This window comes from Rhinolophus hipposideros (genome assembly GCF_964194185.1).
Source record: "Rhinolophus hipposideros genome assembly, chromosome: 9".
NCBI lineage: Eukaryota > Metazoa > Chordata > Mammalia > Chiroptera > Rhinolophidae > Rhinolophus > Rhinolophus hipposideros.
The window spans coordinates 82,880,619-82,952,707 of NC_138055.1; the positions used below are offsets into that span (position 1 = coordinate 82,880,619).

At 34.8% G+C, this 72,089-nt stretch overlaps 1 long non-coding RNA gene across 1 annotated transcript; it reads right to left on the minus strand.

Moving 5' to 3' along the window:
- Positions 1–7,160: 7,160 nt before the first annotated feature.
- LOC308502411 lies at positions 7,161–58,234 on the minus strand. The gene is made up of 4 exons (XR_013994035.1): positions 58,097–58,234; positions 42,372–42,542; positions 11,695–11,747; positions 7,161–7,744 (listed from the first exon to the last, which is right to left on the minus strand). It is a non-coding gene; the product is annotated as an uncharacterized lncRNA (long non-coding RNA).
- Between the last annotated feature and the right edge of the window lie 13,855 nt (positions 58,235–72,089).

The window sequence follows — 72,089 nt, forward strand, 5'->3', positions numbered from 1 at the left end:
TTTGGATGGTGATATCCTCTGGTTAAGGTAGTATCCTCAAATGCATGCACTGATCAGTATTTTGCTGGCTACTTGAGGACACCCTGTATTGATCTCCAGAATTCTCTCTTTGTTAAGCTCTTCCTTCCATTACTCTGTCCTGTGAACTCTAGCTTCCTGGATTCTACTGTACCCTTGGCTCTGTCTCATTCAGCTCAGCCACATCTGCCTGGTGCTGAGCTCCCTCTCTCTCTTAGCCATTGCTTGGAGACTCTCAAGGCAGTAACGTGAGGGTGGCCATAGGGCTTACTTTGATTGTCTTGTTCATGTTTTAATATAACTGTGTCATCCAACCTATGTCATTCAGCACTTTGCATGTTTTACTTAATGATACAACTCCTAGTTCTTTTCATGTTGTTATATGTGCAACAAATTCATATTTTTTAGTCACTGCATCATATTCCATAATTTGATAATAATGTCATTATTTTGGCATTCTTCTCTTTGATGAATATTTTGGTTTCCCCAATAGTTTGCTGCAGTAAGCTAGATATGATGAATACTCATCTATATGATTTCCTATGCAATTATGTGGGCATTTCTAGGGTAATAATAATGAGTGGCATTCTACTTCTACAGAGTCAAATTACCCTTCATGGTGGCTATACAAATGGCACTCTCCCAGCAAAATATAGAAGTACCATTTATTCGCAACTTCATTTCCAATTGGCATAATAAAGAATTAAAACTTAATTAAACTATCATGTTCATTTCCTCTCTTGAAACATATCTTCACCTATTTGCCCATTTTCAATTAGGATGTTGTTTTATTATTATTTTTAAAAAGATATATCCTATATATTTCTAAATACGTGTGTGTGAAAATTGTTATACACTGTAAATGATATTTTGAGTTTTTATTAGAATATAGTTAGCATATTATATTATATTAGTTTCACATGTACACAATAGTTATTCAACATTTATATACCTAAGGAAATGATCACCATGATAAGTCCAGCAACCATCTGACACCATATGACGCTATCACAGTATTATTAACTATATTCCCTATGTAGTACATTACACGCCCATGACTTATTTGTTCCATACCCGGAAATTTGGACCACTTATTGCCTTTCACCTGTCCCCCTTTTTAATTTTTTAGTTACAGTTGACATTAATTATTATATTAATTTCAGGTGTGCATAATAACAGTTAGACATTTATATAATTTAAGCACTGATCCCTGTGGCGGCTGGATGGCTCAGTTGGTTAGAGCGTATGCTCCTAACAAGAAGGTTGCCAGTTCGATTCCCACATTGGCCAGTGAGCTGCACCCTCCACAACTAGATTGAAGGACAATGACTTGACTTGAGCTGCTGGGTCTTGGAAAACCACATTGTTCCTTAATATTCCCAATTTAAAAAAAACAACAACCCACAATGTTTGTATTTAGGGGAAGAAAAACTACATTAAAAAAAAAAAAAAAGATTTGATCCCTTTGACTAGTCTAGTACCTACCTGGCACTATACATTGTTATTACCATATTATTGACTATATTCCCTATGCTGTGACTACATCTCCATGACTACTGTGTTTCCCAAAAAATAAGACCAAATTGGAAAATAAGTCCTAGCATGATTTTTCAGGATGACATCCCCTGTGCATAAGCCCTAATGTGTCTTTTGGAGCAAAAATTAATATAAGACCCGGTCTTATTTTCGGGGAAACATGGTATTTTGTAACTACCAATTTGTACTTTTTAATCCCTTCATTTTTCTCACTGTGACCCCCAAACACCCTAGATAAATGTTGTACCCATCTGACACCATACATAGTTACTACAATATTATTGACTATAATCCTTATGCTATACCCACCATCCTCATGACTACTTTGTAACAACCAATTTGTACTTCTTAATCCATTCCCCTTTTTTGTCCACCCCATCCACTGCCTTCCCCTCTGGCAACCATCAAAGTGTTCTCTGTTTTATTTGTTTATTTTGTTCTTTAGATTCCACATATGAGCAAAATCACATTGCATCTGTCTTTCACTGTCTGGCATACTCCACTCAGCATAATAACCCTCCAGGTCCATCCATGGTGCTTTAGAAGGCAAGAACCCAATCCCTTCCCTGGCCAAGCATTATTCCGTTGTATATATGTACCACCTACGATTTATCCATTCATCCATCAAAGGACACGAGAGGCTGCCTCCACTTTTTGGCCATTGTAAACAATGCTGCAATGAACATATGAATGCACATGTTCCATCAAAGTAGTGTTTTGGGCTTCTTTGGATAAATGCCCAGAAGTGGGATTACTGGGTCCTTCTTTGTCTCTTGTTATAGGCTTTGTTTCGAAGTCTATTTTGTCTGGTATAACTATTGCTTCCCCAGCTTTTGTTTCCATTTTTATGAAATAGCTTTTTCCATCCCTTTGCTTTCAGAGTGTGTGTGTCTTTCAATCTGAACAGAGTCTCTTATAGGCAGTATATGTAATCGTTTTGTTTTCTATCCATTCAACCACCCTATATCTTTGATTGCAGCATTTAATCCACTTATGTTGAAGCAATTATAGATAGATATATAGTTATTGCCATTTTATTATTCATATTTTTTATCCCTATCTTAAAGAAGTCCCTCTATCATTCATTCCTTGTAAGACTGGTGTGGTGGTGATGAACTCATTTAGCTTTTTCTTCTCTGGGAAGTTCTTTATCTGTCCTTCAATTCTAAATGATAGCTTTGCTGGGTAGAGTGTCCTTGTTTTTTCATCACTTTGAATATTTTGTGCCAATCTCTTCTGGCCTGCAAAGTTTCTGTTGATAAATCAGCTGACAGTCTTATGGAAGCTCCCTTATAAGTTACTAGTTGCCTTTCTCTTGCTGCTTTTAGGATTCTCTCTTTGTCTTTAACCTTTGTCATTCTAATTATGTGTCTTGGTGGGGCCTGTTTGGGTTCATCTTGTTTGGAACTCTCTGTGCTTCCTGGGATTGTATGTCTATTTCCTTCACTAGGTTGGGAAAGTTTACAGTCATTATTTCTTCAAACAGGTTCTCAATTCCTTGCTTTCTCTCTTCTCCTCTGGTACCCCTATGATGTGAACCTTGTTACGCTTGATGTTTTCCCAGAGGTCTCTTAAACTTGCCTTATTTTTTTGGATTCTTTCTGTGGTTACCATTGGATGTTTTCTGCTACCTTGTCTTCCAAATTGTTGATTCGATCCTCTGCTTCATCTGGTCACCTGGTGATTCCTTCTAGTGCATCCTTCATTTCAATTATTGTAGTCTTCACTTCTGACTGGTTCTTTTTTATGGTTTCTATGTCCTTTTTAAATACTGTCCTTTTTTATGCTGGCTATCTCTTTTTTGAGGTTCTCACTAAGTTTCTTGAGCATCCTTATAACCATTGTTTTGAACTCTGTATCTGGTAGGTTGCTTGCCTCCATTTTGTTTACTTCTTTTTCTGGGGTTTTCTCCAGTTCTCTCATTTGGAATGTATTTCTTTGTTTCCTCATTTTGGCTGTCTCTCTGTGTTTTGTTTCTATGTATTAGACAGGGCTGCTGTGTCTCCCAGACTTGCTGGTTGGCCTTGAGTAGTAGGTGCTCTGTGGGGCCCAGTGACACAGTCTCCCTGGTTACCTCAACCAGGTGCCTTTTGAGACTGCCCTTTGCATGTGCTGCTTGTGGGGCTGATTGGATGATGCTCTGCTGTGGTTTGAAGCCAACTTCCAAGTATGTTGGCCTCTTTGGAGGGACTTGGGTGCAGGCTCAGGTTAGCTACGGCCTGTGGCTGGCTGGAGAGTACCTGGTAGAAGTTACAAAGCAATCCATGATTGTTCACTACCTGTGCTATACCTGGAGGAGTGTGGGAGAGGCCACACTGTGAGGTGAGGACATGTGTCACCATTACCATGTCTGGGGTAGCTCTACAAAAGCCAAGCACTCTGAGGCCTGCTGCCCACTTCTATAAGTTTCAGCTGCTGATAAAGCCTTCTGAGGTAAGCAAGTTGGGTGAGGTAGTGTCTCAGTGAGTCAGCTGGATGGAGCAGTGAAGCTCATCAGGCCAATCAGATTCAGATTTTGCCTGCGGGGGAGGAGTGGGGAGGGCTCAACACAGGAAAGATGGCGCCCGCCTTCCAGCTCATGGGAGGGCAGCCGCACACAGGGAAAATGGGGACTGTTTCTCCAGTCCTCACTGCGAAGTTACACAACTCAGTCTTTCTTGGATGCCTCCAGAGTCACCGTCCTTCCACCAGAGCCCTGGGTGAGTGCCTGCGTGGGTCCTTTAAGAGGATGCCTAGGTTTCCCCGCAGCCTTCCGTCCCACCTGGATGGTTGGAATCCCCACTGTTTTTCACAGCCAGATGTTGTAGTGGCTTCTCTTGGTACCAGTACTCTGGGCTCGGAAGCCTGGTGTGGGGGTTGGGTCACTCGCTCCTTCATGGGGAACCTCTGTGGCTGAGATATCTCCTCCAATTTTCAACCTCCACACGTGAGTGTGGGATAAGCCCGTTTCATGTCTCTGCCATTCCTACCAGTCTTGTTGTGGTTACTTTTTATATCCTTAGTTATAAAACTTCTGTTCATCTAGAGTTCAGATGGTTTTCCAGGTTGATTGTTTTATAATTTAGTTGTGATTTTGATGCGTTCATGTGATGAGGCAAGCACAGTGTTTATCTACTCCGCCATCTTGAATCTCTACTGCAAATGTTTTCATGCATTGTTTCACTTTTTTGATTTAGGAAGGTTCTTCTTACTTGAAATTCATAAACATATATGTGGGGACAGAGCCCCAGAAAGCAGTTTCCAGGCTCTCGGCCTCACATAGAAAGGTGCTGGCTCAGGTAGTAAATGACCATCAACTGTGATCAAATGGCCATCAACTGTGGCTAGTTGGCCGTCAGCTGTAACCAGTGAGACATTGGCCACTAATATAACTGCCGTGGCTACGCTAGCAGAGAAAATGGGGGGCTAGCAAGAAGATAGTGGCTGAGCTAGCAAGAGTGGATTGCGGAAAGGCGGATGCCGCCGGTGAGAATATAGAGATATGATTTCCCTACTTACGGCTCCGTAGGTGTTCCTTTTTGGCCTCACCATGTCCTGCGTTCTTATGTGGGGAGCGGGAGCAGAGATCCTGCAGGCCTCCCCGCATGACAAATGGCGCAGCGAGCAGGGTCTCCCGCATGACAATATATTAAAATATTTTCTTCTAGTATTTATGGTTAAGATTTATACATTTAAGTTTTAGGTACACCTATAATTTAGTTTTGTGACAGGTTGAGCTAGGATTCTGAACTATTTTTCTCTCTCCAAATGTATAGGCAACTGTTTCAATGAAATTAACTGAATAAGGTATCCTTTATTCACTGATGGGAAATGCCCCTTTGATTTATGCAATATCCTCATAGCCATAGTTTTTGAAGGTTTTCATTTATGTTCTCTTAATTTGTCCTAGCTATGGCACTTTGTGGTAAGCTCAGTAGATAGTATTGGTGTCCCTTTTTTCTATGTGAGGAAACTGAGACTCATAATTGTTTGCTTAAGGTTAATAGGCTTTCACTAAACTAAGCAAGTGTTCAAATTCCAGTTTTTGAACTCCAATCCCATGTTCTGTTCCCCACTCTAAGGTCACGCCCAGCTTCTTTCTGTGACATCTTGGCTCAGTGTGATTTTTTAAACAGCTTTTGAGCTCTAGACAGAGCTCTACTTCTCCTGAAAGTAATTAATCCCAGACAACTTTTGGTATAACTCAGGTACCTGATAATGTGTCAAAAACCCCACCTTTCTCTTTAGATTCCACCCTCCCCCTTTTTTTACAGCATGGAGGCACAGACACAAATCAGTGTTCCACGTTTCCAGGGGTACACATACACATTAAATAATAACTCAGGGGTTTCCTATTTTAGGCACATGGTGAACATTCCTTTTCTGTGAGGGTTTATCAAACTGAAGGTTACAACTGAAAGAAGTTGCAAGAAAGAATGAAATCAATTAACTGCCTCTAAAGACTGCAGCCCCAGAAGCTTTTTATCTTTAATAAACGTGCACCTGTAAATGATGTGCATCACCATCAATTTTCACCGATTGTGGCTGATGAGTAAGTGAAATGGGGGTTCATTAAACATAAAAGCAAAGCAATTAGAAGGACTGCAACACAAAGATCAACACCCATTATCAGACAAAGGAAACGGTGTGCTAAAAGAAGTATTTGCTTTTCAACTAGTTTCAATCTACTGCTCCCTATGAAATGATAATCTCTGGTTTTGGGTTTGTTTTTTTTTTTTTTTCCAGCACATGTCTATGTCATTTCTGTTTACACATGAATGAGTTTCAATCTTGCAATGTTTATTTTCTGCCTCTACTATAGAAAGAAAAAGATTTTCCTTGCTTGCCTCTGGGAAAGCAATATTGTCTGCGTTTGTATTCTGAACTAGACTAAAGGAAGAAGCATTGAAACAGGGAATTACTCTATGGGTCTGATTGCATTGCAGCTTTGGGAGCTGCAAAGCAGGTTTCAAGCTAATAAACAGCAAGAAAGCAAGAGAGATTATATACTTCTCCTCTGTGGGAGCAAGGTAACATCCAGGATGTTAAATGAATGGATGAATAGTTTTCAGCAATGCTTTGTGGCTTTCTATCTCAACCAGAATTCTAATTATATTGAGTCGAATGTCCAACCCTTGGATATAGATATGAAAATATTTATTATTGTGTATTTTTGAACCTAGATTTTTAAAGTCTATCAATTTAATATCCAGTACTATATAGATAAATATGAAGAGAGGAAATGGATTACAATGATATTACAGCAATGAATCTTACTATTGCAAATATAGTTTTCTCCTACAAATTAGTAGCATAAGGCGCAAGCTAATTATAGCAACCATAAAGACAGACATCTTGATATTGACAAAAAATAAAAATTCTGGCAATAAATGGAGACACACCTAACCTGAGGTTTCCTTGGTTTGCAGCACCCAACCCTATGGTTCAATAGTGATGTAATGATGTAGGATCTACTGGCAGTTTCTGGGTGTGGGCTGGGATTGTGTCTTGTGAAGCCGAAGAATGGACACAGGGAGAGGCGAAGAGTTATAAAGGAAGACAGTTTATTAAAAGCAGGAGAAAAGGTTATAGCTCCTGAACAGGAGCGGGTACCCGAAACTGGGAAGCCCACTAGCTATGGCAAAAGGCTTTTACATTTATGCCTTCCTTTGCCTGCTTGGGGAAGGGGGCTGGGAGCCTTTTAATGGAATTCATCTATTAGGTTTTGTCCTGTTTGTCCATCCTGAAGGGATTAACGAAATAACCCATTCTTATCTATCAGATCTGCTCCTTTGTCTGGCCAGAAAGGACTTGAAATAATTTATTAACCCCAGGCATATTATCATATCTCTATCCTAGAGTGAAAGAGACATTCCAGAACCTGGAGTTTCAGGATATGGCTGCTTTTTTGTTTATTCCACCAGGGACCTCCCTGTCTACCTAGCGACATACTAACCTCTCCCAATCCCCCCTTTGGAGATGTACCCCTAACTGCTTTAGGGAATAGGGGTGACAACCGCTCTGGCTACTTCAGGCTAAGGAGGGATGTAGAAGGAGATACACAGCTAGGGCTTGTCCAGAGGTCTATGTGAGGGTCCCCAGTAGATGAGCAGATCCAGATGAGGGTTTTATTGCTTTGGAGGTCATTGTAGACAGCTAGCAAGTGGTCCACAAGCAGAGATGCCTTGTAGGCAACAGCAAGAGATGATTCCTATAATAATGAATAAGAGAACTATGAGAAAGGCTTCATTACGCCCTGTTAAGCTAGGAAACCAGGAAGTAAGGGAGGATAAATCTAACCCAAAGAATCCTGTCTGTTGTGTAATATTGGAGACTATGTTATGGATTTGTTGTACCTTATCTTCTATTAAATGAGAATTATCAGAAAGATTGAAGCAGCATAATCCTTTAAAATGTTCACATCCTTGATTGTGTTTGAAGAGTAGGTAGTTTTTGGCAGCTTGGTTCTCAAGAACTACTTCTCTGACTTGTACTAACTCTTGGTTCATGGCGTGTATAGCCCGTGAAGTGGCATTCAGGGCCTTTGCCATTGAACAAGCAATGTGGCTAATCTCCACATTTAAGGCTATGGTCATAGCAGGTACTACAAAGAGACATAAAGACACATATTCAGCTGGACTAAATAAATGTATATCACTGTCGCAGCTGGGATCTAGAGTGAGTTCTCTGTGATGTCTAACCTGATGAGGCTTTTGGGGTAAGAAGAGGTCCCCCGGTGCTATAAGCTAGAACATAGGAGTAAGCCATCTTCCCACAGAGAAGAAACCATCCAGCAGATAATTTAACATGTGCATAAATTATAGAAGTGGTAGAGCTGCAGTTAAGGCCATCATTGGTCGAAAGATCAACACAGTGGTTGGGGCAGCCGGAAAAATATCACATTGATCAGCTGGAGTTATAGTTATAATCTGTATAGAGAACATGCTCGTGTCTTTTTGGATGGTAATGGGACCCCAGTTGTAGATATCAGAGTAAGATATGGGCTTATCAATGTTTTGAAGGGTGGTATAGTTCTTTATAACCCCCTCAAGGGGGTTCAGACTCCAACTAGATAGGAGGTAAAGCTTTGTTGAACATAATTTCCTCCTTTAAGGCAAAAGTCTGACACATTCATTACATGTTTGGCTAAGTAAATCCGTATGTTTTCATTTCTTTGGAATGGTATGAGGTCTGCTGAAGCCCCACGTTGAAGCATTATTATAAAGAGTAAAACTTGATAAAACACTATGTAGTAATTGTTAATGGTGTGTTAGATGTCAGAAAGTTTCAAAAGACTAATTAAAATATAGCATGCAAAAATAACACAAAATATTCCTAGGCTCAGTCCTGCTCAAGGGAAGTAATGGCAGGAACGAGGTGCTGAATCTAGGATAACACACGCAACAGATGCAGCAAAAAAGACAATGAAAGCAGCAGTAAGGAGAATGCAGCCCCCTAATATGGTCATTTTGAAACTGGACTGTATCATCTGAGTACTTATATGTACAGTGTAGAAGAAGTTTTACGTCCTCTAGTGGTTGACTGGAATATGTAGGACCTTTGTCTTTTTCTTCTGTTTGTGTGGGTGCACTCGTACAGGGCTTGACTCAATCGAGAGTGGTGAATCCAGGAGTCAAATTCTGGGACTTTTACTGCTGTGGGAGTAGAAAGAATCACGATGTAGGGTCCTTTCCACACTGGATCTAGTGTAGGAGATAGAGAAGGAAGATATTTGATAAGAACTTCATCTCCTTGGGTTAAATAGGGGTTTTTGATCCGCTTGAGGTTGAGCTTCTGATAACTGTTGGATAGCTTGCTGGAACTGTGCTAAAGAAGTTATAGTTTGGGTTAGTTCTATAGTCTCATGATCAATTAAGAGGTCATTGGTTAAGAAAGGCCTACCATACATTTCAAAAGGTCTTAGGACACACTTAGTTGGAGTATTTCGAATACAGAGGAGAGCTCTGGGGGTAAAGCTGTCCAATTTTGGCTAGTTTCTTGTGATAATTTTCTAAGATATCTTTTGATAATGTCATTCATCTTTTCTACCTTGCCTGAGGATTGTGGCCTCCAAGCACAATGGAGGTGATAGTCTATACCCAGGGCTTTGGATATAACCTTAGTAACTGAAGATTTGAAAGAAGACCTGTTGTCACTTTGAAGTAACTTGGGGAAGCCAAATCTAGGTATAATTTCTATAATTAGGGCTTTAATTACTTCTATTGCCTTTTCTGTTCTTCAAGGAAAGGTTTCAACCCAGGGGTGAAGGTGTCCACACATACTAGGAGATACTTACATCCTTTGGCCTTAGGCATATGGGTGAAGTCTAACTGCCAATCTTCTCCTGGGCATTTGCCTGTCTTTGCACCCCTACGGGTGTCTGATGATGTGTTGGAGGTTTATTTTTATGGTAGACTTCATAGGATGTGAGAATATGTTGTATACTCTTTTGAAGTTCTTTTCCTATGAATAATTTTTGAGTCATTTGTAAAGTTTTGTCCCTTCCAAAGTGGAAAGTTTGGTGGAGAGTTTTTAGAACTTTCCATTGATTGGCAGCTGGGAGGTGTAAATGACCATCCTCCCCTTGTAACCAACTCTTGGGTTGGTTAGTGTAGCCCCTTGTCTTAGCCCATTCTTGTTCCTTTTTGGGGCTTATGGACCCATCCCACATTAGAGAAGTTAGTGTAGGGTTAAGACTTAGTTTGGCAGCATTTTTAGCTGTTTGGTCTGCTAATAGGTTACCTTCAGAAATCTCATCACTTCCCTTTTGGTGTCCCTTGCAGAGTATAACTGCTATTTCTTTAGGAAAAAGTACTGCCTGTATCAGTCTGTTGATCTGATGATATTTGACAGGAGACCTGTTGGCAGTTAGGAAGCTTCTTTCTTTCCAAATGCTTCCATGAGCATGTAATACCAAAAAAACATATTTTGAATCAGTATATATATTGGCTCTTTCTCCTTTGCTTAGTTCTAGTGCTCGAGTAAGAGCTATAAGCTTAGCCAGTTGTGCACTGACTCCAGAAGGAAGGCTTGCATGCTCTAAGATATTATGCAAAGTAACAATAGCAATAGTTTTAAGTTTGTCAGAGTCTAGACAGATTATTTGCTTAAATGTCTTTATGGATAGACTTTGAATAATAGTATGGAATGTACACTTACAGAAGGAAACAATTGTTAGTCTGTTTTCCATTAATAAGTAATCAGTTTTACCTTAAAATGTATTTTAACTGCAGAAGAAATAAAAATAAATTTATTTGTGATACTCTCAGAATTGAATGCTGTGAGTATTATGGTAAAATTCCTTTCAGTCAGTATTATATTTTTATCTATTTAGTTTCTTGGTATATATTATTTATGCCGGAAAAACTATTTTCAGTGATAAGTCTTGCTTATTTTACATTTCTTTATGCTATAAATACTTGCATGTCAATATAAACAACAGAGTATTTCTTTTGAAAACATATAAAACATTTTAATGCCATTATAGTTTCTATCAAGAAGCTGTACTATAATTTATTCTTTATTTTGGACATTTGGTTTTCTAAAGTAAGTTTTTAAAATTAAAATGATGTAACAATAAACTACTTATGAGAACTGGACAGACATTTTGAGAAGTAAAATTACTAGGCGAGGCCATTGGCGTTGTTAAGGTTTCTGATTAACAGGGACATTCGGTTTCCCCTGTGTTTAACAGAATCACTGGTGGCCAGCCTGGTGTGACAGGGTGAAACTGAGGACAGGTTCCCAGGTTATCTCTGAGGTTTCCTCCCACACATACTGAGGCACCTCCACTGCTGGAAATACAGAGTGATAGGAGAGGTGATTCTTTGACCTTTCAAAATAACTGAAAAAAATGGTAGCAGTGACCAGAGTATTGAAAGGCAAAACTTTTAATTTTGAAGAATCATGCTTTTACGGAAAAGAAAAGAGCTCAACACAAACAAAAACTCAGACACTGGAGCAACACGTGTGGTTTCCACCTGTAGTGTACAAGTTGCTTAGGCATATATGCAGGCAGGACCTAGGATTCATGCCATCTCACACAGACCCCTAAATTCTATACCCTTTTGAATTTGTTTCTTTCACATTCTACAGGTTTTAATCCAATTTTCATGTTTGTTTTAACCCAATTTTATCTTTAAGAAAGAATGAGAGGCTCACAGGAACATTTTCTTCAGGACATTCACCTTCTCAGAGAGCTTCTAAGAGTAGCACTGTCAAAGGAGAAAACACGTGTTATGAAATGACAAGTGATCAGTACATACGATAGTATTGGACAACATTTTTGACATAAGCAACTGGTATCAAGGCAATATGTGTATGTAGCCCAAATTGAAGAAAGGGGGATTAATTTGATAATAAATAACATGAACATTTCCCCTTGCATTGCTAGAGACAAGGGCAAAATTTCCATCTGTGCTTTATAATTCTGCTACAGTGTGAGTGCTCAACCAGTAGAAAATTATGATTGTCAGGATAGAAAAATATCTTTATTACAATGATGTGGTGTAAGTATAAATTTGGTGGGTTTAAAAAATGTTCATATTCACAAAACTCGTGTTTCTAAATAAAACTCCATTTTTTTTTTCAAAATAAAAGTTTTGCTTCTTTACAATTTTCTCTTTTTCAAACCACATGAAGCAGTGTAAACAGTATATGAACTTCATTTCAGGTATCCACATATTAAAAAACTAGGCTTCAATACTACTGTGTATTGGGTAATTGGACATGTCATATTGAAGATTAGTGGTTATTAAACTTTTTAGTATGATTACTGACTTTAAATTTTTTATACAAAAAATGCATTTTCTTTGAAAATAAGAACCTAAAGTTCAAAGATTAACATATTGAGACAGCCCTTATTATTATTTGGACTCTGATAAGAAAACTAGGGCAGCAGAACATATGTTGAAATGTATGGAAATTTGAAAATTGGGAAAGTTATCAAGGATGCCACAGAAATACAAAGGATCATGCAAGAATACTATGAAGGACTATCTGCCACCAAATTCAATAACCTAGAAGAAATGGACAAGTTCTTAGAAACATATAGCCTTCCAAGGCTGAACCATGAAGAACTGGAAAATCTAAACAGACCGATCACCAGTAACGAAATTGAATCAGTCATCCAAAACCTTCCCAAAAGCAAAAGTCCGGGACCAGATGGCTTCACTAGTGAATTCTACCAAACCTTCAAACAGGATCTAATACCAATCCTGCTCAAACTCTTCCAAAAAATTGAAGAAGAGACAGTACTCCCTAACTCATTTTATGAGGCCAACATTACCCTGATACCAAAACCTGGTGAGGACAACACAAAAAGAAACTACAGACCAATATCTCTAATGAATACAGATGCAAAAATCCTAAACAAAATTCTAGCAAATCGAATGCAACAATTCATTAAAAAGATTATTTATCACGACCAAGTGGGGTTCATCCTAGGGACACAAGGATGGTTCAACATACGCATATCCATCAATGTGATACATCACATAAACAAAGGACAAAAATCATATGATTATATCAATAGCTGCAGAAAAAGCATTTGACAAAATATAACATCCATTTATGATTAAAACACTTAATAAAATAGGTATAGAAGGAAAATAACATAATAAAGGCCATCTATGATAAACCCTCAGCTAATCTCACAATTAACGGTGAAAAACTGAAGCCCTTTGCTCCACGTTCAGGAACACAACAGGGCTGTCCCCTATCACCTCTACTTTTCAATATAGTGTTGGAAGTCCTCACCAGAGCAATCAGTCAAGAGAAAGAAATAAAAGACATCAAAATTGGGAATGAGGAAGTTAAATTGTCACTCTTCGCAGATGACATGATGCTATATATAGAAAACCCTAAAGACTCCACCAAATAGCCATTAGAAACAATCAACGAATACAGTAATGTGGCCGGCTACAAAATCAACGTACAAAAGTGCATTGCATTCCTATATACTAACAATGAAATCTCAGAAAAAGAAATAATAGAAAAGGAGTTCCTTTTGCAATTGCAGCAAAAAGAATAAAATACCTAGGAATAAACTTAACCAAGGATGTGAAAGACCTATATGCTGAAAACTGTAAGACATTTTTAAAAGAAATTGAAGACACAAAGAAATGGAAAGACATTCCTTGCTCATGGATTGGAAGAATCAACATAGTTAAAATGGCCATATTACCCAAAGAAATATACAGATTTAATGCAATCCCCATCAAAATTCCAATGGCATTTTTTAAAGAAATAGAACAAAAAATCATCAGATGTGTTTGGAACCACAAAACACCCCGAATAGACAACACAATCTTAAGAAAAAAGAACAATGCTGAAGGTATCACACTCCCTGACTTTATCCTGTACTACAGGGCAACAATAATCAAAACAGCATGGTATTGGCAGAAAAACAGACACACAGACCAATGGAGTAGAATTGAGAACTCAGAAATGAAACCACATAAATCTGGACAGATAATTTTTTACAAAGAAGCAAAAAAAACATACAATGGAGAAAAGACAGCCTCTTCAATAAATGGTGCTGGGAGAATTGGAAAGCCACGGGGCAAAAAAATGAAACTGGACTGCTATCTGTCACCATGTACCCAAATTATTTCAAAATGGATCAAAGTCTTAAGCATAAGACCTGAAACAATAAACTGCATAGAAGAAAACATAGGTACTAAACTTATGGACTTCAGGTTCAAAGAGCATTTTATGAATTTGACTCCAAAGGCAAGGGAAGTAAAAGCTAAAATAAATGAATGGGACTATATCAAACTTAAAAACTTCTGCACAGCAAAAGAAACCATCGACAAAATAAAGAGGCAACCAACTGAATGGGAGAAGATTTTTGCAACCAGTGCCTCCGATAAGGGGCTAATATCCAAAATATACAAGGAACTCCTGCAACTCAACAACAAAAAAACAAACAACCCAATTGAAAAATGGGCAGAGGACCTGAAGAGACATTTCTCCAAAGAGGACATACAAATGGCAAATAGACATATGAAAAAATGCTCAACATCACTAATTGTCAGAGAAATGCAAATAAAAACCACAATGAGATATCACGTCACCCCAGTTAGAATGGTTATCATCAACAAGACAAATAGTAACAAGTGTTGGAGAGGCTGTGGAGAAAAAGGAACCCTCGTACACTGTTGTTGGGAATGCAGACTGGTGCAGCCATTATGGAAGGCAGTGTGGAAGTTCTTCAAAAAATTACAAATAGAATTACCGTATGACCCAGCAATCCCTCTCCTGGGTATCTACCCCAAAAATCTGAAAACATTTATCCATAAAGACACGTGTCCTCCAATGTTCTTTGCAGCTTTATTTACGGTGGCCAAGACATGGAAACAACCAAAATGTCCTTCGGTGGATGAATGGATAAAGAAGTTGTGGTATATGTACACAATGGAATACTATTTGGTGGTAAGAAAAGATGAAATAGGACCATTTGTGAAACATGGATGGATCTTGAGAATATAATGCTAAGCGAAATAAGTCAGACAGAAAAAGTAGAGAACCATATGATTTCACTGATATGTGGTATACAAACTAAAAACAACAAAAGAACAAGAGAAACAGCAACTCATAGACAGACAACAGTTTAGTGGTTACCAGAGGGTGAAGGGGGAGGGGGATAGTAGATGAGGGTAAGTGGGTCAAATATATGGTGATGGAAGGAGAACTGACTCTGGTTGGTGAACACACAATGGGATTTATAGATGATGTAATACAGAATTGTACACCTGAAATCTATGTAACTTTGCTGACAATTCAATTGTCACCCCAATAAACTTCAACTAAAAAAATAAAAAATAAAAAATAAATAAATAAATAAATAAGTGTAATGATCATGAAAGACAGGAAAGCTGAAGAACTGTTTCAGACTGAAGGAAGGGAGACATGAAACTAAATGCAAACATGCAATACTGGATCCTGGATCAGAAAAGGGACATTCTTTGGACATAACGCTGGGGAATCTGGGTGAAAAGTACACAGGAATTTTTTGTACTGTTGTTGCAGCATTTTTTACGTCTGAAATTATTTCAAAATTAAAAGTTTAAAAAAGAAACTTAAAAAAAAAAAAGAAATTGGAAAATTTAGCTCTTCCCTTAGAAAACGTTCCAGGGAGCTGCATCTGTCTTTATCATAAATTGACTCTTAGCAAAAACCTTTTGAGGTTTCTTTCCTATGAAAGGCTTGATGATGAGCAGATTTGATAGTCAATATGTCATAAACTGAACATTTTTGTCCTCTTATCGACCAAACCTATTTCTTTGCCATTGTTTAGTATCTCAGCTTTGGCTCTGTACAGATCGTTGTCTGCCTGCAATGTGGCAGGCATTCCAGGGGTCTCATTTCCCTTCCTTCCCCCAGCCAAGACACAGCCTTAGTGTTTTTCTGTCACATCCACCCACTTCTCTGTATTCCCCAAATCACTCTGCCTGACTGGGGCATCCAAATTCCTGCAAGTCATCTGCCTCCAATATTGACTGTCCTCTCTCCTATTTGTAAAACGTAATCAGAGCTGTTCTCTAACATGCAATCCCTATCATAATCTCCGACCTAAAACTATTTACCAGTTAACTATTGCTCTTAAAACAATACCCAACTTCATAGCATGGCTTATAAGATGCTTGAGAGTCACATTCTATCCTGAATTCAGTCTCATCCCTGGTGTTTCACGCAGCCAGTACCTCCCCAACCCCCCTCCTTCACACACGTGATCCCATCCAACTCTTCCAGCTTTTCTGAACTTCTTTCAGCTTCTGGAATTACACAAACTTATACCTCTGGGTACTTGCACATACTTTTTTCCTGCCAGATAAACTCTTATCCTGCCAAGAAAATTCTTATTCCTCATTTTTGACTACCTTACTTTTTTCATTCATCCTTTAGGCTAGAGGAATTCAAACACATTTTTGGTTATTACCCGTCTTTAAAAATATAATTTACTTCAAAACCCAGATCTCTCTCTCTCTCTCTGTCTCTCTCTGTCTCTCTGTCTCTCTGTCTCTCTCTCTGTGTCTCCCTCCCTCCCTCCCTCTTTTTCTCCCTCCTCCCTCCCTCCCCCCCTCTCTCATATACACACACACACACACACATAATTGAAGAAATGTTTCATGAAACAATTCTCATACATTTTATGTACAATGCAGTCTCATAGTTTCTATTCTCTTCTACTTGATTTTCTAAATTAATTTTACAACCTCCAGTTTGAAAACACACTTAGAGATTATTTTCTCTAGGAAGTCGTCCTTAACCCTTTTAAACTAGCTTGATACTCCTACTCTATGACTCTACTGGGCCTTATCCTTCCCTTGCTATAGGCCTAGGCATATTTGGGGTTATTATTTGTTATTTTCTGTTTTCCTTAAATACTGGGCATAGAGAGAGGGCAGGTACAGTGTCTGTCTTGCTCCACATCATGTATTATGAATGAGTATACTACCTGTCATATGTTAAGTACTTAAAAATGGAAATTGAATTACTCAATTACATAGTAAGTGAAATTCTGAGCTATTAGAATTAATCACTAAAAACATTAAGTTTTTTTGTTTTTAATCTTAACTAAGAAACCTAAGGGTGAGTGATTTCAAATATGTCTTTGAAAAAAGAAGTACAAGAAAGTTTTAATAAAATATTTTAAGTTTATAGTAATGAAAAGAGAAAAACATGTCTCTGGTTCTAAGGATGGCTCTGTTTCATCTTGTTTATACTTTTGTGTGTGGGTCATAAATTGCAAAATGCCACCCTACACCGGGGGATTTCCTGAAGGCAATATATTATCTCTAGCTATTGTTCCAATGGAATATGTCCCAAGAGAAATAAGGCATGTACTTTAACATTTAAAAGTTAAAACAATTAGTCTTTTTATATAAACATTTCAAAAAAGATACATTTTATGAGTCAGAGGGTGATCATAAGATTGTTTATTTTTAATTCTGAGTATGAGGAGAAGTATTGCTTTTTACCGAGCCTCATTCTATGTATTGGTGTGACTTGCTAAGATTTTTCATATACCTTTGTGACATTGATTTTAGCTATTTAATACTCTGCCTTAAATTTTAATAGTGAATTGAATGAGATTAGGAAAAAAAAAGGTTGAGGATATCTTCAGCAATTTTTTTGGAATATCTCTTTGTCAGTGAAAAAAATGTTCTCTAATTGTTTTCAATAGCTTAAACACTAATTTATGGGAAATTCAGTTCATATGTTTCTACTTCATATATCACTAAAATATTTCTGCAAAAGAACTTTACAAACAGGTGTTTCCTTTCTAAATAATACAGTCAGGCTTTGAAAAACCTTTGTTGCGTTACTGGTTTTGCTGACACAGTGCATGGGCAGATGAATTAGTGGAATAAAATGGATATAGTACTATATTATATTTTTCTTAAAATCACCAAACACTGTGTGGGAAATATTAATGAAAATTTATTTCTTCATGTAGAGGAATAATTTGAGAAGGCCAAACAAATATAAAAAAATTTATGTTTAGAGAAAATTCTTTAACTCTCAGCTAAATAATTATTATCCCATCTGTATCACTTAGGATAATCTCTGCTTCAAGAAATGGAAAGTTTTCTGAAACTTATTTAAACAACAGGAATGTATTATTTTACACAACAAAAATTCAGAGATAAGTGGGGATATAGGTTTTCTAATTAAGAAATTCAATGATAATGTAAAATATGTGCTTTTTTTTTCCAATATCTCAGGTCTACTTTCTTCGGGCTGATAGCAAGAGGCTTCAGCAGTTACTTAAATGCCCAGAGAAAGAACAGACTCTATCACTTGCACATTTCTTAGTAGTAAAATGTTTTTCCTAAACATCCCCCCTGCACTAGCAATTTTTTCCTCGGATATTTTGTTGGTAGAAATTGGGTCACATGCTTTTTTATGAACCAAGAGTTGGCAAGAGGAATGAGATTGCGTCTAGAACAATAAGGTTTATACTTTGGTTGGAGATGAAGTAGGCTCTCTACTGCTCATGGCCAATTCATGAAGAGTAGGTATCTGAACAAAACTGGAGATTTTGAGGAATGAATATTAGGAATAAATGCTGGGTATGCAAAAGAAACAGAACAAAAGGATTCCCACATTGTTCCTTATTTACATATGTAAGTAAGGATGAATGTCATTAAGGCATCAAGCAATTAATATTAACTAAATAGACTATTTTTTAAATAAAATGCCATGTTTTATTAAGTTAATTTTTTGTAAAGAAATTAGGGAAATTATTATCTCCATGTATATATTTCTGCACCCTCAAGCTAACTTTTCGGGGCTCTGGGCAATGGGTTGTATTCAGAAAAGAGAATAATTAGGTAAGTTGAGAAAAGAATTGATGAAGACATCAAAGTCTATGGTTAGAAGTTTCGACTTTATTAAAGAACCATTGTTAACTTGATTTGGAGTGAGTATAGAGTTGTGAAACAGGGAACTTTATGAACTAAATACCTGAGTAAAATGATGCTTGACACTCTTCTTCACCAGAATGACACTTGTTAATTCCACATATCTGAATCTATCTTTGTCTTCAATTATTGATTTCCATCTTCTGATAAGAAAAAAGTGAACTTTTGAAAACTGACTTTCTGATTCCATTTTCCCCTCTCTCACTCACTTGACAGGAACAAAGAAGCTTAAATCAGGTGACATGCGTTCATTTCATACTCTGTGCCTACGTGATTGGATCTGGGAAGATCCTTTGTGTAATCTAACACTCAGTTTCCACATATGTAAAATGAATATATGAAAACACATTACACAAAATAAATGATAATTTCACTTTTCTTCTCTGAAGTGCTAAAATGAAAAAGAATTTCTTGTGTCTCCAAGGTTTTTTTAATATCTCTCGTAGAGTTTTTCTTACATAAGTATTTTAAAGACTATTTTTCTGACTTCGTTGGATTTGTTTATTATTCTGACTTCACTGGATTTGTGAAGAAAATTTATGTCACACAAATATGTAATTTCTCATTATATGAGACATAGCAGATATTGAATTCTTGTTTGGTTACAAAATTAACAACATAAGTTTGTCTAATCAACATATCAATATGTATTCATACATTCCAAGATGAAAGTACTCAAGATATTGATAAATCTTAAGTTCATTTATTTAGGATCACTTTAGAATGTATTATTTTATTATTTATAAACACTTTTATGAGTTTCAAAGATTTAGTACACTAAACAGGGCTTTAGCATTGTTTATCTGTTTTCTGAATGTCAACTCTAAAATCTTCCAAAACTTAATTTTATTTTATTTTAATTTATCAGTTTCAGGTGTACAAGACAAGGTAATACTTAGACATTCATCATTTATATCCCTCACACTGTGAAACCCCTCCCCCCATCCACCATCCCTCCAACCTCGCACCGAGCCATCACATTATATATATATATATATAATTATAGTTGGCATTCATTAATGTTTAGCTTCTGGTATACAATGCCATGATCAGGCATCCACAGTATCTCTGAGGTTGTCTCCCAAATAGGACGTATGTCCATCGGATACCCAACAAAATCTTTACAACATTATTGAATACGTTCCCCAAATTAATTTTCAAAAACCCTGAGGCCATCTTGTGGTTACCAGCTGCTTCCAAAATCTTCCAAAACTTTTGAAAAATATATTCTTAAATTCATCCATATATTATTTTTCTGAAACACATATTCTTCCCAAATGCTCTACAATACTTTTATTTGATTTCATGAAATCATATATTGCTTGACTTTATAATTAATACAGTGTAAAATAGTCTCTAACATAATGCAATATATCTTTCAATATATCTTTCAAATTACAAACAATAGTGCCCAGAGGATTCTCTGTGCTCCAACATAAGTGGAATTATCAAAGTAGCAATAACTATGATTGTTCTGCAAATTAGAAAGCGCGAAAATATCACAAACCTCAAGAAATGGCACAGAAAATGGCCATTTCTTTTTCCATTTAAGCCTTCAGGGGACAAATCAAATGGCTAGCTTCTAGACTCATTTTACAATGGCTGTAATGTATTGTTTTAACTGCTGGGAAAAAGCTATGATTAGATTTAGCTGAACATCTACAGCCATAGTGAGTATAATAATAACAATAGTGTTTCTGTTTGAATTTGTGCTAATTATTGAAGAGTGCTTTAAATTACAACACTAATAATCTCTAATATTGATATTAATTTTTTTTTTTTTTTTTTTTTTTTTTTGTGCTGGCTGCTTGTCTATTTGCCACTTGGTGCAAAGCACACAGAGACAGTTATAGGGTGTCAGGAAGGATCGTGTGTGGCTTGGATAGCAAAGAGCGAAGCTCTCAAGTTCCTTTTCGGTATTTTGCTGTTTTGATGTAAAAGAACCCAACTGCTTCTGCTTGCTGCAGCCTGCCTAGCCTATAGGGTTGGGTAAGGAGAGGGGAGGAGCTTAAAAGAGCCTTGCGCCTCTGGAAGTCTGGTGGCTGGCGGTGGTCACTCAGGATGGGGCCCGGCATTGGGTTTGCTATTTTGGCTACCAGGCTGCTTGCTTGTGACTTCCCGAGCCAGGTCACAGGTGATCACGCTGCTGGAGGCCTGGGGGATTGCGAGTGCTCTGGGGACTCCAACGCTGAAGCCGTGAACCGAACAGTGGACTTCCCCAAAAGGAAACATACCCACCAGTGACCCGGGTCAGCCTTGGGGAGACCGAGGAGGTGGGGAAGGGCTTCCCCAGGGTACTCACACTTCCACGGGAGCTCAGATGGTGGCGCCGGTAGTATTCGTGAGTGGCCATGAGAGAGCCGCTAGAGGGGGTGGCTGCCATGTCCTTGTTTGTGGTCTGGTGGAAACCTTGGCAGCGACCCCTCCAGTGCCCTAGCATGGTCACCGGGACTGGGGTGCTAGGCCACGGAGTCCATTTGCACAGGAGACCGGGGGAGGCCGCTCCATGAGCAAGACATAAATAACAAATTATTTTCTCTGACTTTTGTTTGGATATCAAGGCCAAAAAGATTTTATCGTCAAATATGTATGTCTATGTCTATGTCTATGTCTATGTCTATGTCTATGTCTATGTCTATGTCTATGTCTATCTATGCCCCCAAAAATGTATACTCATGACTTGTATTCGTCTTTTGTTATTGGTATATATTATTAGAATTTTAATACAGTTTTTTTTTTTCCTTTTTAAAATGTGTATGCGTTTTTTGGTACCCTATATATAGGGTTATTCTTATCTATGCTATTGCCTTCTGACACTGGAGAATTTCTAAACTGACCTGCACCCGCATTCGTAGCTACTTTGTGTGGCCTGGGCTTATGAGTAGAATCTAGGCAAAAACCAAATACAATCCCAGTGAGACTGGGATTGTCATGGTTTTATTTTGTATATTCCACTTTGCAGTGTACCTTTAGGATCCCAGGATTTTAGCAATAAGTGAATGTACATGAGTGTGGTGACCCACCAGGAGCTTCATGACTCCTGACAGCTAAAACAAATACAGGTCCCCAAAGGATGTAGTACTATAGCAAGTAAGTACACAGCACATACCAGGTGACATCCAAAATTACTAAAATTTGACTTAGTTAAATATTTGTTAGGAATCTGTTATATGGCAGATGGTCTCTTAGAAAATATAGCTTTAAAGATGACTGTTAAGAACAGTTTAAGACCCTCATGATTTAAATGGGGAGACGGATAACAAACAGGAACAGAATGCAATGCATCAATTGTGATCAAAGGTAATGAGAACACACACACACACACAAGGAATCAGTTACTGGTAGTCAACATTAAGCTGATTTTTAAATGAAAGAATTACACTTTCTTTATCTGCTACTCCGTAGTTGTATGTTTTTGTTCTGCCCTCTAAAGTTCCTGCTTTTTGGAATAAAGTGGTGTGTTCTGCATAGGTCTGATGCTTTCAACTGATAACATAGATAAATACTAAAAGTATATGTTAGAAGTCTTGAAATAACGCAGTGGAGCAATAATTGGATTTGAATGTATAGAGTTTCTACTTTTTTGAATATATAATGTGAAATGCTTTGCCTCATTAGACTATGCATATAAGTAACTTTTATAAAAATATAAATACGTTTTTAAAGGAGAGCTAAAGAAATGAAAATTGAGGAGTTAAGTAACAAATCAGAACAAGACGTGACAAGTAAAAACCCAAAAAGAAAACAACTATTTTTGTTTATCCTCAGAATGTTGACAATGATATTGACTTCTTATATGGAATGAGAAGTCAACACATTTTGTTTCTCAAAGAAAGGTAATCTCAGAAGGCTATAGGATTGGATTTAATTATTATAGTAGTAACATTTCTCTAATCAACATGCACATACATCAAGATTTTAATAAGTGTAAGTTATCCAAGTTAGATAATTAAAAAAATAATTGAAGTGATTTGTGAACAATTCAAAGTCTAATTAAACTTTTATTCATTTGAATAAAAGTAAAGATAAGATATCTAGAAACCAGAAATCTTGTGAATAGTAGAAGATGTATGATGAATAAAAAAAAAAAAAAACAAATTGAAGTAAAGCAATTAGACCAATACAACCAGGTTTTTGGAATACATTATTTTTAAATGTTTTTTACTCCACTTAAAATTGGAGGTTTACTTTTTTGACAATGGTATCTATCTATTCAGATAAACCTAATTTACAAAACTACCAGGATTCATCCATAGGGAAAAATCTATAAAATTATATGAGTTAATTCTGCTCTAGAAAGGAATACAAAATTCCGAGTCGTTAAAATAGTTTATGTGAAAAATTAATGAAATATAAAAAAGCATTAATGTGACATGTTAGTATAAAATAATTTTAAGATCAACATATTGTCACTTAATAAAAAGTAATTTAGTTAACCATCAAAATTGATTTTTTTGTTTTACAAATGTGTTTGTGCTTTCTTCTCGTACATTAATTTTCTTTTCATATCCTCCCACATAAAACATACTGCAAAATCTAATAAAACAAACCCTTTCTTCACAACATGGATGGATTAGAAGAAAAATTATTTAAATGAGTGAAATAACTTTACCCCATTTGTCAAGTTTAAAACATTTTCTTACATCTACTTTTTAAGAATCAGTGCTCATTTCTTATTTATATATACCATAGATAATTCACTGAGAGATATATTTTAATCTAAGAATTTACTTCTATGCAGCTCATGAATAATAATTTTTTTAACATTACTATGATGACAATTTGTCTAGTAAATGAATGCTGACCTATGTGAAACAATTTTAATGTTGCTCTTTGATCTCTTTGTCTCAGTTGTGGTAAGGGAGATAAGAATGTAGCTATCTGTTCCTTTATTCCTGTGGTAGATAACACCCTAGGATGGTCTCCATGATTTTTAAAACCTAGTATTCACCTTTCAAATGTAATGGAAATTGTGATAGGCTTCTAACCAATTGAATATGGCAAGGGTGATTGGATATCACTCCTGTAATTATGTTAAGCTATATTGCAAAGGTGAAGGGATTTTTCAGATATAATTATGATCCTTAACCAGTTGACTTTGAGGTAATCAAAGTAGAAATTATCCTAAGTGGGTCTCACCTGCTCAGAGGACCTAGGCCTTCTGAAAGGCAAACACTCCAAAAGGGAAAGAATGTTTCTGTTGATGGTTTTGAAGAAGTCAGCTGCCCAGGAATTTTACAGTCTCAAAGAAATTAATTCTGCCCAAGCCTGGGAGAGCTTGGAAACTGATCCTTTCCTAGCTCAGCTCCTGATAAACATACCTTACAAGACCCTTAACAGGCGATTCAGTTAGACTAGGCTTACACATCTGACCTACAGACACTGTGAGATAATAAAATAAATCGTTTGTTAAGCTGCTGATTTTTTTTTTTTGTAATTTGTTACACAGCATATAAAATTAATACAAAGTCTCTTACAAAACACTTGTAAAAACAGACCAGATGCCTTACATTTCCAAAGCAACCTTCAGCTTTTAAAATGAAATATTTTAATGCTTCATCAATCCTCACTGTAATGTCAAAACAGTATATTTTTGCTGCTAGGCAACCACTTTCCTTAGTAATTTCTGCTTAGAAATGTTTAATGTTTTCAGCTCTTTCTCATTGTTTAATGCATGTTGGTCAAAAAAAAAAAAAAAAAAGAAGAAAAAAAAAGACCAGGAAAATTAAGAAGATGAAGCTATGGGCAGAACCTCCATGGTTTCCATTCACATTTCTTTTCCCTTGCCTAGATAAATTAATTTCTGGCTATTTATCTTGCTATTTGCCTCCAATTCATAGCACATCCCACAGTCCATTCCATTTTGATTTTCACTCTGCTTCTGCCACGTCAGTTAGACTCTAATGGAGAGAGGTTAGTTAATATTATTTTACTGTTTGTCAACATAAATTAATTCCATCAGTAAATGATAGGATACTCCAGGCAGGTCTGTATGCTAATCAGACTGACCTGATTTTGAAAACTATGTTGGTTTCTAACCATGTGAACTTGGAAACATTGTTTAAGATTTGTGAACCTCCATTTTATTATATTTTAAATAGGAAAAACAATGCGTTTGTCATATTGGTGTTGTGATTCAAATTCACAACATATTTAGCAATGCCTGCACATATTAAAAGCTCAATATATAGTAACCATTTCTAAATACTATTTAGAGGGCTTGGCTCCCCTCTCCCTCTCCTTCCCCTCTCCTGCTCTCTCTCAGTAAAGAGGTACATTTAATTATCACAGTAATTATCATAGTAAGGACACAAGATGATCTTCCTTATTCCTGTTGTATAGATGAGGAAATTGAATCTAAGGAAATTAAGGGCCTTCCCAACTTTACATGAATAGTGAAGGTCACAACTAAGAAATGAACCTAAGCCTTTTTAATTCTATTTTCATACCATTTTCATTTCAATTGTTTCATTTGTGACCTCTCAACATCCTGAGGCTATACCAATGGAGCAATCTATTTCCAAATAATATTTAATTGTAGAAAAAAAGAAAGGACATATCCTAGGGAAGTTTTAAACCCCCAGACTTAAAATATTTTGGGACCATATATGTAATCCCTTATTATTGGGTTCTGTGAATTGAGAAACAGATTAAATATATTGAAAAGACTAATTCAGATCATGAAATCACCTAATGTTTATTTGCTGTTAACACATCAGCATAGTTCCACATATACTTACGTTATTTTAAATAACTCCTTAAAAATATAGTCTTGAGAAAAAGAAATGTGACAAAGAGGAGATTTGAAATTTACTATGTATAATAGACTTGATTTATAGGTTCACAGAAAAACTGGCTGGAAAATATAGACATTTCCCATATAACCCATGCCCCGAAAACCTCCTTCACTATCAAAACTCCCCCTGAGAGTGGTACACATGTTATGATTAATGACTATGTTGGCATATTATTGTCACTTGAAATCCATACTTTACATTAAGGTTCAATCTTGATATTGTACATTCTATCAGTATTGACAAATGTATGACATGTAGTACATACAGAATAGTTCCACTGTGCCAAAAATACTTTGTACTCTGTGTATTCAACATTCAACCCTCTCTTCCTTTAACCCCTAGAAACTACTGATCTTTTTACTGTCCATAGTTTTGTCCTTTCTAGATGTCATAAATTGAAGTCATCCAGGATGTAGCTTTTCCGGATACTTTCACTTACTAATATGCATTTAAGTTTCTTCTATGTCCTTTCAAGGCTTGATAGCTTGTTTCTTTTTAGTGCTGAATCATATTCCATTCTATAGATGGACCGCACTGTATTTATCCCTTCACCTACCGAAGGACACCTGGGTTGCTTCCAAGTTTTGCGATTATGAATAAAGCTTCTGTAAATATCCATGTGCAGTTATTTGTGTGGACATGAATTTTCAATTCCTTTAGTTAAATATTAAGGAATATAATTTCTGGATCATATGGTAAGAGTATATTTACTTTTGTAAGAAACCCTCAACCTGTCTTCCAAAGTGCTTATACCACTTGCACTCCCACCAGCAATCAATGAAAGTTTCTCTTGCTCCACATCCTCTTAACATCCTCACCAGCATTTGGCCTTGTCAGTGTTCTGGATGTTGATCATTCTAATAGGTGTGTAGTGAGTGGCATCTCACTGTTTTAATTTGCATTTCCCTAATGATGTATGCTACTGAGCACGTCATATGTGTATCTTCTTTGCCAGATGTATATTTTCTTTGGTGAGATGTTTGTTTAGGTATTTTGATCATTTTTTAATCAGGTGTTTTATATTTCTTATTGCTGATTTTTAAGAGATCTCTTTGTGTATTTTGAATAACCATCTTTTATCATATATGTCTTTTGCAAATATTTTATACTGTTCTTTGATCTGTGTTCTCAGTCTCTTCTCAATTATCTTTCACAGAAGAAATGCTTCAGATTTCAATGAAGTCCAGCTTATCAGTTATTTCTTTCATGGGTCATCCCTTTGATGGTGTATCTAAAAAGGTATCACCATACCTGAGATCACTAGGTTTACTCTTCTAGAAGTTTTACAGTTTTGTTTTACATTTAAGTGTATGATCCACTGTGAGTTAATTTTTGTGAAGGGTGTAAAGATTGTATATAGACTCATTTTTTGAATATACATATCCAGTTGTTTTAGCACCATTTGTTAATAGGATTATCATTTCTCCATTGTATTGCCTTTTTTCCTATGTCAAAGATCAGCTGACTGTGTTTATCATGGTTTATTTCTAGGCTCTGTGTTCTGTGCCATTTATCGATTTGTCTATTCCTTCACCAGTACCACCCTGTCTGGATGACTGGAGCTTACATCATTTCTTATAGTAAGTCTTGAAGTTGGGTAGTGCTGGTCTTCTGACTTTGTTCTCCTTCAGTATTAAGTTGGCTATTCTGGGTCTTTAGCCTCTTCATATAAACTTTAGAATCAGTTTGTCGATATCCACAGAATTACTTGCTGGGATTTGATTGGGACTGACTTGAATCTACAGATGAAGTTGGGGAGAACTGACAATATTGCATCTTCCTATTCATGATCATAGAATATCCATTTATTTAGTTCTTTGATTCCTTTCATTGGTGTTTTATAGTTGTTTTTTTTTTAAATAAATCTTGTACATGTTTTGTTAGACTTATACCTACGTAAGTATTTTATTTTGGGGGAGGGAGATGTTAATGTGTAAATGGTAATGTATTTTTAACTTTAAATTGTACTTGTTTTTTGCTGGTATGTAGAAATATGGCTGACTCTTGTATATTAATTAACCTTGTATCCTGCAAACTAATTATAATAATTTATTAGTTCCAGGAGGTTTCTTTCTTTTGTTTTTTATCTTTTCAGTTTCCCTATATAGAAGACCATAGAAAACCATATTATCTGAAAACAAAAACAGTTTTATTTCTCCCTTCCCAAATTGTATACTTGATATTTCTTTACCTTTTCTTATTGCATAAGCTAGAACTTGCAGTACAGTGTTGAAAAGGAGAGATAAGAGGGAACATCCTTGCCTTGTTCCTGATCTTAACAGGAATATTTTGAGTTTCTCACCATTAAGTATGATTTTAGCTATAGATTTTTTTGTAGATGTTTCTTATGAAGTTGAGGAAGTGTTATCACAGACTGACAGGGTCCACTTGCCTGCAAGTATCCAATCCAAATAAGACACAAACAAGAGATTGCAGCAAAGAAAATAAAGGTTTATTTAAGGAGTTGGCGCCAAACCCAAAGACACAGGTGAGCCAGTGCTCTCAAATACCTGGCTCCCAGATGGCCTTTAGTAGCCAGGTTATACAGGGGGAAAATCATTAATTATGGTTGCTATGGCATTGGGGCTGGGGGCTCCACTGACGGGTGGAGGCTAAGGCAGGGAGCAGTTAGTTGGTCATGGCTTCAGGTTCTGGTGTCAGTCCTGGAATAATTCTGTCCAGCTCCCAAAGAATGCCATCGGTGGGGCCGTTCTGCTTTCCTGAGTCTAGAGCTGAATCGGAACTGAGGCCAAGGTGTTGCCTTTGTTTGACTAAAACCTTATTCTAGTTGGAGGTTTGGTTATTGTATCTTGGTCATGGTTGATAGACCTGAAGCTTTATGCTTAAATGAATTTGGTGTTAACCAGAAACTCATGTCCGAAGGGGTTACTGATTAAAAGGGGCTGACATACAGGATATGCACAGATAGGAGAATCTAGGGAAAGAATGCAGGTGAGTCATAGTTCTATCTGGCTAAACTAAGTGAGCTTGGGTTAAAGCAAAATGCATGCTAAAGAAATGAAGTTCATGTGCAGTTACAGAAGTTCCCCTTCATTCCTAGTTTGCTCAGTATTTTTTTTTTAATCATGATTGGCTGTTGATAAATACTTTATCTTTTGATACAATCATGTAATTTTTCTTCTTTAGCCTCTTTATGTAATGGTTTATATTATTAATTTTGAACCTGTTTGTATATCTATGACCTAATTTCACTTGATCGTGATATGTAATTCTTTTTATACATTGTTGGACTCAATTTGCTAATACTTTATTGAACTTTTTTGCACCTATGTCATGGGAGATATATGGATTTGTAGCTTTCTTTTTCTTGTAATACCTTTTTTCTGGTATTAGTATTAAGGTAATGTAGGCCTCATAGAATTAGCAAATATTCCTTCTGCTTCTATCTTCTAGACAAGATTGTGGAAAATCGGTACAATTTCTTCTTTAAATGTTTAGCAGAATTCACCAGAGAACCCATCTGTGCCTGGTGCTTTCTGTTTTCGAAGGCTATTAATTATTGCCTCAATTCCCTTAATAGATACAGTTCAATTCAGATTGTCTGTACTATTTTGTGTGAGTATTGTCATATACATTTACAATTAATTCAAGTCCACTTTCCAAAAACACTATACCACTTCACAGGTAGTATACGTAGCTTATAGTAACAATATATTTCTAATTTCTCCCTCCCATTCCTTTCATCATTGCTGTCATTCATTTTACTTATACATAAGTATAATTGAACGCATTCTTGCTATTATTATTTTAAACAACCTGTTATCTGTTATATCAGTTAAGAATAAGAAAAATAAAAGTTTTTATTTTACCTTCACTTATGCCTTCTTTGATGTTCTTTCTTTCTTTATGTAGAGCCAAGTTTCTGAACTTTATCATTTTTCTTCTCCCCAAAGAACTTTTAACACTGCTTGCAAGACAGGTTTACTGGCAATACATTCTATCAATTTTTGTTTGTCAGACAAAGTCTTTATTTTTTCTTCACTTTTGAAAAATAACTTTATAAGGTACCGAATTCTAGGCTGAGGGTTTTTTCTCTTGACACTGTAAATATTTTATTCCATTCTCCTTCTCCTTGCATGGTTTCTGAGGAGAAATCGGCTGTAATTCTTATTTTTGCTCCTCCATACGTGAGGCTATTTTTTCCTCTACTCTGGCTTCTTTCAAAATTATTTTCTTTATGTTTTATTTTCTGAAATTTGAATATGATATGCCTAGGTGTAGTTTTTTCCGGTATTTATCCTGCTTGGTATTTGGAGCTTCCTTAATCAGTGGTTTGGTATCTGATGTCAAATTGGGGAAAAGTCTCAGTCATTATTGCTTCAAATATTGCTCTGTTTTTTCTCTCTTCGCCTTCTGATATTCTTATTATGTGTATGTTATACCTATTAATAAACAAAATTTAACTGAGCAAATTTGAAAATTTAATTGACTTTATTAAACAATTCACAAATCAGGCAGCATATCATCTAGCAAGCAGAGAGGTCTCCAAGAGGTTATATGAAATAGAAGACTTTTATAGAAAAATGGGTGGGACAAGGAAGTTATCATCAAAGAAAAATGAAAGTTCATTGGGGGAAAGTAGGAGGTCAGGTGACGATGGTTTCTCATTGGCTGAGCTGTAGTGTTCCCATTGGGTCAGCTTATTGCTGGACAAGAAGAAAACCTTCCTTCCTCCTGCTGGAGTAGTAACGTAGTTTCACTTCTGGTTGGGGTCTGTTGCTGAATGAACTGAAGCTGTAATTGACATTGTTTTTCTGTTTGGGGTGATTGACAAGTGGTATAGTGTGAAAATTCCCTCTACGGGTCTCCCCCACTCCAATTTTAGTTGCTTTCCTTATTAATTTTTACACACCTTTGATAGTTGTCATACAGTTTTTGGATATTCTGGTGTTTTTTATTTTATCTTTTTTCTCTTCGCTTTTCTGTTTTAGAAGTTTATATTGACATATCCTCAATGTCACAGATCCTTTCCTCAGCCATATCCAGTTTACTATAAGCGCATCAGAGACATTTTCTGTTACAGTGTTTCTGATCTCTAGCATTTCTTTTTTTATACTTCTGTATAATTTCCATCTTGCTGCTTACATTACCCATCTGTTCTTGCATTATGTCTACTTTTTCCACGAGAACCCTTAGCATATTAATTAGAGCTTTTTAAAATTCATGGTCTGATAATTCTAATATTCCCATCTTTTCTGGGTCTGGTTTTGATGTTTGCTCTGCCTCTTCAAACTGTTTTCTTTTTTTCTTTTTAGTATGCTCTGTAATGTTTTGTTGAAAGGTGGACGTGATGAACTGTGTAAAATTGTGGTTTATAGACCTTTTGTGATGTCGTGGTAAATTGTGGGGAGAGGGCAGGTGTTCTATGATTTGGTGTCAGTCGTTTGGTGAGCTTGTGTCCCTGCACTGCTTCTCTGTATGACCTCTCCCTCCTTAAGTGGGACAAGATTGTTAGAAAGGGCTGGAGTTGGGTATTTCTCTTTTCCCAAGTGGAAGGTTGGAGTTAGGTAGTTCCCTTCCCTCAAGTCGGTTAGGTTCTGATAAAAATCCAACAGGTTAGGCTCTGGTAAAACAGTTTTTCCTGAGGGAAGGCCTTATAAAGAAAAGCATAATACTTTGGCATATTTCAAAATGGCTACTGTCCTCCTACCCCTCCTTGGAAGCGTGAAAGGGTTTTCTCTGTTCATCACTGTGATAATCAAGTAGAGCTCCTGGAGACAAAACTCAAAATTGTGTAAGCCACTCCACACACCCATAACAGTGATCCCCCTGGAGTTTTTAACTCTCAGAGTTATTTACACTGAGTTTCTGGCAATTTGTCACTTACAGTTCAGGCTTTCCTACCCTAGAACTGGTTTTCGTGGAGGTTTCTGCATGTGTGTTCCTGCTACAGTAAGTTGTGATTCTGTCTATTTGCCTATCTGTGTCTCCATTTTGGGGGCAGTGGTTTGACTTGTGACCTCACTTCTCAGACAGATCTAGAGGTGTTCTTTAAATTTAAGTTTGTTCAGAGTTTTGCTTGTTGTTATGATAGAGTGGCCACTTCTACACTCTTCACATGCCAGATCAGAAAACTGAAAAATAAAAATTCACTAATTTTTAATAATTGAACACTTTAAAAGTAATATTTTTCCACTAAAATGAGTAATAGTGATCATTTTAACATTTTATGCAGAATGAGTTCCTAACAGACCTCAGAAATTTAGAGATATCCAATATCAGTCTTTCCCATTTCATTGTTTCCCAGCCTACCAGCAATTTTTGGAAAAGAAGTATACACTTAGCTCATGGGACCGAACAAGTAGTAGGCAGACAGAAAAGAAGTCAAAGTCTCCAGTGTCCCCATTCTAATCCCCCACCCCTTGTTCTGAAATGAAAGAGTTTCAGGCTCTGAACCTTCTCTCCAGGATGCATACGATTACTGGTCCTAGCTGCATATGGCCCCTGTTGGCAGTTGTTGGCTTATAATCATTCTAGTAATATCTGAATACCTTAGAGATGGCTTAGCATCCTTTTTATAGTAGTTGGCAGCATATAATAGTTCCCCCTAAGTCTGTCCCTGCCATACTCTTCCTACCCCATCCTCATCAGATCATGGCTACTCTTCAGGGAATGGAAATGAGAGACATTTATCTTTGTAGGCTATTCGATTTGACATTACTAAAAACCAAGTATTTCTCTAGCCAGATCATAAAAAAAACATATACAGAACAATCTATTCTTCATTGTGTACTTGGAGGCACTCCTCTGAACCCAGTACATTCATATCATTATGATTTCTATTTTCAAAGTCTGGGTAGGGACACAAATAGAAAAAATGCGCGTAATAATACTACGTAGAGTGAAAAATCCCCTAACACTCAGACATAATATTTCTTTCACTTTCCTTCATCCCAACTAGAGTTAGATAACCAGAAACAGACCTTAGGTAATTTTCTCTATAAATTATTATCAATATCTTAGTATGATAACTTGAGTAGCTATTACTGCCTTTTAAAAAACAGTGGAACAAGAGACGTGTGACTGTGGAGCTGCCCCAAAGTAACAGAATAGGTGGGAAACTTGGCGCTCAAGTCCAGATACTAAGAATCTAAATTCTGTGTAATTTCTACTGTTTACTGATTTTCTAACACCAAGTGTCTTCTCCTAAGAGTATAATGACCAAGACACATGTTAGTAGATGGCTGTAAATATAGGTGAAAAGGTTCATTCATTGAAATACAACATTTAACATTTATACAATATACTCTTGTCTATGTTACCATAGCACTGTATATATACATCTCTTATTACATTTTATATTATGATATATTTATGATATAATTTTTCTCACATACTGTGAGACAAAGCATGGAACTAGAAACAAATGGGATGTTTACAAAAGAAATGAACAGTGAATTTATTAGAACTGGAAGTAATTGCTTCTTATTCTGATACTCTGCATAGAGGCTGGCACAGAGTAGATGCTCAATAAGTATTTGCTAAAGCTCATAAATAGTAATCATCGTGACATAATATAGCCACAAATCCAAAGTCTAGTTTGCTGAATCAAAAGATTTACAGAATAATCTTGACTCTCCTTTTCAGTCTCATGACATTATCTTCTTGTCACATAGGATGAGTAATATTCATGAGTTGAGTTAGATATTTTTCAGGTTAAGAAGTTAAAACAAATAAACTTTGTTTTAAATGCATTTATATATAGGGTTCAAATATGTTTTGGCACCTCAGTCTTCTTCCTTGTCCTGGAAAACTTAGTGTCTTAAACTTCCAAAAGTCATTAAGCTATAAAAGTTAAGTAATTAAAATACTTCTCTACAAATTTTCAATAATGATTAAAAACACAATATTCAATTCAACAAAAACATTGAACAGTTATTTTATATCATCCATGATATAAAACTATAAAACAATTTGGTTGCTGAAAGAGGCATTCGTCTTTATGGAGTCTATAAATTCATTCACAAATGTAGACTCAGAAAATTCCCTTATAATAATGCAAAACATTATGTAATCTAGGGCCCAAAGGCACTACTGTTCAGTATACAATCTAGCACCCAATGCTACAAATAGAAATGTTATTGAAGATCAAAGACATGAGAGATTATCGTGGGATTGAGAAGGGAGAATTTCTGGAGGTTAAAAGAATGAATTGTGTTAGGATACAAATTGAAAGAGGAAAAAGACATGTTTTAAGCAAAATTTCAACAACAGTAAGAGGTGCAGATAAAGCATGGAACTAGAAGCAAATGGGATATTTACAAAAGAAATATGGACAGTGAACTTGTTGGAACTGGAAGATTATGTCAGAAGCTTAGCTAAAGATATATTTGTAGAGTGTCGCGTCCAGCGCAACACAGGCAGAGAGAGAATGAGAAGGGGCGGTGAAGGGTTAAGAAAGAAACAGAAATCAAGAAAGTTATGAAACAGGGGCCTAGGGTCTCCCAGCCTCAAAGGACTGAGAACCCCTAAACGGGCTGCCTTCTGGCTTTTACTGAGATACACACAAGGAAGTAGTATTGTTTTCTCCACGGTCTGTGAGTCTCATACATCATACCAGAAAACTGATTCAAATCAATCACCCTTGCCTGCAAACAGCCGGAATAGAAAAGTCCCATGATGTCTTAACAATTATGGTATGTGTCTCCCCAGGGACAGATCCTTTATGTTAAAACTTATAGTTAAGAATGGAAGGAGAACTGATGTTATTACAACATTGACTCACTTCCCAAGCAGGTTGTTGGAAGGAATACAGGCAGAAGCTCTCCTTAGCCAGGGGGATGTGGGGGCCTGTGCCCACCTCTATCGACCCCATGAGTTCTCCTGCTGGTCCCCATGTGGTTCTGCCTGGCTTGGGTTGTTCCTCACATGAGGAATCTTACCCGTCATTGGCTGACCAACCATCTTTTGGGGGCCAAACAGAGAGACATGAAGTGTAAGCACAAAGGTGAAGCAAAGTCCCTGAAAGGAACAGTCTTACAGACTCTTCTTTCTTTAGGGATAGGCAGGAAGGGACAGACAGTTAGGCTGCTGCGTGACAACAGTAGAGAAACAGTGAAGGACATTTGTAGAGAACCTCAGAAGCTGGTAGAGCTTTCTGTTCAAATCCTTTACATAGTTCTCCTTTCACTACCTGATCATGAGTACAGCTCATGGGCCTGCTCCCAGGACAGTGATGAAAGGAAAAGATGAGACAGTGACTGTGGCTTCGTAGTGGCAGGGTAGGCACCTGGATTGTCCCTGCAGGAAGTCAGGGTTTATTGAGGCACAGGGAATCGATGCTACATGGTTAATATGACTAACCATCCACTAAAATGACATTCTGTCTACATGCTTGTCAAATGTTAGCTTTTAAAAATTATATTTTAATTGAGAACATAGATTGATTATTAAAAGACAGAAATTTGAACTGTTAGCCTACAACCTGATGATAATGCTCAAGATAAGGAGGGATATTTATAATAACCCAAATCATTTGTTGTTATTAAAATAACCCCCTTGTTCACAATGAAAACAGCACCACAGCTCCTCAATTTGTCACTCAAAAATAAGCTGCAGCAACCAATCTATGAATGTACAGGCAGTTCTTAGATGCTTCCCGAAAATACAGTTTGTATTATTGTCAGGAAAAAAAAATGGATGCAAACATTGTTTTGTTTTTATTAATAATAATTGGATGACACGATCAAAAATCAATCATGCAAATGGGCATAGTTTTCTGGTAGGAAAAACTACCAAGCACTGCTTTCAACCTAAAAAGACAAAACAATTTGGAAAAGGAACAAATTAAAGAAAAACCAAATAAGTAACAAAGTTGCTGAAAGCTTCCCTCAAATTCTCTTTAAGAATTACCTTGGAAAGTGCAACAAATAATTAGAAGAGATGGGGATAAAAGATCAATTAAATTTTAGGTTGAAAAGATGAAGCCAAATGTAAAATAGTCTTCTGTCAATTAACATACTGAAATAATGGGTTCTATTTAAGATGTAAGTAATATATTTTACTGTATGTTAATAGTTACAATTGGGTCTATGCATTTGTTGGAGGAGGTCATCCAGGGGGTTGACCCAAGAGCTGGACTTGGACAATCAGAGGCTCCTCACCCCCTCTCTTGTCCTTGGAATGTACATTCTGCCCACCATTCCCACAGCAGGGAATGTGCCGTTTACAAGGATACAGACCTCAGAGTGCAATGTGTTATTGAGACCATCTGGATGGTGTACATGACTGAACCCTGTTAAGGCCTCTTTAAGATTCTGGGGGCGGGTGTAGGCTTGTGGCTGCCCAAGACAAGCCTCATAGGTAAATTGCCTTGCTTATTAAACTACCACCTACCAATGTGTGGTCTTCCCCTTTCCTCAGTTACTTCTTGCCCTTTGTTTGCAGTGGTAGCCAGCTTCAGATTTGACCTGGGAAGCTTCTAAGGTTTCAATCCAACACCTTTGTAAGAGTAAAAAGGAGAAATAGGGATTTTGCAGCATCAGTGATCATTGACTGCAGTATTTATAAAGATATTTCTATGAAGATAAGCCTATTATTTAATCCCTTAGTGGACTGATAACTAGTGTTTCAGAGGGGTTCCTGGAATTAGATCTGTGGGCTTCACATCCCAGCTCTGCCACTTATTAGCAGAGAAAAGTTAGTAATGTTATTTAACTACTTTGTGGGAAATGGGAAATTTCCTGATATACAATATTAGGTCATAATATTTTTTTGGTTAATATCATTATTTGTTTTTATGTTTTTGTGTATGTGGGGGCATGCTAAATGAAATAAAGCAGGTAAAATGTTAAGCCCTGTGTCTAGCAAATTAAAATTGTTGCTATCATTATCATCGAAACATATTTTCGACAGCTTATGAATTTATCAATAATCTTCGTATGAATTTGGGAAAAATATGGATAAATATTCCTATGGGGCCAAATGTATGATGAACAAAATGAAAGAAATGTTAGTCTGCCCAGCCTTTCACCTGGCCAACTTTATAGGCACTAAAGTTACTTCATCATTCTCTAGAATGCCTTCTCTGTAAAGGCTTGCCTCTTGATTTTCTCAGGTGTCAATTAGATAATAAAATGATAGATTTATAGAAACAATTCTTGGAATATATTTTTTTTTCTAGGCAAATTTAGAAGGAAATGCAGCAGGAACTTAAAAATTTGATTTACTTCACAACACACAAATATAAGCTTGCATTGTCGAAAAAGATCCTGGTCATAATTTTCAAATTCAGTGTTACATTGTCTATTTCCTTTAATGAAAAAAAAATAAATCTTCAAAAAAATGATAAACAGGATACATGAATTAACTCATTGTTTATCTTAATAAAATGACCAATTAACAGCGGATTTTCTTTCATTTTTTGGTCATTTTCTATCAACAATTGTGATGCACAATGTGAATATTTTTATTTGCTTGAAAAAAATTGTGGCAATAAAATTGTGGATAGTTGGATACGCTGATATGGTCTTCAAGACTATAAGTTACCTGAAACTATATGTGATGATAAGTAAAGCACCAGTGATATGGTAAAAATCATCAATCTACCTTCATCATTAAAAATGTCCCTAAGAGAGAGAAAAAACAATCAGTGGATCAGAGACATTTTTAGTTTATTATACTACACAAAAATGTTGTGTCCCATTGACTTCATTCTGGATATCTCTCCTTGGTAAGTGCTCTGAAAAACTTGAGAAATTGTAATTTTTCACACTATTCACTATTAATGAGATTCTGGATGAAAATATTCCCTGGATACTGGCCTCGGTAGGCTAGTATCAGCACTTTTCAGTTAAGTTATTTTTTTGTCTTTCTTTCTCTGGGATGAATACACTGAAAGCTACAGCATCACAACCAATGCTAAAAAAGAAAAGAAGAATATGTTTCGTTTTTGCAAGTAAGTAAAACATTTTATATTGATACAAACACATGTAACTCAATTGTTTTCTGGACTGCCTAGTTCTTGGTATTATGGTTAAGTTGCATTTCCGTGAACGCCCATGTGTAATGATGTAGGGTCTTTCCCCTGCTCAGCACCTCTCCGTGTCTCCAGTTTTTTTCTAAGAGTTCCTCAATGTATTTCACATGTGCTCAATATTATGCCCCATGTACCATTCTCCTCTGAATTCCCCTCAAGCCCACATGCCTCTAATGAGACTGCCATTATGGTGACATCACTATATCTACTGTGAACAGTAAGAGGAAGTAACTGCATCCTTCTTTATTCTTCCAAATCAAGCATGGGAATGGTTTTCTTATTTCTTCATAGTCCGACAACCTCCAGACTGAACATTCAGCAATATTTTACTAAAGCTTCAGGGATAATAGACAAGGGAAGAGAAAGAAAAAATGAGGGAAAATTTCTTTTTGTTACATGGGGCTATGCTCATTCTCAGCATCACCAGTAGGTTGATTCTCTGCTGAGTGTCCCCTGCTCCTGTTTACCAAGGACCAGCTTTTTTACCACTGGGGATGTTCCAAAGATATTTTGTCTTTTGTTTCCAGACTCAAGGGCCACAAGATCCAGAGACAACAAAGTGTCTCATTTGTTCCAGTCTAAAGTCCAACACCCCGGTTTTAACTTTTGTTAAAAGCAACGGGTGTCATGGACATGCGTCCTATTTGGGAGACCACCTCAGGGATACTGTGGATGCCTGATCATGGCATTGTACACCAGAAGCTAAACATTAATGAATGCCAACTATAATTTTATATATATAATGTGATGGCTCAGTGTGAGGTCGGAGGGATAGTGGATGGGGGGAGGGGGTTCACAGTGTGAGGGATATAAATGATGAATGTCTAAGTATTACCTTGCCTTGTACACCTGAAACTAATAAATTTAAAAAAAAAATTTTAAAAAAAGATAAATGAGAGGAAGATCTATTTACAGATTTTAGCTTCACTGACGATGGATTAGGAAGCATATTTAAATTAGTATTAAAGGTTTAGTTTAGCCATTAATTTTTTTTTCTGACATTGTTGGACATTTTATTTTTACCTGTACCCCCACGAATTATTACAACCCTGTAAATTAGATCACTGTCCTTAATTTACATATAAAGAAATTGTGATTCAGGGAAGTTAAACAACTTCCATAGTAAATAGTAAAGCTGGGATGAACTTAGGTCTGACCTCAAATCTCATTCATTTGGCATTGCAGTAAGCTGCCTTCCTAAGATTGTTTTTCTGGGAAATGGCTTCATATATATATATATATATATATATATAAAGCAACGGGTATCTTATTTGACAGTTATATTTGACAGACTATTTGATAGTTATATTCATTACCATTGGCCATGAATTGGCATGGGGCTTTATATTTCTTACATAATACAGTAAGAGGGTGCTGTTAATGTGTAAATGGCTCAACAATGTCAAACCCATCATTTCTGCGATTCTTTTAGCTACTTTCTCATGGTGGCTATTAGCTGTCTCAGATACAGAAACATACATACTTAGAGCAGGAGGATGTATAGAATGGGGACCGCTGCTTATTCTATTAGGAAAGCAAACGTTCCCAGAAGACCTACCCAGAACCCTTTTGCTTATGTCCTATTGCCCCAAACAGTGACATATGGGCCCTCCCAGCTGGGGAGAATGGCAAATCAGTAAAGAGGAAAGAATGCTGGTAATGAATGTTAAGTGAGACAAGAGAATCTGCAGAACATAACAAAGTGCATTGAGCAGTAGGCCAGTCCAGTGCAGGTTGAATTCTGCCAGATCCAGTAGTCCAGTCACATTATTAACCATCCTACCCAGATGAAATAAGGATCACGCCTAACATCCTTTCTATAATATTTATAGTCTTATCTCATGATCTAAGCAACTGCTTAAGAACTCACACACTTACACAACCCTACACAAGTAGACATATAATTTTTAGACAAAGTAGAATTTAAATATGTATTTTAAAAAAACACATTTTTGTCAAATAGGGGAACATAATCTGCAGAAATGTACCTCTGACTGTGAAGATAATTGTTACTTCTTTTATGTTGCCTAGAATGAATTCGGCTTCTTAGTGCCTCAATATCACAAACATTGCCATTTCAAAAGAATGTTTGTAGCTTTATTTTACTAAAAGCTACTTTAAGATGATTTCAACAACTGCAGAACAGTCTTTTCCAGAGCTGAATTTCTATCTCTTCACTTTTGTGGCACCAAAACCTTTAATATGAGCTAGTATGCTTGTTTTCTATTTATTTTATTTGTGCCTATCATGGTTTTAATGACCAATAATACTAAATTTCAGGGAGAAAACCAAACTTTGTCCAGAAGGAAACACTATTTCTATCTTCCAAAGCTGTTCACTTAAAAACATCCTTGAAAAGATAGTCCAGAACAAAAGCATGCAACAATGCAAGAGTCCATGACTGCTTATCTTCCTACAGGTGTCCATATGTTTTGTAATGGATTGTTTCCTGGGTGTTTATGACATTCAGGGCTATATACGTTCCTGGGCACAGAACAGAGACCACTCTTGCACAGATCAATGGGCCATGCTGATAGCAGGGAATAAAATAAATCTTATTTCACAGAGCTAATATTCTAGTGGTAGTGACTAGCATTAAACATAATCAAATATATGATAGAGAATCAGATAAAACTTAAATCAGGGTAGGGAAATAAAGAGGGAGCACAGACTGGGTGAAGAGAGTGAATGTCTACGTTAGAAAGGGTTTGTAGGAAAATTCTCACTGAGAAAGACTCCTCTGAGCAGACACCTAAATAAATTGTAGAGGGGCTATGTAGACATCTAAAATAAAAATGTTTCGTGAAAAAAAATAATCTAAATAAAGTCTGAAGGCAGGGGTCTGCTTGTCATGCTTAAGGAATAGTAAAAGACCCAATTTGTCTGACATGGGTAGAGTAAGGGAGAGAGAAAGAAAAAAGAAGACAGGAAGTAAGAGATATAGTGGGGCAGCTTATGTAGGATGTTGCGTACGTACCATGGAAAATTCTTTTGATTTTAGTCTGAGTGAGACAAGAAAACCTTGGAGAGTTTTGAAAGACATAATCTGACTCATGATTTCAAACGCCCTCTCCCACAGCTTTGCGCAGTCTAGGTGGTAGAAGGACAAAGGTGGGGAAAGACAAGTTTAGGTAAAGCACAGTAGTCAAAGCTTTATCAGACAGTAGTAAAGGTGATGATTCTGGATACATTTTGAAATTAGAGCTATCAGCATTTATTGATGGACTGAATGTGGGATATGAGCAAGAGAGGGAGTCAAATATGATTTCAAGGATTTTCAATGTAGCAACTAGACAAATGGATGAGAAACTCTGGGGAGAAACAGTTTTTGAAAAAGAAATCAAAGTTTTGACTTTTTGGTATGTCAAGTTTTGAACTATTTTTTTGTTATCTAAGAAAAGACTTTGCTAAGGAGCTGGTGAGAAGACAAAACAAAACAAAACAAAAATACTCCTACCCCTTCCCAATAGGGTAAGTGACAATAATGAATGATAAACTGTAATAATAAATTGAAAGCAAAAATACAGTTGTCTTAATAATAAAAATTAGAATGTATTTAAAGAGTAATCCTGGGTTTGAAATTTATATTCCCAGAAAATTTGTGAAATAGGTTTTTGAAATAAGTATATATTGAGGCTATTTTAATTTCAAGTGTTTGTTCTGAAGGTTGGGAAATCCATAAATTAATTGTTCATTTTTATTATAAGTTCTAGGGAGCCACAGAACCAAGGCCATTGAGGGATAAGTAAGGAAAATATTATGAGGTTAGATTGTTTTGTAAAAGACATGTTTCAACAAGAACTAATGAAAATGAATTTTAGTAGGCTAGGTATAATGCAGATCAGAAAAACAAAAACATGCATAACATATCTGCATATATTTTTAGATATATGTGCTTGTGAAAATTTAGATGCATCAATCAGCAAGGTAAATTTGCTTTAAGAAATATACTTGGGGATTTCTTCTGTAAAACAAAACATGCTCTGAGGAGTAAATGATGATCTAACTGATACACAATAAGGTTATGCTTTAAAGTAAAAGTGCAGGGATGAATTCTATTCTATATTAAATGCGATATTGCAATATACAAGTGTGGCAATTTCTAATATTACTCCTATGTTTTAAACTAATACAGACATCAGAAACTAAGTGCAGGGAGCTACTCTAAGGGTTTGAGTCAGTTTTCTGGTTTTGAAAAATCAAAACATTGTTGTTGTTTTTCTAACTCGATAGAAAGGACCTGAAAACTCCTTGCTCTTGGCTACTTTTAAGTATTGCAACTGAAACTTAACTTCTTTTTATTTTCCTATTAAAATTTGCTGTCTCTAAAACATTAGCATAAGATCAGAAAGTCATTAATGATAGCTTATAAGAAAGGAAAAATGAAGCTTATGTGAAAGAAAATGGTCATTTTCAAGAGTTTGCCATGAAATTTGGTCTAGACATTCATCCCAGTTTCTCAATTGTTTAGACATTAATTACCAGTGTCTCAAGAGATGGGTCAAGGTGCAATCTCTATAGACTGTCAGTAGTTTTTCATGTTTTCATTAGTCATTCACCATCAATATTACTAGAGGTAGGGGATAGAACAGTGATCAACAGGGTCCTACCTACCTTCAGATATATCCAATGGGGTGATAGGCAAGGAAACAGAATTGCAATTCACTGAGATTAAAAGATTAACTTTGCGTAAGAGATGGGGCATGTAATCCATTCTTGTTCATCAGGAAAATGTCCCCAGAGAAATGATATCTGAACTGAGACTTCAGTGGTGCAGAAGTTAGCCTGGTAAAGAAGAGAAGTGAGACAGATCAGGCAGGAATGTCATCAGGGCTAGAAAATCCTTCTTTCAAGTATTCTTATGACTTCCCCCTTCTCATAATTTAACACTGAGCCATCATGGAGGATTTTTCTGACAACTATATCCATATTTTTCCCTTCTAATTCCACTATAGGTTTTTCTCCATCTCATTACCCTGTCTTATTTTTTTTTCAGAGCACCTATTTGAAGATAACCTCTTTATTTTTAATTCATCTGTCTTTTCCAAAATTGGAATATAAATTAGTACCTGCCTTTTTTTTTAGTCATCATTGTATTTATATTGTTTAAAACAAATCTGACATGTATGCGGTAAACAGAGGACCAAAGGTGAGAAATAGTTTATTTCTATTGGAGATATCCAAATAATTACACTAAAATGTTACAGGAGGCACATGGACCAAGATTAGAGTCTTTTCAGTGCAATTAATCTTAACATAAATAAGTTTTTAATCAAAGAATTCATACTCTTTTTCTCTATTGAAAGGCATACTGTTGGTTACAATGGAGACTAAAAGGAATGTTGCTGGTTATATGGAGTCTCTTGTGGTTTCATATAAATTTTAGGATTATCTGTTTTAGTTCTGTGCAGATTGCCATTGGTATTTTGAAACAGATTGCATTGAATCTGTAGATTGCTTTGGGTAGAATGCATGTTTTTAGCAATATTAATTCTTCCTATCCATGAACACAGTACAGCCTTCCTTTTATTTATGTCTTCATCAGTTTCTTTCTTTAATGTCTTATAGTTTTCTGAGTACAGGACTTTTACCTTTTTGGTTAATTTATTCCTAGGTATTTTATGTTTTTTGATGAAACTATAAATGGGATTGTTTTCTTAACTTTTCAAAGCAACATTGAGAAAGAAGAACAATTTTGGAGGTATCACTCTAAATGATGTCAAACTATACTACAAGGCTATAGTAATCAAAAGAATATAAAACAGACACATAAATGGACTAGAATAGAGATCATAGATATAAACCCACACCTATATCATCAATTCATCTATGACAAAAGACACAAATATACGATGGGGTAAAGACAGTCTCTTCAATAAGTGGTGCTGGCAAAACTGGATGATACATGCAAAAAATAAAACTAGACCACTTTTTTACACTCTACAAAATAAACTCAAAATAGATTAAAGACTTATGAGGTATGATTAAAAAATACAGTAAATGTTTAAATTAAAAAAACACACAATTACAATAAAAGACACATTGCCATTAATCCTCCTCAAAATACTCCCTCTCACTTGGAACGCACTTATCCCATCATTATTGCCACTTTCTGAAGACGTTCTGGAAGTCATCTTTTGTGAATGTCTTTAGTTGCACTGTTGTGGCTTCCTTGATGTCCTGAATAATTTTGACTTTGGGGAAGAGCCAGAAGTCGCATGGTACCAGATCTGGTGAATAAGGTGGATGAGGACATCCTGTAATGTTTTTATTTGACAGAAATTGCTGTACCAGAAGCGATGTGTGACACAGAGCCTTTCTATTGTGATCAAAATCTACGCTGAATGCTGTTGCCGAGTGCCATCCGATGGAAAGGCAGGGATCTTCCATATAGGAAGCGGCACGACAAAACTTAGTAACACTGTGTAACAATTTTCAACTTGTTTGGAGCAGTCAGTTGAGTGTGAGTTATGGTTGAGAGAAGGTGTGTTTTAAAGTGTGCCGTAAATCATCCTCCATCATGACAACGCTTCATGTCACACATCACTTCTGGTTTATGGCAATTTCTGTCAAATAAAAACATTACAGTGTATCCTCATCTACCTTATTCACTGGACCTGGCACCATGCGACTTCTCGTTCTTCCCCAAAGTCAAAATGTTTCAGGACATCAAGGCAGCCGTGACAGTGCAACTAAAGACATTCACGAAAGAGGATTTCCAGAACTGCCTTCAGAAAGTGGCAAGAATAATGGGATAAGTGTGTTTGAAGCAAGGGGGAGTATTTTGAGAGAGATTAATGGCTATGTGTCTTTTACTGTAATATATATATGTTTTTAATTTAAACATTCACCGTATTATTTGATCACACCTTGTAAATGTGAGACCTGAAACCATAAAACTCCTAGAAGAAAACATAGGCATTAAATTTTTTGGCATTGTTCTTAAAAAATTTTTTTTGATACATCTCCTAGAGCAAAGACAACAAAAGCAAAAATAAATAAATGAGACTACATCAAACTAAAGAGCTTCTGTACCACAAAGGAAGTCATCAACAAAAGAAAAATGCAGCCTACTAAGTGGAAGAAGATATTTGCAAATGGTATATCCAGTAAGGGATTAATATCCAAAATACAAAAAGAATTCATATAGTTCAACATCAAGAAAACAATCTAATTTTAAAAAGGGCAGAGGACATAAATAGACATCTCTCTAAAGAGAACATACAGATGGCCAACAGACACATGAAAAGATGCTCAATGTCACTAATCATCAGAAAAATACAAATCAAGTAAGATATCAACTCACACCTGTCAGAATGGCTACCATTAATAAATCAACAAAGAACAAGTGCTGGTGAAGATGTGGAGAAAAGAGAACCCTCGTGAACTGTTGGTAGGATAGTAAATTGGTGCATCCACTATGGATGGAAAACAGTATGGAGTTTGCTCAAAAAAATTCAAAATAGAATTACCATATGACCCAGCAATTCCGCTCCTGGGTATTTATCCAAAGAAATCCAGAACACTAATTTGAAAAGATAAACACATCCCTATGTTCATTGCAGTGTTATTTACAATACCCAAGAGGTGGAAGTAGCCTAAGTGTCTATTGACAGATGTAGGTGTAAAGAAGTGATTCATATATACATATGTCATATACTTAATCCATGTCATATACTCATATATACATACACAATGGAATATTACTCAGCCATAGAAAAGAATGAAATCTTGTCATTTGCAACAACATGGATAGACCTAGAAGGTATTATGCTAAGTGGAATAATTAAGATAGAGAAAGACAAATACCATATAATTTCACTTATATATGGAACGTAAAAAATAAAGTAAATGAACAAACAAAACAAACAAACTCATAAATACAGAGAACAAACTGATGGTTGCCAAGTGGTGGGGGAGTTGAGGAGATGGGTAAAAAGGTGAAAGAAGTACACATTGCCAGTTATAAAAGCAGTCACAAGAATGTAAAGTATGGCATAGGGAATGTAGTCAATAATATTGTAATAATTACCGTGTTTCTCTGAAAATAAGACCTAGCCAGACAATCAGCTCTAATGCGTCTTTTGGAACAAAAATTAATATAAGACCTGGTCTTATATTATGTTAGAAGAGACCTAGTCTTATCATAAAATAAGACCAGGTCTTGTGTTAATTTTTGCTCCAAAAGATGCATTAGAGCTTATTGTCTGACTAGATCTTATTTGGGGGAAACTAGGTGTGTATGGTGTGCATACATAGATGGGTACTAGATTTATCAGGGTGATCACTTTGTAAGGTACATAAATGTCTAATCACTATATTTTACACCTGACTATGTTAATTGTATGTTAAGTGTGACTGAAAAGTAAATAAACATTTTTAAATAAAAAGAAGAATATGGACGGATTAGTGACCAACAATCACAAAGGAAAAAGAGAAGGGCATATTCCATTGAAAGTGAGACTCCTAGATTATAAAAATTAGCAGTTGGTTTATTATATAATCACTATTATTTACAATTCACCATAATCTGAACTCTAGCTGCATTTTCACAACTATTCACCTGTAAATCTGTTGATTCCTCTATCCCATTCCTATTTATATATGTCAAAAATCTTTCATTTTAAAAGTCAAACCATCCGATGTCTACCACAAAGCCATTACCTCCTCAACATCTTTCCTTAACTATCCCTAAAAGAAAGGAGAGTATTCCTTTTTCAATTGTTTTACAGTCAAGACAACACATAGGAAACCCAGATGACACTTATCCATGTCATATTTTATCTCCTAACATTTGCCTGAAATTTTATGTTTTCACATTTTTACCATTGCAATTCATTTTCAGTGTAAATATTTGAAAAACATTTATCAAATTGGATTAGAACATAACTGTTGTGTAATTCCAATATTCTCCAGAGGTTTTCTACTTAAAAGTAAGCCAAAATAAATGTCATGATTCCAACACCATGAATATCCAAAGCTATGTAATTTCTGTGATGTAGATAAAAGAAATATCCAAAGGGAATGTATATTTTGGTTGAAATAATAAACCATAAAATCTAGAGGGAAAGGATCATTGAGGACTCTTTGTCCAACACCCTCTTTTTATAGATGCGGAAACTGAGATCATAAAAGTAGTGAATAGGCCAATACTCCAGAAATCCTGACTTCTAGTTCAGTGGTCTTCCATCCTACAGGATCCAAATATGTGTATGTTACATACAAAGACAAAACTTTTAAATTAACTATACTTGGATCCAGTCTGAAATTTTTTTCAGATTCTGATTACATTCTCTAACTTAAACTGATTAGTCATTGTCTTTATATACCATATTTACGTTTTGCAACCACAGAACTTTCTTTGTCATTTTGGTACTATCATGACATACTAAATTTACTGGAAGAATTATGGCAGTGGACAAGAGGATATATCAAAAATCCATCACAAATTAACAATTTTAATTTTTATTCATAAGTTTAAACTGTTCTATTATGACTAATTGTAAGGAGATTAAAAAACAAAAGATATATTGCTTGAAAGATCCAAAATAATGTACCATTAATTTTGTTAAAAATACTAGCCATTTGTCAGTATCTCATTAACATCCTATGGGAAAGATAACAATCTCTGTTTGCATTAAAATAAAAGACATTTTAAAATCAGATATATATGTAGGTATAGATTATAGATACAGATATAGATATAAAAAACATTTTCGTATTTATCACTTGACCATTTGGTGAGTTCATATTCTGCTAGTATATGTAGGTGAATATATAGAAAGTGAAAACCAGAATTTAATTAATATCTTTTTTGCTTATTTACTTACTAAATATTAATGTTAACACAATTGTTATCCCTTTTGTATGAGCTTTTTTCCTCTAGAAACTCATGAGCCAAAATATATACTGTGTTCTAAGGAAAGTTTATCAATCAAGTAGTATTACAAAATTTAAGTACCACATAAAAAAGATGTATTAACTTTCTGTGGTCATCCAAGTACAATTGTTGTTTCTTCAAGTCTTCTAGCATTCTAGAACTATCCTTCCTTTTATTATCTAGGTAAAATAACTTGCGAATCTCCAACTTAAAATTTTGGGAAATCTAACATGCTTCCCACTATTTCTATGGCTACTAGAGAAATATTTTCTCTTGTAAGTCCCCTATTATATATTTCTCCTTAGTTCTTAGTTATTTCAGACTGCCTTGTAATTGGATCTGCGCGTTGTTGCTGATATCTTGGTTCTCGCTTATCTTTTTTGAAAAATAGCTTTATTATGCCATCATTCATATACCATACCATTCTCCCATTTCTTAGTTCTATTTTGATTAAAAAAAACACACACACACACAAAAAACAAACAGAAAAAAACAACATGAGAACAAGCTCCTTCTTTTTCCCTAAGGCAACAATTTCTTTGGGCATAACAGACAGTTACAGAAAGTACTGAATAATTTAAAGCCAAAATGGATGCCAGTTTTCTTTTAGACCTGTGGGCATTCCTGCTTTAGAGAAATCCGGTATCAGTCACCTCTTTCTGAGGTTCTGGCTTTCCATCTTATTGATGCATGTACTTCAGAGAATCTTAGTTCAAAGAACAGAAACATTGGCATTAGCGTTTTTCCTCCATGGCCTCATGTCTGTGAATCAAATTCCAAGGCAGAGCTCAAGATCAAAAAATGTATAGGGAAGAAAATAAAATATTCTACAATTTTTTTGTTTCACTTTCTGGTAATACAAGTGAGGTTTAAACATGCTGTGTTGAATGCTTTGCCAATATGGTATTTAGAAAGCTTTGCCTAAAGCTGGATTTTCCCCTTTCCATTCAGTGAACAGCATTTTGAGTTGAATGCTTAGTTACTATTTCTCAAAGAGCCTTCCAAATATCACCTGTACTAGAATTTCAGGAGAGTTTTAAAGAGGTTGATCCCTATGCCCCAATACAAAATCAGGACTTCTGTAGATTTTGCATTTTACTTAAGCACCACAGATAATCCTCCTAAACAACAATTTGGCGTAGTTCATTTATTCTTATTCTTGCTAAATAATTACAAATTTTCAAAATATGACTTCATATTCCTTCAAGGTATAAATAGTGCTTTCATTGCTAATATTTTCTGTGCATTTTGTTTGTGATTTTTTAAATTAAAGTTTATTGGGGTGACAACAGTTAGTAAAATTACATAGGTTTCAGGTGTAAAATTCCGTAATGCATCATTTATATATCACATTGTGTGTTCACCACCCAGAGTCAGTTCTGTATATATGATCCCGTTTACCCTCTCTCTCCCTTCTTAACCCTCTGATTATCACTAAACTATTGTCTGTGTCTATCAGTTTTTGCTTATTTGTTTGTCTTGTTCCTTTGTTGCTTTCAGTTTTATATCCCACATATCAGTGAAGTCATATGGTTCTTGACTTTTTCTGTCTGACTTATTTCACTTAGCGTAATAATGTTTGTAATTTCTGTCTTCAGTCAACTTAACTTTAAAAGATAAGACAGTTAAAACAATCTTCCCATTATTTTTAAGATTTAAAGCAAACTCTGGGATTTAACCTGATGACTATTAAATTATTTTCTATACTATTTTACTTTTACTTTGAGTTTAGTGTTCTTCAAATGATTTTAATATGCCAAAAATTACTTATTGACTTTCCCACTATTTTTTATGTTCTCTTATTTTCATGCAACTTTAAGTATTTTTACATGTCATTATTTTTTAAATAATCTTTTCGGTGAAAGTTTTACCTATTCATTTTGTTGTTGAGGGACATTTGAGTGTTTCCAGTTTTTGACCTTCAGAGAGAGCATTGTGATGAACATACTAGTGTATGTTAACTAGGAAATGTACGTTTGCATGTTTTATGCATATATTCCTGACGGTGAAATTACAGAACAATATGGGAGGCATATGTCTGGATGTAGTCAGTACTATCAGTTTTCCAAGGTGGCACCTATGGGAATTTCAGTTGCTCCATTTCCTTACCAACGCTTTTCCTTTTATCCATTCTAGAAGATTGTGAAGTAGAATTATAATGGGACTTTAATTTTCATTTTTCTGATGACAAAGAAGTTGTGGATCGTTTTGTGCACTTACCGTTGATTTGAATATCTTTTTTTGAGAGTGATCTCTTCAATTTTTGCTCATCTCTTTGTTGATTATTAGTATTTTTCTTATTTTTTAACATGACTCAGCAATTAATTATTTCCCATCACTACATAATATTTTTGTCCAAATAACTCAATGTTTTGTGCTACATTTACTTCCTTATGTTAATTTTGAAAGGATATATATGTATATATATATATACACATGTACACACACACCGATATACATACATACATATATATGAATAGAGATATATAGATATAGACTTAGATATATGTATCTCTAAAGAGATTGGAAAAATTATGAAAACTTAATCTCCTTATTACTATTGATACCATGTTTCATTTAATTCTCCAAATCAAATTTTTCTGAGCTGTCTCCTTATGTCAGTGTTGACTGATATATCTGAAAATGACAGGATTTAGCAATATTATTTTTAAAAGACTTGGTAATGTTATTCCTATACCTGTAACTAAGAATTGGTATTTATGGTTATTGCTGTGTATATTTAACTCATACTTTTATTCACTGCGCTAGCACACTTCAGTTAACTATAATACATTTTAAGGAGTCTGTCTTAATTACTCTATTGGCTTTTCACATATATGTCTTTGCATTGTTATTATAGTGCTTGCTCAAGACACTGCAATAGGTATCAAAATTTTCACATACTATTTAGAGTTGATTTTGGACTACCTTGTGAAAAATATAACACAATTAGCCTGGTTTCCTTTGTATTTATTTATCTTGTTCGGAGTTGGTGTATTGCTTCAATATGTAAATTCATTTCTTTCACCAAATGAGAAATTTTTTAAAATAATTCTCTAGTATTTGTTCCATTCTATTTTTTGTTCACTTTGTCTTTGACTCCAATTACACGTTTTAACCACTTTGATATCGTCTTTCAAGTTTCTGAGCCACTGTTTATGTTTTAATATTTTTCTCTGTTATTAAAATTGGATCATGTCTATTGATGTTTCTTTAATTTCACTGACTATTCTGTCATCTCCAGTCTACTTTTACACCCATCTGATAAATCTTTTATTTTTGTGCTCAAATACTGTATTTGCATTCATTGCAGGCTTATTTTTCTTTCCATCGTTAAAACAGCCTTTTTATCCTTCTCTGATAATTTCAACATCTGGGTCACCTCAGTGTCTCCGTCTGTTGATTATATTTTCCATTTAGAATGAGTCACATTTTCCTTCTTCACACTGAAGAAACATTGGATTTTGAATGTTATGTTGTGAAAACTTTTTATTCTACTATATTCCTCTGAAGTATGCTTATATTTTTGTGTTAGTAGGCAATTAACTTGGAGAGACACAAATTGCTAAACTGGTCTTTACAACTTAAAAGTTGGTTTAGACATTTTATCTTTAGTTGAATCCTTTTGATTATGTTCTGGGCATGTCTAGTTCAGGATTTCAGATGGAGACTTAGCAGTCTATACATTGATGATTCTCTCCTTGCTGTTTTATACCCAGGATTGACCCTTCCCTTTCAGTGGATATTACCACCCTGTTCTCTGTCCTCTTCTTTCTCAGACCATAAAGATGGCAGAACCTCTTCAGAATTTTAATCACTTAGCACCATATAGTAGCCATAATTTGTCCTTCGGCCAAAGCTTATATAACGGGATACTCACCCGATGTCATTTCTTCCTTCCAAGTATCAATTTCCCTTCAAGATATTCTCTCTTTCATTTTTAGTGAAATTGTGCATTTTAAAGGCTTTTATTTGAAGACAATTTTGTAATACCAACAAAATGTATACTTTGTATATTATAGCATTCCATCTTCTAATTAAATTTAGGAGTTACTACATGGAGAGATGAAATATATGCCATGATTTTATCACTACAGTATTTTTAATATTGATAAATTGGAAACAAATCAAATTCAGAGCAAGATTGGTAAAATATTATCATCCATACCTGCAGTTGAAAAGTATGCACCCATTATCATTTTTGTAACATTTTAAGATTTGTATTTATTGACATTTTGAAAATCCAAGATATATTGCTGAGAAAAAAAATTGATAAATACCAGTTATCATGTAATTCCAGTTATGTAAAACAGCTTGTATATATTACACATATATCAATGCTCTAAAAGATGTATAGAATAATTTTAAGTGTTAACAATGAATATATTTTGTTGGCAGAGTATCAGATGTAATTTTTTATTTTTTTAACTGTTCTGAACTCTATGTATTATATCATTTTACAAATATAATAGAGCTCATGAGAAAAAAAACAAACAAACTGTCTCTTCTTATCTCCACCTTTTAAATGCAATTCCCAGTTCAGAGAATACTGTTTCTATATTTCTACCTACATAAATCTCATCCTCTGAGGCCCAACTTAACACTTACTCTAGGAAGTTTGCCTTATTTAAACCACTATAAAAACATATGGTATTAAGCCTTACATCTTAGTTTTGACCATCCCTTCTTCTAAGTTCTTTTCAGTACCTAGAAGAAGTATTATTTATCTTTCCTTTCCCTATAGATCTAAGTACCACTTACATGGTAGACAAATTCCTAATGAATTATAGTAAAAGTGTCATCATGATTTTACATTAATATAATAAGCACAGAGAAATTAAATGCTTATCTCAATGTCAAAAATCTAATTGATAGACAACTAGCTATGGTCTTAGATCATGATAGGCCATAAATAAAGAAAGAACGACAAAAATATTCTTTGCAAGATTCACAACCCATGGGACACTTATTTTGTAAAAACATAGTTAGATAAATGTTGTAGAAAAGTAAATGGTCAATTTCATAAAGACACTGGTGAAATTAATGGTCAATTTCATAAAGACACTGGTGAAATTAATGATCAATATGCAATGTGATCATTAGTACAGTCAAAATGGTTGTTTAGGAAACCCCAAACACAATCATCACTCTTAATAACTTCGGAGGTATGGGGAGAAATGAAGCTTATCTTTATTATATCAAATATAATCATTTCCCTACCTCATTGTGTCATTTAAACATTAAAAACACAGATTAAAGCATTCTAGAGACCATCTTCTCATTTATAAAAGGAGATAAGACATTTAGTTGCCTGAGAATAACTATTTCAAATTAAAGAAATTTACTTTGTCAGTTTGAGGTTGCACTTAACAGTGATAAAATCTAACTTCAGTGCACTGTAATTTTGTACTAATCAGAGTTCCTGTTGCAAAAAACAGAAACTAAAGCTGATCAGATTCAGTATAATAAAATACTTAAAATTGAGTGGCTCATGGATTTAAGAAAAACAACAAAAATCTGTTTAGCAAAGCTCAGAAAAATGGCCTTGGAGAAAAATGAGCCCAGATAACCAAGCTCACACACCTATTACCCCAGGAGGATGTCGGTGCTGGTTAGAATGTTATGCAGGGTTCACTTCCATTGGACACTTTTATCTTTGTGTCTGAATTCCCAGTTTCACTACCACCATCACTACATGACCAAATATACTAGATTTCTCCAGTGGGATAATCTTCAGGTTTTTCTTGCTTTTATAACATCTGCTTTAGAACTAAAGAATTTGGTGGAGCATCCAATTGGCAAAACCTATATGATATGTTTATATTCTTCATGTCAACGGTTGTGGAGAACAACATAATTTTCTAATCAAGACTGAAAAACAGATTAATTTATCAATCAAGAAGATTTAAATATTTACTAGAAAATATATGTCACAATTTCTCATTTCAAGCTGACATTGTTTAAATATGTCAAATCACAAATATCTTTATTTTCAGTACACATACTTATTTTTGACTCTCCCTAAAATAAAATCTATTTTGAAAAATTAAAGGTAAGTATGTTTGCTGTTTAAATTTGTATGTGAAACACTTATAATAAAATGTTACATAAAAGACTAAGGTTGCAAAATTTATAAAACATAAAATATTATTAAAAATATTATACACAGAAAGGTATTAAGTGGTTGTCTTTCAGCTATAGAATCAGGCATTATATAGTCTTCTGCATACTTTATTTTTCCAAATTATATAAATGTGCCACATACCTGTATTATTTTAATGGAAATAACAAATTTTATTTCATTAAAAAAAGCACTGAGAAAAAAAGAATGAGAAAAAAATCTAGTGAAAAATACTTCTTTAACATTTCTAAGAAAAATAACTTAATGAGGCATTAATGAGGAAAAATAAGTTATTTAAAAAATCAGTTCTTAATGAACAGAAGCAGATAACTAAACATAAAATAAAATATAAGGAGGCAGGAGGGTTGTGCTTTAAAGGAAGCATGAGATTTTCCTTTTTTATGAGAAATCTAATGGTTTTATGATAGCAATTCTTGTTAGCTGACAGCTTTTTCTGTGTGTCCACAGTTTTTAGTTACAAGAAAATACTCATATTGAAAATTAAATCACATCTTACCCTTATCTTATTGAAAACTAATATTCTAAGGAACTATGTATCTCCGCATCAGTTTTTCTGCCCCAGAAGAAATTCAATGAGCTATACTTAATTTGCATTCAACACAAAATATAAAATTATAGGTATCACCAAATAAACCCATGAGATTTGGTCTTTGTAAGCTTGTGTTTTTTTTTATCATAAGCATTAAAATAAATGATAAAAAAACACAGCAGAAAACTTTTGATATCATATATTCAGTCCTGGTAGTTAGTTAATCAATATATAATGGTAATAAATCAGAGCAAAAAATATAAAACAACGATAATAACAGAAACATAATCTACATTAGATAATTACATATTTATTCACCAAAATTTTGATTTACTGCCAAAGATCTGATTTGAGTATGTATAGATCCTCCCACATCAGCTCCACCTTAGTTTTGTTTCTTTTTAAATTATTTATAGATCCAACCATAATACATTCTGTATAATTTCCAGTTTGGGTTTTCCTAAAGAGAAGCAAGAATATAAAGAGACTTAAGAAGTAATCTGAGCAGAGAATCCTCCCAAATTTTAACCATTTTTTTCCACATCTCTTTTTATGCACCTCACCCACACCAAATCCAATAGCAGTATCTTTGTAGTAATCTAGCTTTATGGAGTCTTGCTAAAGTATTTAACTTATTTCATATAAAAATGAAAATAACTTTCCTTTCATGCATGGGTTCTTTTCTGGGCTCTTTATTCATTATTACTGGTCTAGGTATTCATCTTTTGCATTATTTATGTGCTGTCTTAATTATCAGTTTTATAATATCTGGGAGCTCTGATATCTGGGGAAACCGGTCCTTCTATTTCATCCATCTTCTTTAGAATGTCTTGGCTATTTGTTGCCTTTTACATTTCTATATAAATTTTACAATCAGATCTTTTTTTCTCTCTCTCTCAAATTGCTGAGATTGTGATTGTGATTAAATTGCATTTATTTGAGGACAAATGGCATATTTAAAACAGTAAGTTTTCCAAACATAAATATGACAAATCCCTCTGTTTTTCAGGTCTTTGATTTTTCTTAACAACACTTGAGAGATTTTGTATTGAAGGTTTGCTCATACTGGTCTGTTCCTTAGGAATTTCATTTTCTGTTGCTGGTATGTAAATATGCAAAACTTTATTGTTTGGTTTTTGGTGTTCTTATTGACCACCAACCTTACTAACTTACTATAGATCTTTATGGATTTATCAAGTAGACAATAATGGTAACTGAAAATTACAAATATTAACAGGTTTTTTTTCCTTTTTAATACTTTTGTATTTTATTTCTTTTCCTTGATTTACTGTACTGACTGATAGTATAAAGTTAAATTCAAGTGGTGATACCAGACATCTTTGTCTTTTCATCCCAAGTTAAAGCTTTCAACACTTCACCATGAGGATGATATTTGATATAAAATTTTTGTTATTATTTATCAAATTAAATTCCTTTCTTTTCCTACTTACTGATGCTTTTTATCATGAATGAATGTTGAATCAAATTTTTTTTCTGTTAGTCTTCAAATGATCGTATAATTTTATCTACTTTATTCTCTTATGGTTAGTTATATTGATGCTTAAATAATATATGCATATTGAATTCTTGAGAAATATCAAGTGTGGTTGTGATTTATTAACTTTTTTATATGATGAATTTAAGTTGCTTATATTTTGTTTAGGATGTTTTATATGTTTATGGTTCAAGCCACAGTAAAAAGAAAGATTATTTTATAGACACTTGTGAAAGAGGATTAGAAGAAGTTGTGTAATCCCCCATGTCTGTCACGTTCTGTGGAGATTTATAAGTAACAAGCAGAGCTCAAAGGAACCTGTTCCCATGGTTCTAATGCTTTTAAGCTGCATGATGATGGCTTGTAGCCAAGTCTTTTGGTCCCAGAAGTATGCAGTGAAGAATGTTGGCCTCCATTATAGAAGGTCCTCATTGGTTGGGAGAGCCCCAGCCCTTACCTATTGCTGGGTCCACTATATATAGCTGGACAGAACCTTGGCTTGTAGTCCAATTCTGCCATGTTAGGGCTGGTGAAGGACCCACCCATCATATGGACATGCACTGATTTGTTTATTGGAAAGGAATCTGAGGGAAGAATTGATTTTAAAAGGCCATCATCTACCAGATTGCACTTTCCATTCGTATTCCATCATTTTTAGGACTGGATGGTCATAATTTTTGGATTTATTTCAATAGTTCTATAGGAAAATCTAATTGAAATTTATATCATTTGTGTATTCATTACCACATTGAGCTTGTACTCTACTCGATTAAACTTTTTCTATACAAGAAATAAATATTATAAAAAGAATAAATATCGTCACTCCACTCATTGAAACTTGTAATATTTAATAATATGGGCAAACTATTAGTGAATGAATAGAAAAAAATTACACTAAATTCATATAAACAAATTACGAGTATAGTGAATATATTGTATAATGAACATAGATTGTTTTATTACATGAAAGAATGATAGTGGATTTTATATAAAAGAAAAATGGTGAAAATAGATCCTCAGCTTTCATTATATGGTTTGAAAGAGTGAACAGATGGAGTTGAGCAAAATAAAGGTACTCAGTCTTTGAAAATCTAATTGCATGAGCTTTTATTTGTTTTCAGATTTATTCAATTATAATTAATGTTTTTGTAAAGATGTTAACATTGGTCCAAGACTCTGGGTAAAAAAGTTCACAGTGCACAATCCCATATATATATATGAATATGATATACCATAGATATATTATATATATATATATATATATATATATATATATATATATATATATATATACATACATACATACACACACACACTCGTATATATAATTCCAAAACAATTTTCTGGAATAGATTGTTCTTTCACATATCATTTGTCACATTCACAGAAATTGATCTTATCTGGAGAAAATGATCCTATGGTATCATTACAAATTTTTGTCTTTTACACTTCTTTTAATCTCTACCAAAAGCATTTATGGATTGCCTTGAATAGATTGTTAGATGACTTTTAACATACTTTCTGATGCTGATAGCAGTTATCTGATACTCTCCACTGTCGGTAGATTCCTAGAGGACTATACCTCTCTGACAGCTATTATCATTAGCTTATTTCACGTCACTTGTACCACAGTTCATTAAACATTTCATCTATGAGTTGTCCCCCAAACGCCCCGGGAATGTTATATTCCAGCCTTGTAGAACTAAACAGTACAATGGTAACTTACCTTTGCAAAATGATGTGGGAAGGAATGGTGTGTATGATTTTTGGGAGAAGCTTTAAAGCTAGCACAAGATTTGCTGTGTTTTCTTTACCTCTACCATAGTGATCAGACAGTCTGCTTTGTCAGCCTGGCTCCTGGAACGCAGAATGTGAAGCAGAGCCTAGCTGTCAGTGGACATGTACTGTGAGAGATACACAAACCATTTTTGTTTGTAAGAAATTAGGATTTGGTAGTTATTTCTTGTGGCAGTAAAACCTAGCATATTCTGACTAATAAACTCTGTACAACAAATGATGAGATGCTTGAGAAAGAAACGTGTGTTTTTTCAATGATTGCTTCTATATCCCATCTGAAAACTGGTATATGGTGAATATTCAGTAAATGATAGTTGATTAAAATAATTCAATGAATTTTATCTCAGTTAATATACAGATGCTTCTCAGCTTATTACATCCAGATAAAGCCATTGTAAGTTTAAAATATTCTAAGTCGAGAACACATTTACTACACAGAAACTACAGAACATCACAGCTTAATCTAACCTACCTTAAACATGCTCAAAAAACTTACATTAGTCTCCAGTTGAGCAATTATTTTGAGTTTCATCGTAAGAGCAATTGCCTTCTTCTTCTTTCCACCAGAAGCAGGAAACACCGATGGACATTTTATAGACATGATGGAATGTAAAAATCCAAAACACAGAATCCAAAATACCCTGGCAACACATTATGCTGTAGACTATCGATTGGTTACAATCTCGTGATCATGTGTCTGTGGCTCGCAGCAGCTGCCCAGCATCAGGAGAGAGTATCGGACCACATGGGAAAAAAATCAAAATTCAAAATTCAGAGTAATGAATGTGTAGTGCTTTTGCACTATTGTAAGTCAAACATTTATACAAATTAATCAGGGACCATCTGTATATACAAAGAAAGAGAATTATTCCTAATCCTCAAAGGCTTACAATTAATTTAGTTGAGGAGGTAGAACATACAAAAACTGCCTTTTCTAAATTGTAAGTTGGTATTACTTTTTAAATTTAGGCAAAAGAGTAGTCACTCTGCATTGAGACAGTCAAGGAAAATTTCTTCTGAAAAACATAAATTTGATCTGAAACTGGAAACAAAAGGGACAAAGATAATCTCTGTGAAAGAGGGACAACATTCAGTAAGGAAAGGATCATAAGCAAGGATGCAGAAGATAAATATTAGATAAAGAAGAGTGTGTATTTTTTCTATTAAAATAAAAACAAGATAAAAGTACACTAGAAGTAAAGAAAAATGAAAGTAAAAGCAAAGTAATTCCTGATCTCTGGTTTATTTGTGATTTTGCAGATTTGTATAAGCTGTCCAAAACAACATATGACTTCCTTGCCAAATCTTTTCTATGATTACTCAGTAGTTATACAATCATGGGTTTTATTCTGTACATTTAAGAATCTGATATATTTTGAAATATAGAATAGTAAGGATAAAGTAATAATAGCAATTTAGTTCATTGCCTGTTATTTTACTACATATTACAATTAATCCATGTATCACTTAAAGAGAACACCTCATAAAAACTATCCCTGTTCACACTTGTTCTCATCCTGCCTCTTATTCACACATACCAATGTTCTTCTAGGTGTTGGCTTCAGTTTTTGATCATCATTTTTAACCTCTCAGATTTTGTACATGTATATGTTTCAAATACACTGTCACTAAAAATTATCTTCTCACATTATATATATATATATATTTTACTCTTACACTCATGTCATTTTTTAATATACCTCACTCTGATTCAGCCTATAATCTGATCCACTACCCTTATATGGCTTATGCAGAAGAATGAGAGAACTATAAACCTCTCACTGTGCTTCCCTGCTCATGTAGTTCTTATATTCCATGTGCAGTGGAATAGCGACATGGTGTCGCCCTGCCTGGGCTTGATAACATTTTTGCTGCTTGTGAACTATGCGCCCTCCGACAATCCACTTAGCATCTCTGTGTCTCTCTTTCCTCTTCACTAAAATGGGTTTAATAAAATTACTGATCTCATAGGGTTGTTGTGGGATTAATTGCAAATTCAACGTAAAGAACTTGATAGAGGAGTCTGCCACTTTCATATATTCGCCATGGAATAGAATCAAGATTTCTAGTCTTGAACAAATTCGTATAAAGCAAAGACAGCTCATTTGTAGTTTTGAAAGAATTTATCACAGAAAAAAATGTATGGGATCCACTTAGAGCAAATCAGTGTTGTCTTTGATCTATGCTGATAGTTTTAAATCTTCGCACATTAGATCTTGACAGAAGGTTTCTGTGCCTTGGCAATTGGAACTTTATAGATCTATTTTCTAAGGGACCTTTTCCAAAATCTTGCTCTTTCTCGGGGATCTTGCATTGGGAAAGTTAAACTCCCTGCAGAAGGTCTGAGAACAAACAGTTGTAGAAAGATTTTTGTCCAGCTGATTAACTTTGCTCTTTAATAATTTTCTCTTATATGCATACTCAAAGACTCATTCTGAAGTTGCCTCCAACTGATTTCTTATTATGCATTAATTCTCTCAATTACTAAAATAATAGCTACCATTATCACAATTACATGTTCATGGTGTTTCACATGATTACAATAACCATTTTATCATGCCTCTAAAATATTAATAATCCAACGATCATAATCATCATTAATTACTATTAACTTTACAGTCTACCACATGACCCCAGATAATGCAACACAGAAAGCTGACAAAAAGGAGACTGCTCTGGATTCCTTTTGACTCCAGAAGGTTATTTCGTGGTTTAGAAGGAAAACATATGCATGTTAACTTCACTGAACCTAACTGTTCCAGCTCTCCTAGGGAGGTGATTTTTTCATGCAACAATATATCTATTATTAGTTTTTATACATCAGCCCTCAGTAAATAGTAGTTATCCTGTCTACGTATCTTGACAATGACTTCTCCCCACACTTGCAGCCACCCACTGAAACAATCATTGTCACCATTCAGATACACAATAAACTAAGGTTTTATTACTTTAATTTTCCAAACAAATTACACCATGCTAAATTACAACACATGGAAATAATTTTTAAAAGACAAAGAGAACAGCAGATTTTGCATTTTTATTAAGTGAGCTATCTGTAATTTCAAATAATGGCTTATATTCAGTATTGTCCAAATGTGCACACATATGTGTATGCTGAGTGAATATTTCAGCAAGCATCAGAATTTCCTGAGCCCTTTCAAAATTAAATGAAGGGACCTATGCAAATTTTTCTTGTTCTGGAATTTTATAGCTCAAGACATTTGTGTTTAAGTAATAGCTGGTAATTTCAAGGTATATGCACTCTCCAATAGTGTGTATATTTTTGGCAATTTGGAATTTATATATACATACATACACATGTGTTGAGGAGGAAGGATTTTCCTCTACCTTGTAAAGATTTTTTCAGCTGATCTAATAATCAAATCAACATGAGACAGATTAACAGGAGAAAAACACATTTAATTGCATATGTACTGGAACCCCACATACATGAGATGTTCAAAGATAGAAAGCTAAAATGAGGTACATATGCCATCTTGAGCTAAGGAATGGGATAGGGATGGGCTTCGGTGGGGAGGAGGGTCATTCACAGGACAATAGGAAGAGCAGGTGTTCACCCTGCCATACAGGTAGGTCATAACTATCTATTTCTTGTGATAACTCTATTATAGGCAATCCCCCAATTTAAATTTTTAAAGGGAGAGGTAAAGTTTCTCTTGAGTCTGTATGGTCTGTATAATCACCTTTAGTTTCAAATAAACCTCACGCCAAAGTAGCACATTTTGGGGAGGGCTGTTCTGAACCCCTTTATTGTAAAACCCCTAATGTCAGCATACAGGATACACCTTTTATCTTGACTTGGAGCGCAGCACACACTAACCGAATTGATCCTAAAAAATGGTTTGTTATTTGAATTGCCACAGAAGAAGGTTAGATGAAGAGTTCAGATGTACTCTGAAGGTGAACAGTGGGAGATTGAACTAATATTAAGAGCTCAAAACAGGAAATGACTTTTAACAAAGTTTCTGCATTTCTCCTAGGTTTTCAGAACAGCTACAATCTAGAGGAAGATGGTAAACTGTGAATACACTTATTTAGTTTGGAGAAATTAGGAAAATTTTGTCTAACCATTATCATTTCCAGTCATGCTAATTTTTAGGGTTTTAAGAAAGAGACTCAGCTTTGAAAACAAAACAGTGGGAGCTTTTTAGGATACCAATTCAAATGCCACCCAGCTGAGTAATGATCTGGTTGTTGTTACCAAACTTATTATTTTATGGCTGCTCAGTGAATAATGCCATTTGAAATTACTATATTCTTCAGCTCACTCCCAGATGGACAAATGCCATCATTCAAACATCATCATCATGTAACCAGTTTGTCCTGAAAAGCTAATGAATACTTCAGTGCTCTCTTCATGTTTAATGAAAGACTGAAAGAAAGCTGGAATTGTCAGATGTTATTGTTTAGACCCTATGAAAGCAATTGATTACTGTTCATTCTCATTCCCCTATAGTGTCCATTCAGTGGTTGATTTCAGGAAAACTCAGAGCAGCTGGTCCCAATTCTTGCCATATATAGAACTACCTAGGGAGTTTTGAAATATATGATCACTGGGCTTTAACCCAAAGCTACTGAACAAGAATCTCCAGGGGTTATCCCCATCAAGTTATATTTAAACATGCTCTCTAAATAACTTTACTGCAGCTGTCCATGGACTGGCCTTTGGGAGTCACTGACTCGATTTTGAAATCAACCTCAAATTCCAGCTCTGTTGCTGGATAGTCCTGATCAAGTCCAAATGGTCTTGAACTTCCTAGTACATCTATAAAATGGAGATAATATTTATTTTAAGTTATTGGGATAACTACTTGAGAAATACAAGGAGGCTGTCTAGCATAGCTCATAGCAAAAAGTAGGCCTACAGTAGGTTATGGATGTGACCCACCAAATCCATCTACTCTTAATTCTGGACACTGAGCTAGATTTTATTTCTCAGCACACCTTGTAGCTGGTTAGTTGTGTTCATGTGACTAAATTCAAGCCAACTGAATGCAGTGGAAAGGATGTGAACCACTTCCAGATTTGGCCCATAAAGACCTCCACAGTGAACCAAAGCCTATCCTTTTGCCTTTGGCAGGCTATATGAAAGACCTACAGAGTGATTTTGGAATCCATGTTGAGTGTGGGGATTCCACAAGTTGGCACAAACCAGGGTTCCTAAATGGTCATGTGGAATAGACTTCATTTGTGTGAAGCTTCTGTGACTTGAAGTTGATCTGTTATTATCTGTTATAGCAGTTAGTTCCCTATGTTTGCTGTTCAATTATTTTAATTTTGTTTTTAAAATAACAATAATATTTGAAAGATTTTTTTCCTCTTATCTGTCTATTGTGGTAAGTGCTATTTTATCAATTGTGGAAAAGACCAGGGGTTCCAATACTCATAAAATACAGGGAGTGCTTTGCAGATTTTCAGATTCCTGCAGCCACAATACAAACCCTCTGTGTCAGGGGATTGTTCTGTTCTTTGAAGGAGATCACCTGACAGCAAGTACCATGCTACGTGATCTTGATGTATCTGTCCTTCAACTTTTAGGGAGAGCAAGACAGATACACATAGTGGATTATATTTATAAAATGTACTGGCATTCATAAAGGATACTGTGCTCAGGGTTTCCAAAGCACTACAGACACTCATCGTCCTCTGTGTACTTATGAGAAGTCGTTCCTAAGACCACAAAATGATTGTGTTTCTCTCTCCCCCATTGCTGTTTGGGATTGTCTTTCCTTTCTCCCCTGCCTACTACTTCTAAGTAGCTCTTACCTTCATATCAAGGCTATTATTCTAATATTACACAGGGGTGGTCCAGAAGGATGTTACTTTGGGAAGAACAGAAATTGTGTGCAAGAGAGAGTGTCGGGTAAAAAATAAATAAATAAACTTAAAAAAGAATATTCTCAAGGACTCTCCCTCCTACCTTGAAGGCCTCAGGGTAACATTTTCAGTGTCCTATACTATTTTCTCAGTTTACTCATGTGCCCCAATATTGTTCTACATCCTACATTTATTCATATTCAGCTCATCTGATGCCTTAGAGACAGAGTCCTTGTGTTTCTCTTTCTTCTCAGAGATAATTAAATCTTTAGTTCTTTGTACATGTATACTCAAAAACTAATTTTAGCAAATTTTTATGATTTGATTTTTCCCGTAGGATCTAAATTGGAGGTCACAAGAATAGTCCACCTTACTTGCTAACTAATAAATTTTAGGGACTTTTTGCAATGCTATGTTTAGAAAAGTTTGAAACCAGTAGTAGTCTTAGCAAGAATGAGCATCCTCATCAATTAGGGATGTCTTTCCCACTTGTAGGAGGAGAAACAATGGCATTCATGTGAGGAGTTTGTCTCCTGACTTGTGCCCTTTCAAAAAATAAAATAATAAAATAAAATTTAAAATACAATAAAAGGAAGATGATAATTATGACTACAAAGAGCAAGCTCAAATGAACAATTATTTTGTCTTTAGGAATGGTGGAGTGTGGACATTCCTTCTCAGAGTTAAGGAAAAATCAATCTTCAGGCAAACTTTTGAGATCTAAGTATATTAAAACCCAAGGAAGTACAAGACAATATTATAAATATGGTGATATATTTTAAATGCTTAAATTGAACAATTAAAGGTCTATGAATACCATCTTTCACTGTATCCCCATGCCTGTATGCATAAACTTATTTGGTGATAAAAGTAGAAGTAAAAATTTGAGGTCTTTCATACCTGGAGGGTTGGCCAATTGGCCTTTGAGTTGTACTCTGAAAATAAGCCATGTAATCAGACTGATTTCTTTACTACAGTGGAAAAGAGAATGGGAAACACTTGACATAAGGAAGAGTAAAAGAATGAAATAGGGAACAATGACTAAAGCAAGTAAAATAAGAAAAACGAGGTGATGGGAAAATTATTTCAACATGGAGGCACAGGGTTTTAGGAGTCTTTGAGATCCATATTTCTTTAAGCCTTCTCTCCAGGAGCCTCTTTCCCTGATGTTTTCCTCAGATCCTCTTTCATCAAAGAGTTGTCAACCCCTCCTACTACTTCTCAAGTTACTTGCTAGATTTTTAACCCTAAGTGCTGTCAATCAGTACAAGCATTTGTTATCTGCAGATATCTTACTTCTGGTGCTTGGTAGAGACAGGCTGTGGACAGAGAAGTTCCCGACCCATTGCTGTGGGGTGTAAATGTGTCTGGAAATTCAAATTGGATATCATATTGCATTACTTCATATAAGCATCGATTTTCTGATAGTCCTTTCATAATTTGAATATAGTTTTAAACTGCGGACTCATGATATGAATTTAATAGACTTTCCAGGGCTGAATGGATAATAACCATTGTGCATAATATTGTGTCTATGGGAAAATATCTGTCAAATTCCAAATAATTGACATCCAAAGAACAGTTGCATCACACCAATTTGTAATTGGTAAGTTCATTTCCCTGCTTTTTTTTTCCCAGTTATATAATGAAATTGAATGAGGCAGATGTCAGATCCTCATCTCCACATACACTCATTTTATCAGTTCAGAGAATAAAGAAATGAATTTAATGATGCCAATCACTGACTTGGTTACTTGTATTTTATAAGATTCTAATAATTTCTCACACTACTGCATTCTTCTTCATGTTGCTTAAGAGGTGTGCATAATTGTTTATTGGATTGTAAAAGTTATAGGTTTGGCTCCATGTTAAGTATCACAAGTGATGAATGTTTATATTAACCTTTCTTGTTTTATGTTCTCAAATATCTTTCTGATGACAGAAAAGGGAGCTATGTTTGAGATGTACTATATGATGCAGCTAGCTAAAAATATCATCTGACTTGATTGTGATTTTACTTATGAGTTTGGGGACCTGAGAAAATGAAGTGCTATGTACAATGTAAAATTACTTATGTAACATCTAAAGCACACACAACGACACTATTGTCAATGGTGTAGACAGATGGTAAGAGTATAAAAATGTGCATAGAAAGGGCATATGTGGATATCAGGCTCTGGTTGTTTATGGGGAGGCAAAAGAAGGAGATGATAGTAAGGCTTTTTCTGTTAACTGTATTTAGTTTTTAAAGATAAGTTACAAGTATGGAGATATATTAACATACATCAATCATTGTATCTGTATATTAAAATATGTTAATTAATATTTTAAAATATATTTTTAAAAATGAATTATGGTATTGCACAGTAAGAAAAAGTTCTATTAACTTTTTCAAATTTTTAGGCAGCAGCTATATGTGAACTGAATTACTCAGTTATTTAAATTAGGTTTTAAAAAAATCCTACTTACTTTTTGGAGCTAATTGTGAGTTAAGTAATCTAACTTTGACACTGTCTTACTATTTTGACTTCACTTCATCTCCCTTAATAATGTTACATTTGTTAACCAATATAAATTCATAATTTTAAATATGTACTTTAAAAATTATTCTCTTAGTGTTTTTAAATTTAGGAATAAATTTTACTGTGAAATGTACATATTAGAGCTCTTCTTCGCACTGCATTGTATCAAGTAAGATAGCATTCATTGAGGGTGATGAAAGTGGATTATCCCAATTATATCAGTGCATCATTGCAGAGTAGCTCATATTTAGTTAGGTTCCATAAAGGAATTATGGAAAGATCCCTAGATGATGTGTGAAATGGATAGAGGGAAATTTTTCACTTTCCTTGAGAATAGACTGTAGGTAGCTTGGAACATTCCCTTAAAATATGAAAACAACACGTTAAAAATTTGGTACCTGAGTATCTGAGAACAAAAATCAGAGCAGAAAATAGAATTAATATAAATGGTAGCTTCTCCACTCAGATGAATGATGGTCATTAATAGAGAGTCTCCAACTTCCAATTAGCCAAAAACAGTCTAGGATTTAGAAAAAAAGTTTCAGAATTAAAATGAGTCATATTCTATCTTGAGATCTAATAAAATGGTGTTTTCTTTAAAAAAAAATGTAGTCTAGGCACGACAAAGAATGTTCAAATGTGGGTTTGCAACTTAGCAATGTTCATATAAGTTAAATGAAAGTCATTATCAGAATTCTGGTTTACTACATTGCTATAAGCAACTGATCAGCATCTACACTGATTTAATAAGAACTTTAATTGCATATGTGGCACTGTGAGATAAAATAGAAAAGAAACTAATTAGAGCAATCATCAAGATCTTCATCATTATGATCACCTTTATCATAGTGATGACTAACATGTTTTTAACTCTTCACAGCTTGCAAAGTGCTTCCATCTTCAGTACCTCTTGCATCTCACAATCGCCTTGAGAGTGGGTAGAATATATGTTCATTATTCCCCTAGAATTGGACAATCTGTAAAATAGAGAAAAATGAAACAATACCACAGATAAAAAGACATGTTGTTTTTATGTCTGGTAGCATTTTGGGGAGATAAATGCAGGAAAGGGGCCCATTATGGGAAAGGAAGTCAGCAAGATGTGTTATTAGCTGAACAATGTGATTACACCTATTTTAAGATCTCTAATGTTGGGTTAGAAATTGCCCAAATAACATTAAAATACATGAAGAAATATATATTTTAACTCATTATTATGAAAACATTTGAAATGTTGGAAAGAGAATGTTATAATAAAATCACATGCAGCCACCAGCAGTCTTGTTTCCTCTATATCCCCGCCCGTGCCCCACATAACCCATATTAGATTATTTTGAAGCAAATCTAAGACATCATATCATTTCATTCAGGAAAATGCAAATAATTTTATAAAAGAAAACTAAGTCCATGTGAATTGAATGTGGATTTAAATAGAAGAAAATATTCTTTGATTCAGTTACTCAAAAGTGGTGTTCTTATTCAGCGATTTATTTCTTTTCAAATTCCTGGATGAATTTGGCCCCCTTCTGTGTGAATAACACATTCTGCCTGAAATTCCACAATCTTGTAAACTCTCCCTGAGGCTAACCAAAAATGTCATACATTTTTATTTACCTGTCAGCCCTGAGTAAAAACGTACTCAGAAAAATGGTCACTGGATGATGGATTACATGGATACATTGATGTAAACATGGCTAATTTTTGGTAGATGAACACAGTAAACAATCGGTCATCCTACTGTTTCAATGCCAAGGACTCCTATTAACCAGCACACCCAGGTTTCACCACTGCCTGCTACAACCAGCTTTGTGATCTTGAGTAAATCAGATAACTTTTATGGGGATTACATGATAGATTACCTCTGAAATAAAGGGATTATATTCTAGATTACCTCTAAAATGGATAAACATCCGCATTCTACTCTAAATTATTCTCTCTGGAGTACTTCATTTCTTACTTTCATTATACATATTCATTATTTTGAGGCTAAGAGTCCTTGTTCAACAGGGACTCTTCATTTAAATATGCTCTATTCCCTATGCAATATAGGTCTGCCATATCTTTAAAAAGTAGCAATGATGAACAGAAAGTCAGTATTGTTGTGGCAGTAATTATTGTGGCAAATCTGTCTTCAAAGATAGAACTTGAAAAGCAAAACCATTATATCTATGAAAGCTGTGGAATTATATAACTTGATCTTTCTTGAAATGTTGAGTAAAAATAGGCTATTATTAATTTCTTTAGTAATAACTCATTGTAAACATCTGTGACATTTTATTCATATTAAACTATAAATTTTTGATGTTGCTAAGTGAGTTTTTTTTTTTTACTTTTAGTAGACATTTTCCAATTATTTTCACTGCTGATATCCAATGTGAAATATAAAGTTTAAAAATATGGAAAGATTGTTTTCTAAACAGTTTTTTAGAGATTGTTTTTAGAATATATTGTTTTTAGAGAATCTGTTCACTATGTAACACAGAGAAGGAGAAGCAACCTATTGCCTGAAAGTTACTTTTAGGAAAGAGGCTCACAAAAACTGAATTATCCAATTGCCTTTGGTAATGAAAGTGGTACTGCTTCCTGAAGGTTTTTGAGTATCCATTTATTAAGTCTTTATTCTATATATGTTGAAACATGAAAAGAAATCTGAAAATACTTCAGTACCCTCAACAACATTAGCTTTCATTCATGTTAGTTTTACCTGACCTAGTAATCAGTTACTACAGAAACCATTATGCTTTGCCATATTTTCCAGTATGGCTAAGAAGACTAACACAAAACTCAGTTTTCAAGAGTTGAGGAGAGAGGATTTAAAGATTAGTAAAGCCAGAATTCCTAAAAAAAATATAGTATGCACCTACAACCAAAAATCCCAGAGCAGAAATGTTTCTCCTTGGGAACAACAAACCAGAGAGATACGTATATGTGTACACACACACACACACACACACACACACACACACACACGCACGTCTAACTAATTCAAGGAGTGACTGGCTTATGCTGTTATCTATAAAGTAAGAACAAAAACATACTTTGAAAAAATATCCTTGGTCTCTAACTTTTGCTTGTTTCTACCATCTAGATAAGACACATCATACTAAAAAGAATGAAATGGTAACTGAAAGAATTGAGGGTATGCTAAAACATTGTGGATAAATATAATATTTTGAGCTCTTTTAATGTTATTTAAGTTACAGAACTATAAAGCAGGGTCTTAACATTTTAGCATACAAAGCAGAATCTTAAGCCTCTTGAACATCTGTGGTAAAGACTTTAAGAGACTTAACGTCTCTTAAACTTTAAGATAACAACTTGAAGAAAATTACGTTTGCATCAGATACATATTTTATCAGTTAGCTTTCTTAATGACTTGCATTTTGGGTCTCATTAGATGATTTATATATGTTTTAGCTTTGTACATAGAAAATTGCTCTACCCAAAATATATCTTTAGACTAGAATATCCCATTTGTAGTTAAAGTGAGGAAATACTTTAAGAAAATTATGAAACTATAATTTTTAAAGGAGAGAATGTGTGGGCTTTCATTTAGGAAATACTTTTTTTAAACAATATTTTATGACTATTATTTCCTCTTAAATTATTTAAGGTTAAGTTGTATTTCATAGCTTAATTTTGAAACTTCTCCCTGAACTTGAACCCAAATTTTAGGTTAATGAGAAAGCATTATGTAAGGCTCTCTAAGTACTACAAGAATTCTTAATCATTTCATCATTTGAATAACTTGAGGAAAAGATTTAAAAAAAATTCTTTGAAAATGGTATAATAAGTTTTGGTAAATAAATGAAATCTCTTGTAATATACATAAACACCCCCACATATTTATTTTATGAGAATAGTGGGAAAATTGGTAGAGGACAGAGTTTAGGTGTTTAGTTTAGAAGCTGAACTCACAGTATTTGAATTTTTAAAGATACACCTTCATTAAAAATCTATTGTATACAGAGCTTTGCAAAAAAAAAAAGTGTGATATGAAGTTCTTACTACAGTCAGAGCAATACATTTATGGTGGCTATATGAGTAAGGGCTGAAAAACACAGCTAACATCTGCTAAACCCTGTGTGTCTACCGAAAACTGAGAAATTAAAAAGTGTGACATGTTCTAAGAAGTGTGACATGTTCTGCTCTGATGGGTTTGTTGTCAGCTAATGGCAAATTGCTTTGAGTAAACAAATGATTGTCATTCCTCTGTGGCTACATTTTTCCCTCTTGGGGCCTCCTAGACCTGTGTCTGTCAAGCTTTTTTTCAAGCTAATCCTATCATCTGCATTCTCCCTCTGCCCACAATACTTTCTTACCTCTGAAACTTTGTTAAAAAGAGTATGAATAATAGCTAAATATACCAAAAGACAGTAATAACTAAATATCAGTATGAATAGCTAAATAACCAAAAGACAGTAAATAGCCTGAGGGAAGTTAGTTCTGGGTTAAGTTAACCACATTCACGTGGACTCGAACACCTTCATAAACCATCAATTTTAGTAGAACTAACTGGTACTATTAACAGTAGAATTAACTATCTGCTTTATATATGTTATTGAGTGCTTGAATTAATTCATTTGGCTGGCCCTGGAAATGGCTGCAGGTGACCATGGACTGGTGGACAAAACGCTTCCAGGGAAGCATTCGCTTTAATAACACCACATGCATAGTTTCAAAGAAATACGAAGTCAAAAATGAGAGAAAAAAAACCAGCAACAAAAACCTCTAAATTATATTCACATTATGAAATAATTGACTAAAAATAAGGGAAGTATAACTCTTTCTTGGTAGAACCTCTGCACCTTCTCCCACTGACACAGAAAACTAAAGCTGGGATTTCTGTTTTGTGTGTGGGCACTACCTAGAAGGGGATAAGAAACACACACCCATATACACCTGGATAACACCCTACTCTTAACATTCTTTCTCAGCAGTGAGAGCCCTTTCTCAGAAAAGGGGAAATAAAAGCCAAGATAATGAAAATACAAGAGGGTAAATGTCATGCTAGATCAGGTCAGTGGTTTTTATCTAGGCACTGTATTTTCAAAATGTGGGATGCATATCCTGGTTGTCTCTGAAATAATTTTGAGATGTAACAAAGACATGGCATTAAATAACACTGACTTACATCATAAGGAATATTCAGTTTTCTACACTCTGAATCCTTCTGTTGACCTCATGAGTAGTTTTTGTGTTTTTTTAAAAATTTTGGAATATGTAGTTAATACCTCTTTAACTTTTGCTAATTGCTCTTTATAATAATGGGAGTAGACTTCAACTCAATCTTCATCAGGCAACAGTATCCAGTTAGAATTTAATATATATTTTTAATTTTAGTAATTTTTAGGTTTTTATTTACAATAATATATCTTCAAAATAAATAAGTTGAATCCATAGGAGTTGGATAAAGAGTCAACACTACATTGACTTTTTCTTCCAAAATGCTAACTTTTGAGGATATGAGATATGGAATATAAATAATATCCTGACTTTACTAAAATTACCTTTAGAATTACAAATTAATCAGTGAAGAAAGATAAAAAGAAGCTCTGTTAATCGATACTAATTGTTTCATAGCTAGAAATCCTATATTATTTTTTTAAGGCTAGAAATGAGTGTTTTTAAAAGGCCAGTTCTAGTTAAGAACCTCAAGATTTGTAACTTGTATATCCAAGGTCCTAAGCTTATAACTATTTGATACTAAATAGTTAAAAGGCATCCCTCAAATAAGTTCTTTATCCTTCTGCAGCATCTCCCAGCCTATCAGCTGTCTGAAGATCTATAGGTCTGACCAAGAAATTGGGGCCACTGGAGTTCTGGAATAATCCTATTCATTGATCCAGTCACTTTTTTCCTTTAACAAGCCAGCATTTATGAGTCCCTCTTTTGTGCAACAGTATGTTATATAAAGTGAAGACACAAAGTAAAATATGATATGTGATCTCAAGAACATACCAGTTATAAAAGAAAAGACTACATTTAACTAACAAGTATATTTTTGTCAAGGGAAAAGATAAGAAAAACCGAGTATTAACATATTTTTTCTGTTTTTTTTTTTTTTCTGAAGTACATGCCATATGGAAGTTGATAGCTCTCCACCACTCTCTGTGTATTACACCTGAT